The sequence below is a fragment of the Pieris napi genome, chromosome Z (assembly GCF_905475465.1).
Source record: "Pieris napi chromosome Z, ilPieNapi1.2, whole genome shotgun sequence".
NCBI classification, from domain to species: Eukaryota; Metazoa; Arthropoda; class Insecta; order Lepidoptera; family Pieridae; genus Pieris; species Pieris napi.
The window spans coordinates 1,050,782-1,122,870 of NC_062259.1; the positions used below are offsets into that span (position 1 = coordinate 1,050,782).

The 72,089-nt window shown below is 34.2% G+C and overlaps 4 protein-coding genes across 7 annotated transcripts in view; 2 read left to right on the plus strand and 2 right to left on the minus strand.

The window, feature by feature from the left end:
* Positions 1-1,688, minus strand: part of LOC125062667 (adenosylhomocysteinase-like 1) — a 26,259-nt gene extending 24,571 nt beyond the window's left edge. For both annotated transcript variants that reach the window (XM_047668728.1, XM_047668727.1), the window contains exon 1: positions 1,137-1,688. In XM_047668728.1, coding sequence (XP_047524684.1) covers positions 1,137-1,377 — 241 coding nt within the window. In that variant the 5' untranslated portion in view covers positions 1,378-1,688. The remainder of the gene's footprint in view (positions 1-1,136) is intronic.
* A 1,814-nt stretch (positions 1,689-3,502) lies between these two features.
* LOC125062157 lies at positions 3,503-18,999 on the plus strand. Of its 3 annotated transcripts, none has more exons than XM_047667833.1 (8): positions 3,503-3,620; positions 7,130-7,259; positions 9,751-9,875; positions 10,477-10,580; positions 11,214-11,362; positions 11,848-11,922; positions 12,746-12,861; positions 14,595-18,999. In XM_047667833.1, the coding sequence occupies exons 2-8, from the start codon at positions 7,136-7,138 to the stop codon at positions 15,471-15,473; spliced, it is 1,572 nt and encodes a 523-aa protein (XP_047523789.1). In that variant the 5' UTR covers positions 3,503-3,620; positions 7,130-7,135; the 3' UTR covers positions 15,474-18,999. The 3 variants fall into 3 exon arrangements, with proteins under 3 accessions (XP_047523789.1, XP_047523792.1, XP_047523790.1); XM_047667836.1 differs by having other exon boundaries at positions 9,778-9,875; XM_047667834.1 differs by lacking the exon at positions 3,503-3,620 and adding an exon at positions 3,974-4,152.
* Positions 19,000-22,214: 3,215 nt separating this feature from the next.
* LOC125062159 lies at positions 22,215-39,285 on the minus strand. Its single transcript, XM_047667838.1, has 7 exons — positions 39,171-39,285; positions 38,529-38,593; positions 37,018-37,159; positions 36,169-36,262; positions 28,619-28,775; positions 24,501-24,623; positions 22,215-23,582 (listed from the first exon to the last, which is right to left on the minus strand). The coding sequence occupies exons 2-7, from the start codon at positions 38,583-38,585 to the stop codon at positions 23,397-23,399; spliced, it is 759 nt and encodes a 252-aa protein (XP_047523794.1). The 5' UTR covers positions 38,586-38,593; positions 39,171-39,285; the 3' UTR covers positions 22,215-23,396.
* Positions 25,200-27,618, plus strand: LOC125062158 (differentially expressed in FDCP 8 homolog). The gene has a single exon (XM_047667837.1). It carries the CDS (start codon positions 25,375-25,377, stop codon positions 26,686-26,688), a length of 1,314 nt encoding a protein of 437 aa, XP_047523793.1. The 5' UTR covers positions 25,200-25,374; the 3' UTR covers positions 26,689-27,618.
* Positions 39,286-72,089: the final 32,804 nt, after the last annotated feature.

The following is a 72,089-nucleotide window of genomic DNA, read 5'->3' on the forward strand; positions in this document are numbered from 1 at the left end:
TATAATCTCCCAATCTACTTATGCTTTGTTGATTATTCTAAGGCTTTTAACTCTCTGGAACATGAAAAAATATGGCAAGCCTTGCAAAGTCAGGGAATAAACAACAAATATATAAAAATAATCAGGAATATATATAAAAATGGATAAGTTAGGAGGGATTATAGATATTGGACGAGGAGTGAGACAGAGAGACCCTTTGTCACCTAAACTGTTTTCGGCTGTGCTGGAGGAAATATTCAAAAAACTAAGTTGGGATAAATACGGACTAATAATAAACAGCGAAAGATTGAACCACTAAAGATTGCAGACTAACTGATTCTATTTGCCTCAACAAGCGATGAACTGGAGAAGATGGTCACAGACCTTGACATGGAAAGCAGGTTTGTCGGTCTTAGAATGAATACCGAGAAAACCAAAGTAATGACCAATCCCAGAAAGGAAATAATACTGTTAAATAACCTACCTCGGTCAGACAATATCTATGACGGATTCAACAATAAAATAAATCAACACAAGAATAGCAACAGCATGGAAGAGCTTTTGGGCACTTAAAGAAGTCATGAAAAATAAGAAAACGAGCATCGTAATTAAAAAAAAGCTCTTCAATACTGCCTGTACTAACCATATGGATCACAAACTTGGGCACCTACTACAGCACATTATACAAAGCTACAGGTGTGTCAAAGAGCGATGGAACAATGCATGATAGGGAAGAAAAGAAGAGACAAAATAAAGAATACAGTGTTAAGAAAAATAGCTAAGGTAACAGATGTTACAATAACAATAAATAAACTAAAGTGGAAATGGGCGGGGCACATGGCAAGAGGAACAGAAAAGTGGAGCAAAAAGCTATTAAACTGGTGCCCAAGGTACAGCAATTGAAAAAGAGGGAGACAACTCAGAAGGTTGATAGACCACATTAAAGAAACAGCAGGTGGTACAAGGCACAGTGAAAAGAGGAATGGCGGTATTTGGAGGAGGCCTTTGCCCAAAAAAGGGCACACAGATACACTAGAAGAGGATTAAAATGGAAATTTGTTTAAATGTAATTGTCAATGTAAATGTTAATGTAAATGTATCTGAATAAAGGCTATTTTAATTATGAATTAAAGTAATGAAAATAAACTATTACTTACCAGTATAGGAAGTAGAGCTATATGAATCCGCAGAAGAGGCCGAGAGTGATCTGCTTCGATAACGCGCTGCCTTCTTTAAAGCACCTGATTTGACGCGTTGCCCTTCGAATTTTCCAGCATTTCCATCAGTGTTTCCACCTCTTACTTGACCAGGATCTGTTATAGGACTGTCAGTGGGAACGTTCGCGTTCACTACACTTTCCTTTCGTAACATATTTGGTTCACCGTGCCCCTCAGACATTTCTATGGTTTTCGCTTATATACACTTAACACTTTAAAAAATTATATCTGAAGATCAAACCGAAATAGATATAAAACAGAATGTAGTCGTCCATTTGTTATGAAATAAAATATAAATTTAAAAATATCGCACTCGCAGTGATTATTATTTCGTTATGTTAGTGCGTTGGTTCAAACTATTGTTAGATATCAATACTATTATCTATGAAGATTTATACTGATATTAAATAGATGCACGGAAATACTTCTCCTATCTATAAAATTAAAAACATTATTTCTCTGTTCTCATTCCCGAATGTGCAAACCGAAAATATATCCCCCCGCCAGCTCTTTGAAATGTCAAATTCGATTTTTCAAGTGTTGTCCCCGGTATTAAAGTACATCGGTTTACCGGTTATTATAATGACTTTGTTCTCAGATATATATGCTATTTGACTTAAATATGGATGTTATAATGTGCATTGTATGTCTTCGCCTATCTAATAATAATACTCTCCTGGAGTTTCGTCTGTTGGAAACTATTTTTGAAATATATTATGATTATTGTTGTAATTTGACAATGATAATACACACGTAAATAACACGTCTTTTACAACCTCACAAGATACCCTTCACTAAAGTATACGCAATCGTTTTAGAGAGCTCTTGAAATTAACAATATTTAATTTTAAACCCGAAAACTTAACAGAATGGAAAACATAATTTTTTATCGGTTCTGTGGTAACTAATAAATAATCTGAATAGTTTGTATTATTGGCCTAAAGGTACCAGGCCATAAACTCCAAAAAAAAAAAAATCTGAATATTTTAAAAAAAAAAAAGGTGCGTGTACTTATGTACGCGCGTAAGAAGTTATACTTCTTTGGCTTTCTTTTTTTTTTTTAAATAATTAATAATAAATATTTAGCGTTAATAATTTAACAATATTTAATATTTAGTATATTATTCAATTATTAATTAATAATAATTATTATTATTATTTATTATTTTATTATATTATTAATTCAATTTAATAACTAGGTATGTCTCATAACCTTTTAACTACGTAACAAGAGGTCTTTGTGAAAAAGCATTGCTAAATTTCTTTGAAAAAATAATTAAAACTCCTATATTTGTTTAAAAGGTAAATGACAAATGTCATTATAATCATTCAAAATTCTTGGCATACGAACTTCACGCATATTCTATTTCTTTTTACTTGTAGATTGTCTTATTCCTATCTCGCTCGCGCACGCTATAATCACACTCCCAATTTTGTGTCGCAGGTGCGCGCGCATCGTAAAATTTCACTCTCATAAATTTTTCATAACGCGCCTAAAGAAGTATAACTTCAAAAAATGATAAAATAGCCCATTCATGCCTGATCAAAAGCTATCAAAGGCAAATTTTAAACACCCATTCACAATACAACTATAAGGACACTGCACCATTTTGAACCCTTTTTACTGTGATTTATGTTTGTATTCCATAATATACAAACAACAATTCAAAAACTATGAGGTTAACCATGACTTTTTATTAGAGCTGTGTAGAAGTGAGCTTATCGACAACCTAACCTTACTACCTAATAATAACAAAATTTTATTTTTAAATAATAATACTCATATTTGTTAGTTTTAGTAGTACCACTAGATTACTTAGTTTAAGCTAACATTCATGCTTATACCTACACTTTTTTAATCTTCTAAGCGCTGCCGATGAGTTTACACATAGGTATTATGTGTCATGAAGGTATGTGAAGAGATGCATACCGTTACGACATTAAACGTTTAAAAAAGACTGACAGACGTTTTATTTACTTATCAGTCACAACTTTCTTAAGACATATTCATCATTTATGATAACCAACCATCGAAATATAACGACAATACAATTTAATCTAATTAGGTGTAATTTTATTTTTGGCGCTTAAGAGTAATTGAATTATAACAGAATTGACAAAATTACTTTGTTTACTATTTTTTTTTATGAATTATTTTTTTTTTTTAATTTATTTAAAAAAAATACTATTTCATACTATACCGAACTACTAGACGGACTGCAAATCGATACATTGACTTTTCTTTCGTCATCTTCATTTATCATTTCACATCGGTAACAAATTTTTTACCTGTGGTATAAAGTTAGTCTTCCTAATCGGTTTTCATAATTGTACATCTCTATCAAATATGGTAGAGAAATGCTTGTCAACCGCTCACGAAATAACTTATAAATAAAACAAAGTTGTTTTTGTAATCATAAATTGGTAAGTTTTTACTTTATTGAATATAAGTTTAAAAAATTACATAATTCTGAATCTATTTCATGACATATGTTATTTTTAAATTAAAAATAACACGTATCTAACAATCCCCATCTTTCGGCCGGCATTATAAATTTAGATGTCGTAAAATTGCAAAATTATCATATATAAATTATCCGGAATACTTTTAAAACCTTTCAGAGGTTTATTAAGCCCCTGTAAAGTGATCTTCAAAACGGTCCATTGACCTACAATGACGTTTCAGCGTTGTCATTTTCCGTTTGTTGTTCGTATTTGTATAAATATCTACGTGTTTATGCAAGTTATCTAAAAGATATTGCATTGATTTATGTGATAAACAAGTAATATTATTGTTCTTATGGAACTGCGCATTTAGAAAATTGTCTTGAAACAGTATTCGCAATACAGTAAGCTAGTAATACTAATCCTAAAAAGAATTGCTATGACTACACGCATGAACAGCTGAGCAAATTTTGATAGGGGCAGGTTTTTATGTCATAAAACATTAAAAAAGGTAAAATTTACTAATTAACTCAAGTTCTAAGCATAACAGGTTTTATTGAGGATTGAGCTGGTCTCAATGACTCAACGCATATATAATGCATAACAATTTCCTGCTTCTAATACTACTTAGACCACTGAATAATTTATAAATCTAGTGTGACATTCCCTTCAATTGGCAATATTTTTCTTCATCTGTAGTTTTATAAAGTTGTTCTTGTAAAAATCAATATTCTATTGCATGAATTATTAATTTTCTGTGTCTGGTAAGCAGTTGGTCCTGTTCACACTCTTCCTTTACTTTAAAAGAATCGCATTAAATAATGCTTTTCCTTTAGCATAGAGATAGGTTTTGAACATACAATATCTGGGTTGGGCATCTCATGTTTAACCATTAGGCTTTGACCTTATTGTTTAAATGTACCATGCTAATAAATTTAAATTCAAAACATGACAGCAATTATACCTTAAGTGTGAATACAATGTGTAGTTAATAACAAGTGCATACTTTGATTATAAAATTTGGCCATGTATATATTTGGCTCTCGGATAGGCTCCTAATTATTTAGGAAATACATATTTATTTATTGCACCAACAAAGTAGACGCTGATACATATAGGTTATGTGACTCCGGGATAATGTAGAATACTGGTGAATACTGGTGAAAGAATACTTGAAATTGTCATGAATAGTCTTTTTATTTAATAAAACCATACAAAAATACAAATATTGCATTGACTTGACATTCATAAGCATGCCCTAAGACGCATCTAAATTGAATAAACGTATTTTGATTGGTTGATAGTTTTAGTTAAACTATGCCATTGAATTTACCCTACGTCTGTCTTAAAATATTGTCTATATATACTTATGTTAATTAATTGTTTGTTCAGAATTTAGTAGCATATAAAATTTAGATTTTGACTTTGACTACTTATACTTAGTAAGACTATTGTTGTTCAAGCGTTAGATGTAACAATTTTGTTAGTAAACTAATATTTATTAATTAAAATTAATTCTGTCCCGTTTATGTATCTTGTCTGTCTGATCTGTGATGTATTCACCTTTTTGTGGTACTACAGTTACTACTTCAGCAGGCCTACTCAGTAACTCAGCATGTTTCAGAATCAAAACTTAAAACAATGCCCATATCTGTCCATGAGCCAAAAGTTGTCATATAGATGTTGACATATTTTGGCAATAAATCATATCCAGATTATAGTCAAAACTGTATGTCAATAAAAGAAATTGTTTATGTAACCAGTCAAACAATGACAGGACAAAAAGATGAGAAATGGAGTAAGATCACAAGATCTAGATGAAATTGTGATGATGGTGTCCCTTAAATCTTTTTAAACTACCTAGAGTCTAGACCTACTCGAATACAAAATTTTATCTTCCTATGTCCACACCCGTGGCGACAAGCCCGGAAGATTTTGAAAATTGCTGCCTTTAACCCTTTTCGCCATTGAACTAAATAAAATGAAATATTTACATTTTTCAAAAATAATAATAAATACTAAAGTAAGAAAATAGGTATTTATTAATTACGTACATAAAATTACACATTCGCAAGGATATTTTCTTTTAAGGTTCTCTTTTTTACAGTCTGGATATAGATTTCTTGCACACAGCAAAGTAAAAGCGGTTTTTGTTCTTCCTTTGTAATGATTAAACCATGAAAATCTTGCATAAGTTTTACAGCTGTTTTAGCTGTATCATTCACTGCCTTTAAAGAGAGAACCTTTATTTTTGCCTGTAAGGCAACCTCTTCCAACGTAGAAATAGGGTAGAAATACTTCAAGAAGTTTTCATCAGTTTTTAAACGAGAAAATAAATTTCTGTTCTGGACAGTTGTAAAGTAGGCTTAGGATAAGCTCCTTTTTCATGTAATTTTTTATAAATTAATGATTAATAGTTAACTCTAACATAAAACTATGTATTCCCTCTTACCATACAAATAATCAAACATCTTTACAAACTCTCTTTGTAAGTTCTCTACGATACTTCTTTGTTTCTTCATCAAAGAGTGATAAAATAGTAATATCTTCTGACAAGTACCTAAGATATTGACTAAACTTTGTCAGGGCTGCTTTGAACATCTCATTGTTAATAGTTTTATATTCCCTAAGCCTTTTAGCTTTATATTCCTTAGTTTTAGTTTTACTTTCCTTAAGCCTTTTTCCCTAGATTTTGTTCCAAAAGTACACAACCTCCTTTTTTAATCCCTGTATTAGATTCAGTTGTATCACAGCACATTATTTGTACTTGTCTTCGAGGTTCCAGTCATAAAGAACGTTTAGCACAGTTTTTTTAGCTGGTTCTTGACCAGATGAGCTCTCCAGCTTGAGAATTGCCAAAATTTGTTCCTTTTCTCCAAATAACCAAAGGATTGGCTGGCGTTCATTTAGAATTTTTTAAGTCCAGTCCAGGTAATGATTTCCCATCCCAGTGAACGGTCACAGTTTCAGGCAAATTATTCTGAAAATCTGATTTTATAGATAGTTTGCAACTCTCTCCAAACATAGTGAAGATCCAGTTTTTTACACAGGGATAGTTCTGGTAGGGATGCGCTTTCATTAAGCAAATGGTAAGAACTTGACGGTTAGATGGTAGCTTTGCTCCTGTTATTTAATAGATCATGTCAAAAAAAATACTTTATTGCTTCTTTAAGATTGTTAATTCATTATTAAATTAATTAATAATACGTATTATCGGCACGGGTTATCCTTCTCCAAATAAGGTTAAAATTTATTCCCAAGTGCTTTAGGTACAAATGAACAAAACTAAGACCTATACGTTAAAAATATAAACTTTGAAAAATAAGGGACACTGACTGTATAGACCGACATTTTGTTTAGTGGTTTACCTTTACATATAGTATGTTTAATGGAAATATAGTTTTTATGGTCACGTGACCGCTTTACCCATAACCCTTGGTACGAGAGTGAGAATAGTGATTTCAAAGAACTAAATCTAAAATTTTCAGATTAGAATGTCAAGCGGTCGTGGTAGGGGCTACACCGGTAGACATCATTTGAGGGAGACAAAGCCAGGAGAGGACCCAGAAGACATGAATGCTGCTAGGACTCTGGCAGAGTTGACTCCACGATCAACAGGTGTGTATCAGAAATCTACGTATAATCTTATTGCACCTTAATTTTTTTTACCTAAATTTTTAGTAGCTACATACCTAACTAGCATAATATGGAACATTTTGCTATGCTACTCCATAAGGCTTTCCTGGAATGAAAACTGGTTTTTAGGTATTTTCCGTGTTTTTCTATTTTTCTTTCCGTTTAAACCTTCCTCAGAGTTCAAGGTTCATAACAATTACTTGAATTGATCCAACAATTACTCGAGTTGCGCTTAGCGACATATTTTGCAATTCATTTTTATCTAATACTAGGTATAAATACTGAACAAAGAAAAGAAATATTTTTTCTATTGCGAATAATATTTATTACTTTTACAGTGTGTTAGTTGAATATATAAATATTCAACAATTTAAAATACATAAAGCTTATGCGAAGTTCATAAAATAAAGGTGATCACTGATCAGCCTCCAGTGCCTGACACACGCCGTCGACTTTTTGGGTCTAAGACATGTCGGTTTCCTCACGATGTTTTCCTTTACCGTTAAATGGTACTACACAGTTAATGACTACCTAGAAGAAAAAACGCCTTGGCAATAGTTCTAATTATATTGTTATTATTTGTTTTGTTATCTTTGGAGTTAAGAATATGTGTGTAATGATGAATGTGGTAAATCACAGAACAGATTTTTACATTTTTTTACTTAGGTTACGTTAATGACGTTGTGGTTTATGACATTCTCCTTTGAATAATTGTAATGTAGAGGGAGGGTAAAACTTGCTGAGTTTCTTGCCCGTTCTTCTCAGAACAAGGCCTCCTGGTAGTTTTGCGAACGGATGGCGTAGTCTTGCTCTTTCGCGAATTTTGTAAGCGTTTTTGACATTCATAAGCATGCCCTAAGACGTATCTAAACTGAATAAACGTATTTTGATTTGATTGATTCCAAAGAGCTTCCGTCCGACAACCCATCCTCGACGTCCAGATGTAGTCGTGGATAACCAAGTTACGCCAAAACAGCTCGAGCTGTCCATGCCCTTCTGGCAACCCAGCGTCTACGCCGAGGTCCGAGTCTCGCGGGAGACTACACTAGCCAAAACAGTCCGAGCTGTGGCCAAAAGAAGAGGAAAAATCTGCTAGTAGCTCCTGATAGCTTTTTAATTGATTCTAACCCCCCCCCCCCCACGTCATGCTTTAGCTAGATGAATGGTGCATCGTCCTATTATTCCTATTGCTCTTATTGTCCGTAATGTACAAGAAGGAGGATTAAGTGTTTTTTTTGGACTCATCCTCAAAACTAGACGCTGAGAGGCGCTGGACAGAAAACGGTGGAAAGATATTGTCCGCTCCTTCTTCACAACAAGACAAGTAGAAACTGTTCATAAGTTCGTGGTCTTTTCACGACCTCTTTGTGGAGCCAGCTGCTGCTATACCACTTAGGGACCTTTAAGAGTACCATTCCTTCAAAGGTCGGCAACATACCTGTTTGTGGTGTTGAAGATTTCAACCAGTCACAAGTAGAAACTGTTAATAAGTTCGTGGTCTTTTCACGACCTCTTTGTGGAACCAGCTGCTGCTATACCACGTAGGGACCTTCAAGAGTACTATTCCTTCAAAGGTCGGCAATATACCTGTTTTGTTGAAGGTTTCCACCAGTTACAAGTAGAAATTGTTCACGAGGTCGAGGTCTCTTCTCGACCTCTTTGTGGAACCAGCAGCTGCTATACCACGTAAGGACCTCTAAGACTACCATTCCTTCAAAGGTCGGAAATATACCTGTTTTGTTGAAGGTTTCCACCAGTTACAAGTAGAAATTGTTCACGAGGTCGAGGTCTCTTTTCGACCTCTTTGTGGAACCAGCTGCTGCTATACCACGTAGGGACCTCTTAAGAGTACCATTCCTTCAAAGGTCGGCAACATACCTGTTTGTGGTGTTGATGATGTCCAATAATCTAACTCGGATTTATGAACCTTAAGATTTTATTGAGCAGCCTGATCCCTTGACATTGCGTAGACGGTAGAGATGTGGGGTCACTCGGCATATTCTACCGCTATAGGTTAAATACCATTGAGGGTGTTCGGGGAAGTTCTTTGGAATAATACCATCAGTATTACCTCGACGTCCCATCCACAACTAAGCGTTTGTTTAAGGCAGTTTTCACCGCACAGCACCACTATGTGGATCCAGCTGCCCACTGAAGAATTACGGAACCAATACGACTTAGGGTCCTTCAAGAGCGTGCCACTTCTTAAAAAGCCGGCGACGCACTTGCGATCCCTCTGACAGTGTGAGTGTCCATGGGCGGCGGTATTACTTAACATCAGATGAGCCTCTTGCCCGTTTGCCTCCTATTACATAAAAAAAACAATTCTTGAAAAGCCAGCAACGCACTTCTGGCAATGTGTGTCCATGGACATAGCACATTTCATCAGAGCCTTCTGAATGTTTTCCCCTATTCTATAAAAAAGAAAGACATAATCGATTTTTTTAATATTAAATAATACATTGCATTCCAGCTAAAACCACGGTGGCAATGATTTCAGAGGTGAAGCCTGATGATGAAGTGGACACCTCTGGTGACGAAGAGGCCCTACAGGCGATGCTGAAGGTTGATGAACAGTTTGCACCTTTATTAGTACTGGTGAGTGTTTATCAAATAATCTTCCTAAAATACAATGAACAAAGGCTATTACTTGATAAGTTATATGCCCATGTGCATTTATATGCTCAGGAGAGTCTTTTTAGAGTTGTAAACTCTTTGGGGAACAATTGGTTAGAAATTGTTAAGCTTTATCGCGTGACATTTACTGTTTTTAAAAAAAAGTAAATAAGTTATTTGTCGGTTGAATTAAGAGAATTGTCATAGTCCAGACGGCATCCAAAATGAAAGTAAACTCAAACTCAAAATAACTTACATATAATGACGCTTATGAACGTCAACAGAAAAGATGTTAAATTGATTCTAAATTTACATTTACTACCAGTTCGCAATTCAAGGGAAGCAAGTAGAAGTTTCGTAGAAGCAAGAAGAGCTGGCACGAAACTCTTCGCCACTCTTTTTACTCGCTAAGTTTTAGGCCATGGTATCCGCCAACCTTCGCAAGGAGATGGTACTATAACAAGACAGTTGAACTGAGTAAATTGTCGAGGTGACAGTTAAATCGAGTTAATTGTCAAAGTGACAGTTGAATTGAGTAAACTTAACATAGTGACAAATTGACCTACTTTTTTTATTGTTTCAGCTCGAACAATTTACGCCGGGCGAAGACGGTATACAGTTTAACAGGAAGCTGAGACATTTCGAGACGTCGGTCACGGAATTGTGTCCGGACGAGGCGAGGTTACAGTGAGTGTTATTTATTTATTCATTCTTTGTTCACATGAATATTAAAAGTGTTTTAAAACTAGTGTAAGACGTAACATAATTCTCTGCACAACGTACTGTCGGCATATCACATAATGCGATCTCTAGCATCGGACCTCGAAGCAGTTTACGATGTCATGTCAAAAATTATCTATCATGTGTCAAATCTGACGTTTTATTTAGATTAATTGTGAGATTGAGGGAAAGGCGTGAGTTTTCGCTTGTCACTTGAATTTTGACAGGAAGAATACTTTAATTGTTTTAAAGGACTTTTGTAGTAAATCATTAAAAAAACAATAGATTAGTGTTTTGATAACAATTCTGATTATCCGTTGGCCTTTAAAATAAATCAGTGGCGCTACAGTACAACCTCTTTAAGTGTTGGCCTCAGGTTTCTGAATCTGTTTCATGATCATTTTTAAATCTAATAGGCTTCAGGTTTCAGGCACAGAAGTCCGATCACCTACTTGCCGGAGACACGAGACATACGTAAATCTGGCTTGTAAGGTTTTTTAATGCACCGCAAATGAAATTTCAAATTTTTCGGTCTACCCACAATTTGAAAATTTTTACCGTCAGCGTCAGATTCCTTCTAAATTATATAATAAATTCCAGGCAAGCATTCGCGACATTTCGCGCTGCGGCATTACAAAGTTCAGTGACAAGCAGGAAGTTGGCCACTGTGGGGGCTGCCTTCACGAGACAACAAAGGCAGGGGATGCTGAGGGCGTCCTTGCTGAATATTATGCAGGCGACATTCACAAGTAAGTAAAGCAATATGGGTGGTACTATTTGTTTAAAAATGAGGGTAGAATCATATTCATTTTGTAAGGGCTAGTTGATCTAGTTCTTAGGGTAGGAAATTAAACACTCCAATGATGACTTGATTCACTATAATACGTAAATTGTATAACTTCAAACTTGAACAAAGGAATTGCCCATGCGCATGTGTTACAACCACTTTTATAATCTATTCCCTACTCCGACCCGACCATCCCACTTCGGGCAGTTGTTCGAGTCAATTCGTAAACAACCAAACGGGTCAAATGAGTATTGCACATGCGCACTTGTAGCAAGATTCTTCAGAAGAATATGTTTCATAAAAAATGTTTAGAATGAAATGAAATTAAATAAATATTCAAAGCTAACAATTTGCAATGTTATTTGTTTATAAATAATGAGGGTAGATATATTCATTAGCAAATGGGCACAGCAATAAACAGTTTTAAATTTCTAAAACGTTTTTCAGAATTGGAAGTGCTGGAACGCGCAAATCCATTATACTTGATCAACGCTGCGAATCTGATGGGAGATTATTTTGCGGGTAAGTTATTAGTCGGTTAATGGACGATAATTATACGTGATAACGTGTTTTCTACATTGATGAAAAATTGCATAGTTTTATGAATTGAATTACTAGCACTTATTATTATTATTTTGCATTATAAATAAATAATATATTTGATTTCGTAAATTTAAATATTTTGACGTGACAATGTCTAATAAATCGGTGAACGCCGGCTACAAGCACAAAAAAGCATGACTCATTGTCCTGTTACGCTCATTGTCACGTTACGCTTATTGTACGCCTGCGCCGCGCCGCATCTATCTCTGTTCCACACTTGGCCTATGCGTCCGAGGATTCACTCCTTCTTTGTATCCATACAAAATAACAATTTGAATGACTCAAAACTTAAACGATTAAAAAGAGTGGCGGAAAGTTTCTTGCCAGTTCTTCTTGCTTCTACGCCCTTGACTTGCGAATTTGTAGTAAATGTAAATTTACGATTAATTTAACTTGACGATTCAAAAGTGTACTTGGTTACCCACTTGAATAAAGATATTTTGAGTTTGAGTGGTCAATAAAAGCGATTCTATTTTATTCATAAAACTATGCAATCATTTCATAAAAGTATTCAATCATTTCATCAATCTATTGTTATTACGTTGTCACGTTTAACTATCGTTCGTAAACCGAATTACAGACAACCATTTCTGTTTAATAATCAACAAATATCCGAGATTATATCGCTAAAAAACTCTTAAAATGCAAGAATTATCATTATTTTGTATAATACAAGGAAATTAACTTTTCATGTTACGCTCGGGTTTTAAAAAATATAAAATATATTTTTTTTTAATTTCAGAGGCTCGTCTTTGTAATGGGAAGAAAGTCCACATCTTGGCTGGTCCGTTGGTTCAATATATGCGGTCTCTACTCGCGTCAGATGACATAAGGGCACATCGGAGTCTTGCTACACAGGTATGCCCATCATTTCCCACACGACACCGATAATCCGGTCAAATTAGACTAAAAAATAGGGTTAAGGTTACAATAACTCGCACTTGGCTGAATATTGGTAGGATTGCTCAATACACTATTATAAAGGAAATGTGAAAAGTCCTCATCGATCCGGCACGTGCAAAAAAAATTACTCCGGTTCAAAGATCACAAAAATGGGTTTTTCGCGATTTTCAGCAAAATGGTAAGTTTTATCATAAAATTAGTTTTGACAAAAATTGTAGATCAGATAATTATCTATAAAAAATGTCTAAATACTTTTTTTCCTAAGAGCCACCGTTTTTGAGATATCACGATTCAAAAAGTTAAAAGAGTTGTAATCGTCATAATATGTATCAGTACACCACGTATATACATCACTGAAGCCGTAATACAAGCAAAAATATCGTTCTATCGGTCAGTGTGACTTACACATATAAAATATGAAAATTTCGGGTAAAAAAAAACCCAGTCCTTTATTTTCTACGCCAGTGTAACCTTCAGCAACATCGCTCTGGAGTGAAAACACGTGTTTATTGTAACCTATTTTTTCTAACCTATTTCGTGCTTTGGAAAAGACGGGTTGGAAGTTGGTCGACAATTCATTAGAGCCAGTTCAGACTTTACTTCCACCTGCACCAGAAAAACTACTAAACACCATTTTTTGCAACTGTAAAAAGGGATGTAGTGCTAAATGTGGTTGCAAAAAAAGTTGGACTGTTTTGTTCTGTAGCATGTACTAACTGTCAAGGCCGGTCATGCTCCAATGTTGAATTGCCAACAATTGAAGATTCATTTGATGTTGACGAAGAGACATGCGATGTGTCATTATTGGGACAATTTATTAACACCCAGAATAAAGAAGATAAAGAAGAAGAAGGAGAAGGAAGAGAACAAGAACAAGAGAAAGCAGAAGTTAATGATGATTTAGATTCAGACGGATAAATTTTCTTATTTTTTGTAATTTACACCCCTTTCATCATTTTCAACCCTTGTCAATATCTACAGTTATTCAATAGTTTCAAATTAAACAGAATCATAAAATATCAGTGGAATAGGCCTACCGGGGAAACCACATTAAAAAAAAAGCGCTAAGTACACTACCTCAAAGGTGGCGTGGAAACGTGTGCATATTATGACGATTACAACCCTTTCAACTTTTTGAATCGTTATATCTCAAAAACGGTGGCTCTTAGCAAAAAAGTATTTGGACATTTTTTATAGATAGTTATCTGATCTACAATTTTTGTCTAAACTAATTTTATGATAAAACTTACCATTTTGCTGAAAATCGCGAAAAACCCATTTTTGTGATCTTTGACCCGGAGTAAATTTTTTTGCACGTGCCGGATCGATGAGGACTTTTCACATTTCCTTTATAATAGTGTATTGAGCAATCCTACCAATATTCAGCCAAGTGCGAATTACTGTAACCTTGGATGTCTAAATTGACCGGACTACGACCTACCCTTAACGTTTAAAAACACAAAATATCGTTTCTCTCTTAAGCTTAAAAATAGTATGCGACACATTTCTGTTTTTCCATATTGATCAGTTTGCTCATTACTGCTGTATCCTGCTGTTCGCCTACGGATTTCTCTATCATAATGATAAAAAAAATATAAAAGAAAATACCTTTCCCATGAAATACAAAAGGTTTTAATACAAAAATAATCATAAAAGTGTTATCAATTAATTTTGTTTCTCAATTTCAGCTCATGCAGAATGGCCGAGAACTACTCTCAATACTATCCCAAGAGTTAGATGAATTATCAATATCCATACGTCTCAGATTATTGACACCACCACCTATAAGCATCATCTGGCTCCTTCTGTCGTCTGATCTCTGCTTAAACAAATTCCTACCATTACCGAACACATTGCAACAGTTCTATGCTTCTCACTTGGACCTGACAAGTGATGATAACTTCTCCGAGGTGTCATATGGCTCCTGGAAGAAGGAAAATATAAATTTGAGCATCGAAGATGATACTAAACCCAAATTGAGACCGATCTTGGGGGCCGGAGCCGGTCTACTGAGACAGGAGCATACGGATCCTAGCAGCGATGTTGATTGGAAGCCAAGTTTAACTAAGCGATACGATTTGAACTCATGGAGACAGGAGGAAAAGGAGCCAACTTTTAACCCCAATGTGCCACCACCAAACTATCAAGAGTTCCCGGTTTATCCAGAAAACTATTATTTGCAACAAGGAGACGGGACATACATACAAAATATGAGTGTTAATGTGCAAACAGAGAAAGTTAATAATGAAGTGCAGAAGTCCGTTGATAATTATGACCCTAAATTTAATGAAAAACGCTTCGACGAGACCAACTTTAATGATAAGAGACATGACGATATGAGATATGAAGAGACTAACTTTAATGATAAACGCAGTGATGATTCGAAATTTAATGATAAAAGGAGTGACGATAGGAAGTTTGATGAACGGTCCAAGAATGGATCCAGACAAAGATTAAATAGGAGAAATAGTGGTGAGATGGAGAAAAAGAGGCATGTTAGTGATGTGCCGCGGAATCATAAATATTGGGACCATGATGATCGCTGTGATAAAGACTATAACAGTTAGTGAAATAGTGATGTTATGTTTAGTGACGCAAAATTTCAGTGTAATTAGGGATGTTGTGCGCGTGCGGAGCTGGTCCCCTTTGGCCCACGGTGGGGCAGCCCCAGAAGAAAATCTTATGTATGTATTCCATTTATATTAAGTTTCCGGCAAAATGTGTTGCTCAAATATTTTCATATAGACATTTTAATTTTTGGGACGTCCGACATTAATAATTTCAGCTTAGTGAAAATTAATTGTATGATTTCATTGATCTTGGCAATCAAATCATTTATTTCAATTGGGCCTATTTAAAAGTCAAAATTATAAGTTTAAAATGGCTCTAGTTGCCCCTTCCAAAAGGTAATTTCGTGTGGAGAATAATGGGCAAGAATGTGTTGAGTACACTTACTCTTTTAATGTTTGTGTTCCCAAAATGTTCTAAGTACTGGTGCATATAAAATTAAGTGTATCGATGTTTTAATTCACAAAATCTTTTTATTATCACTTAAGTGTTAGGGTTGTGTTGTACTTTATGGCCCGTATTCCAAAGCTAATTTTAGCTTGAGCAATGTCAAATTAATAATAGAAAAAAAATTCGGGAACTCTAATGGTTTAATTTTCAGTGGAATGCGGGCATAAGATCTCAAATCATTTGGTTCATTTCAAGTTTTGCTCATAATTAAATTTATTTCCAATAGTTCAAATTAAATTTAGTGACATAAATTTAGTTGTTTTTAGATATGGGTTTGTGCTAACTCATTCCAACAGTTGAAATTTGGTTTATAAGTGTACAATATTAGCCTTATCTTATATAATAGAAAAATAATATAATTGTTAAGTGACTTGCTATGTGCGCCACTTGGAATTAATTGTCAACTGAGAAGTGGGTTGGCTTTTGCGCTGTCTACCCATATCTTATGGTAGTGGTGCTGATTTTTTTATATGAAATACTCCATTCAGGTAAAATTCACATTTTTGTGTTATTTTCACAAATCTAAAATAGGTTATAAAAAAGCATTATAAAAATATTAATTTTAATCAGACTTTAAAAATTGAGGCATCAAATTGAGTAAGGTAGTCTAATTAAACACCATTCCAAAGATTATAGTCAAATATTATAATTGAATGTTTTATGCTTCCGAGAATTTTTTTGTTAAATTAACCGCTAAATATCGTAAGGTGTAACAAATCAAGTATATTTCAATACATTTTGAGTTTTTCTTAGCAACTGTTGTTACATAAAGATGTATATGAAAATTTGCACCACTGTCGACGTATAGTTTAATTTTAACTTAGTCACAAATATAATAACTTAAACTTTAATACATATTTAACATTTTGTCATTTTAAATTATAAGATTATGAATGGATTTGTAATTAAATTAACTTCACTAAATTTAAGGTTTGCTGACTTTACTTATAATCATTAAATGAAGTCTACATAATGTTATTAATTTGTGCAACAAATTTATTCTAAAGAACAATCTGTTTTGGTTAAAAATTAAAATGTCAAATGCAATTAAAAGGAAGTCTTGATTGATGCATCTGAGCCCCACGCTACTCTGTAAATTCAAATTAGGCTCAAGCAATGCGAAAGCTAAAGCATATCAATTTTTAAAAGGCCGGTAACGCACTTAAAAGCCCTCTGGCACTGTAAGTGTCTATATCAGCAAAAAAGTAAAAATCATTTGGAAAAAATGGCTTTGGCACAAATTAATGATGACTTTTATCAAATTGCAAACTAAAATCAAAACGAACATGCTCGTACCTGTAAAGCACAATTTCACTTTAAATGCTAGATTAGTTAGATTAATCTAAAATGTAGCTTTAACTGAACCAGACGTTTTTGTACCAAGTTCCTCTGAACATCTGCAACCTTTGGCAGCGGCATTTATACTGAATCTTTCGTAAGGCGAAACGAATCGAACATCTCTAAATTTTTTTGGGTTTAAATTCCTCGAAGACAAGATGTTGTCAGTCATTTAATTAGTTGATCTGGGATTACTCTGAATGGTTGACACGATTTTTATATATTAAAGAATTCTGGTAATTAAAGCCCACGATTTATCGGTAAAAACACTTAAAGTTAATGTGGGAGCTGTTTAATCAATGGGCAATGGGCATAGTACATATTTGTAATGTATGAAAAATCTTATATATGTTTCCATAGAAAAACTTCCTTGTGTTATGAAAATTAATGTAAAAGAAATTGCAAACGATGCGTTGAATGACCTTTACAATTCGACAATGACATTTGACATCTGTCAGGTGAAGACTGTCTATTTACCTACCAGCGAATAAAAAATAATAGTTTGCAAATGTTATATGACAGTTGACATCTGAAATTTGAGTTTATATTTAAAAAAATTAAGTTTTGTGCTAAGTGTTCATACAAATCACGGGGGTATGCGTTTCGAACCTTGTCAAACTCACGCTGGTTTAATTAAGCTAATGTTAATTTTATCGGATTAAAACTTATGGATAGGACTTAGGATATAATATATGATTTATTAGTTTAAATTACTGCTGGCTCAGTGGTTAGGATTTTAGGAATAACTGTTGGATTAGGCAGAAGGCCCTACGAGAATGATTTAAAGAAAGTCCTATACCCTGAGTGGGGTATGTTATTAGAAATAATAATATACCCCACAGCTATAATATTATTTTAAAAATGCTGAATTTTTAGTTGTGTATCATCGACATGGATTTCCGTCGACATGACATTTTTGTCGATTGACATGGTTAATATTAATGTATATGTCGATTATTGTGTTTTTTGTCGATGGTGCGTTAGTAGCGATCGACTTTGACACACTTTTAGCATAATTTTCGTTTTGATCCGATAAAATTTGCAGAGTTCCTTTCGTTTCCTCTTAGTATTGTGCCTTGAGGTGTTTTATCTGGTGAATAAACAATCATAAGCGTATAATAATATATTATAAGTTATTTTTAACTAAAATTAATCTGATTGAAGTATGGAGGTGTAGAGTAAAATATATAGTGGGCGCTGCTTCTTCATCTGAGGCAAGTAAAATTATGTTTAATGTTTAGTTGAAACAGCAATTTTTTTCAACATACGGCTTATGACAGTAGAATTTTATTGTAAAATTAAAACTACAACATAATCGTTACCTATAATGATTTTTGTTTCTGGTGGCAATGAGGAATATTTGATAGAGCCTGTTTAGTAATTTTATGTAAAAACAATAATTTATTCACAATAACATAGACAATTTTAAGATACTTTTTTTTACTTAATGGGCAAGGTAAGGTTGGAGTTTTGTCTCCGAATTACATCCTAAATCCTTAATGACGTCATTTCCTGTGAAATCTTTGTACGAACTATGTTTTGCAGCTTTTTTGATAGCTTGAACTATCAAGCTTTGACATACGAATAGTTGACGTGAAGTTGAAGGATGACAGGTGAACCTTGATGTAACTTTGTAATCTAAATGTATCTTTAGGATTTTAGTTGATATGCCGTGGGCGTAATGCCCTGATTTAGTTTAATTTTGGAAATTATGTCAATAAAAGAGTTAATTTCGTATTTCGTTTTATTTTTTGACCCGTAAAATTGCGGTAAGTATATTAAATTGTGAACTCGTGGAGATTTAGTTTAACAAAAATCCTGTATGTAACCTAAACAAATTGAAGCGACACCTACAATCGAAGGCTATAATCACTATGATGACGTCACAGCTTAAAATGCGCTATCGAAGAATAAGACTGGTCGAGGTTCCTTCTTTCTCGTTTTCGTAAAACTAATAATTAATTGTATGTAGGTATTTTTCAATTTCTGTCCATAAAAACCTTCATATTTCAAGGAATAAATAAAATACTCGAATCAGTCAATTAATGTTTTTATGTGACAAGGTTCCATCGCATTATCAATTTGCAATACATACAGGAATTTTGTTTTACATAATAATTAGTTGTATTATCTAAAGCATTTAATTTCTTAACTTATTCAAAAGGCTCAGGCTGGTGAACACAGAGTATAATTTAACCTGATAATAATTAAACGTCCAAGGAGTCGTTCAATTATCCATTCATATTACATAGACACGTGGCGTGTCGTTCCATTTCACGAATAACAATTTAATTAAACGAAGTTAGTTTATTATAACAAATATACATGGTATGCATAACTTATAAATTCCTACAATTAATAACATTTTGAAATTTCTATTGAGAAAATAGAGAAATAATTAATGTATGAAAACTTGTTTTTCTTTTTCTCATGATATTTAAGACGTGATAACAGTAATTTCAATAAATTGTTTATTAAATACATTTACATATATTTCTCGAAAAAACAAAATAGTTTAATATTTTAGCCTGAAGATGAAATACAATAGGATATATAATAAGAAGAGACCTGGAGTATGAAATACAGAAAAAGGCTAGAAATGCATCCTAATAAGCTTGCCACGCAACTAACCATACCGGACCTAATAAATAGGCTTAAAAGGCGACAAATCCTAAGTCTTGATAGACACGGTTGAAAGAGAGGAGCAGTCTCGATGGAGATTTTGTTTTGAACGCCTAATAGCTCTCAACACATCTGCTCATAGTCTAGCTGACTGATTGCAAGATAAAGACTTATATTTAAAAAAACAATTTAAGCGCTTTAATACTGTCAATTGTCAGCCTCGTATCGCCATCAATATAGTAGAACACCTTTTTAGTTTGCCTAGATTTAAAAATACTTATTTAATAATAAATTCATAAAGCACAAGCTGACCATTACTCCAGTCAAATTACGAAATAAATAAACATGAGCGAACACAGTTTGGGGATCTTGAGGATCGATAGGGGGGTGTATTCTGAGCATAAATTCCAATTTGAGGGGTTGTACTGAGGTCAGCTCAAGGTCATTTCGATGGAAACGCGTTTAATTCGATATCTCGAGAATGGTTAGTGTTAGGCGAAAAATTGTAGAAACCTTTTCTTTTCCTAACTAAATTTACTAACTTTTTTATTTGAAACTTTTTTTTATAACATTAATATTTTTCAAGTTATTACTCCCGCAAGGCAGAAATTTTACTTTTTTTTCAAATTTTCGTCGTTTTCTCCCCAACCATTCAATTTTATTAAATTTTACTCATCATCGAAGTGTAGATCTTTTAATTATGAACAATTTTGTTCTTAAACTTTTTTCCGTAATGCCAATACCTTCGGAGTTATAGATTACTTTACCGAGCGAAATCCGCGCCACTGTCGCAATATAAAAAGGTCAATCGATTAAACTATTTAAAAATTAGGTATTTAATTTAGGTAAATATGGGTAAGAAGTAAATTAAAAATTAAAACTGTTTCACACATTTATTGATAGAAAAATAGGTTATAATTTCGGAATACCGGAAGCACCCGAGGTCGATGGAAGTGATTCGTGAATATACGTGGTCCTGACGGTATCGGGGCATACGTCGTCCTAAATTATCCGGAGCTGGTTTCAATGACATCGCTATCGGCTAATAATTACTGATTAATTATCATTATTAATCATATATTATGATTAATAATTTACTGAGATCGATTGCGTGCAAATGCAAAACCAAATGCGGCAAAGCGTGCGGATGCAGAAAGGCCGGCCTCTTTTGCTCAGTGATTTGCACCAATTGCCAAGAGAACTATTGTTCGAATGATGATCTTGACGCAATGGACGAGGACGACGTATGCCCCAATACCGTCAGGACCACGAATATTCACGAATCACTTCCATCGACCTCGGGTGCTTAATATTCCGAATTTTATAACCTATTTTTCTATCAATAAATGTGTGAAACAGATTTAATTTTTAATTTACTTCTTACCCAAATTAACCCATGAATATTAAATACCAATTTTTTAAATAGTTTAATCGATTGACCTTTTTATATTGCGACAGTGGCGCGGATTTCGCTCGGTAAAGTAATCTATAACTCCGAAGGTATTGGCATTACGGAAAAAAGTTTAAGAACAAAATTGTTCATAATTAAAAGATCTACACTTCGATGATCGGTAAAATTTAATAAAATTGAATAGTTGGGGAGAAAACGACGAAAAATTGAAAAAAAAGTAAAATTTCTGCCTTGCGGGAGTAATAACTTGAAAAATATTAATGTTATAAAAAAAGTTTCAAATAAAAAAGTTAGTAAATTTAGTTAAGAAAAGAAAAGGTCTCTACAATTTTTCGCCTAACACTAACCATTCTCGAGATATCGAATTAAACGCGTTTCCATCGAAATGACCTTGAGCTGACCTCAGTACAACCCCTCAAATTGGAATTTATGCTCAGAATACACCCCCCTATCGATCCTCAAAATCCCCAAACTGTGTTCGCTCATGTTTATTTAACCCGTTTTTAGCCATAATTTGACTGGACTACATGACCCGTTTCGCCATTGAGTTTTTTTTAATATTTCATAGTTTAGTGTATGTATGCTTATTGTTAAAGAATTGGAGGTCGTATCTCCCAGGGAAAACCCCAACCGGGAGTCAATTCCACAGATCGCTGACAAAAGAAAGAGTCTTGTGACGCAGACCGTGGAAAACTTCCAGCCATGGTGATGCTGATCAAATTTTGAAATACGGCTCGTACGGTGTTGTTTTGGGACCCTCTTTCTTTTACTACATCGGCCCTTGTAAGCGTCGAATATTAAAAAAAATTCTGTGTACTTATGTACACGCGTTAGAAGTTATACTTCTTTGGCGTAACAGGATAAAAATCTTTTTTTTTTTTTTTTTTTCGCCTTATTCTACGTTTGTAGACAAAACGACGCTAACAATAGAAAAAAGGTATTTAATACATTGAAAGTTTTATTATAACGCATTATCTAGTTAAATAAAGTTTATTTTAAATATCACAAAATAAAATGATGACTAAGTACAGGGTTTCTGTGTCGGGTTTTTGTGTCTGTTGACATTCATAAGCATGCTCTAAGAAGCATCTAAATTGAATAAACGTATTTTGATTTTGATTTTGTGACTAATTTTTGCCTAACGCGCCAAAAGAAGTATAACTTCAATATCTTTAAAGCTATAGCTTATAAATATCGAAATTTTCTTATTATAACATAATTTACACGATCCTTTGATTTAAACTCTAGTATAAGAACATTTTGAAGTCATCACGACCGATCCAAGGGCGTCATTCAGACTAGTTCCTACAACATACCATCGAAAACTCTATAATTTTATTATTTCACTATTAGCAACTCTATAATAATACTTATTTTGTAGCAAAAATTTTTCACAGTGCTTCACAGGCGCAATTGAGTGCGTCACAATCCGCAATTTTGTCTGCCATCTGAACTTGAAATACGCTCTAGTTGTCAGACATTATTGTATACTTAATATCGGATAATTATATAATAATAATACTTAAGTCTTTTCTCGTATGTCAAAAATATTGATTATGACATTATCATATTTTGACATACGAGTCACTATAATAATACAATTTATATCTTCCCAAGTTTACAGAATATCCTTACATGTCCTGTAAGGTCACCTTCCATCACAAGTAGAAAATATTCAGCATTACAGAGAATAGCTTTACTAAGAGGCGTAGCGTGGAGGCGGCTAAATTTCTCAATAATAAAAATGTTAGTACAGTGTCAAATTCGTGACGATTTGTGAATCCCTTCTTTATATATTTTGTAGAGACTGATGGCAACGCTCTGACTTGCGGGATTCTCCATATTATTTTATAAGCAGCTAGAACGATTAACAATTCAAGGTTTTTATTTTATTTTAAAACCTCACATGTATAATGCAAAATGATGACTGTTCTTGCTGAAAAGTTCTCTAGAATCTATGTAATGTATAATATACATTGAAATATATGAGGCAACATTTTCTATCGGCCGAAACCCGCGCTATGGCCTATGCCGCCGCATAACACTTGCCCCTAAGGCCTAAGTCCCAATACCCGATAAATAAAGAAACACAAAATCAAATTTACTGCACAATACAAGCAGGATGAAATAATAAAACATTTAGAACGGCGGAAGTGCTTGCAGCCACTTCCAGTTCAGTTCGCTTCTCCTCGGGCTCTTCACTCGAACTTGACACCGTCGTCATTGTCTCTGGATCGTCTATGAGTAAATCTGTGGACGTGTTATCCTCGTTGTATGATAAAAAAAGCTGAAAAAAAAACTCGAATTTATTCGTAAATAATAATTATAAGATATTCTTTTGGGCAATACTCTTCCGAGGTACGTAGGTAGGTAGGATAAAATTTTAAAAATAAATAATATTAATTAATTATCTGTTGTATGTAAGATTGAGAATTTGTTAGTTTGAGAAATTAGGCGCGAGTTTTGACTTATAACTTGATTTTGACAAGAAGCTGTAGTTAGAATATTTTCAGATTTTAATTGGGAATTTGTTATAGTAATTGTTTTCAAATAAACTCTGAATGTTCTATAGTTATTTCAGGTAATTTATTAATTATTAGTTTCAAGAACTTATTGAAACTAAGTTTACAATAATCCAACTTCAGCAATAGTTTTTAATTCATCATTAAATATTTGCAATTCGAATAATAATAATAATTTATTATTAAAAACAATTATTACACTGTCTTATAGAAGCTGGCCACATAAGGATCTTCCTATCTCGTGGGCGAATAGACTTTACCGAGGTATAAGAAAAAAGAACAAAAATTAAGTACCTACTACCTACTTTAAAATCTCAATTCTGATAGAATATTTGCGAATCTAGTTGAATATTTGTGGGTCGGATTGAATATTTGCGAATCAAAGTGATGATTTGAGAATCAAAATGATGATTTGCGAATCTTGTTGAATCTATGCAAATCGGATTGAAAATATTCCAATCCGATAGAACGTTTCCCATTCCCATACCAAATTCCCAATCTGATTCGAGAAGTGTTTAAATGTAACATTTTTTTTTCTCCAGCTGGTTCGAAGGAATATAATAAAACAACAATCTGAGGCCAGTAATGTAATCAAAGGTTTGTTCTTTATACGCAGAGGGATTCACTTTGATAGAGACTCAGGATGTGACATCATCGTACAGATGTTATCTTGTAAAACTCACCTCTTCATTGGAGTCATCATCAGCCATGACCTCAGATTGATCTTGAACTGAGTATGAATACGCATACATCTCGTCGTCTTCGGATACATCTTCGGGTTCGCTGTCATATTCGAAGTAGCGACTCTAAAAAAAACAACTTTTAGTCCGACTTCAAAAGAAAGTTCTTCCAAACAGGATCGTATCGTAACCCAATTTTTATTTAAACAAAAAATTCAAAAAATATCACGAAAAAGATACAGAAATCCAAGGCCTACAAAGATTCGGTAGTTTGAAATGGGAACATTATTTTTGATCAGTTGTCGGTTCCAATATAGCAAAATGTATTTTATTAAAATTGTATCCCTGGAAAACGAACTTGAGACCACTGTATTGTCCTATTGCCAAGTTGCTATTGAGCTGATCAGTATGTACAAGGAACTATTATAAAAAAATCAAAATATTATCCATAGAAAAGTTTACGCCTCATAGGCGGTAGCCGCTATTATGGTATTTTAAAGAACCCGGACTTCAGTGCGAAGGATAATTGACAAGTTTCTTGTTTTCATCACCATCACGAAACAATCACTTTATTCACGAAAAATGTTTCAATTATAAATTTATTTCTATTAGTTTTATCAAATCAGGCTTGCGAGTAACGAAACGCCTGTGACATTGACAAATGGCCTTGACGGATTTAACATTTCTTGCTGTCAACATTATTTCGATTCGACAAAAAAAAAATACCATGTAATTAATGATACATTGAATTAGTCAGTCATCCCGTATTTGTTGCAAACAAAGAAATATGTTACGACGCAGTTGTTTACCTAATGTCCGTTATGTAAATTGACGCATTACATTAAGTGTTTAGTGTTTTATTATAATACCATCAATCATGACAGCAGCCTTGGCTAACGATTCGCCAAAATATCGGAACAGTCTGATATGCTGCAGCCCTCGGAGTGTGGAGGAATCAATATCATCATCTTCCACGTCCGGTTGTGTATCGGCAGACGAGAGCATCGACTCCAATTACATTCCAAAATCAATTGCAAACAAAAAACTTAAAATCCACAGTACAGCGACGCGCGAAGAGATCGAAAAGGCGATAATCCAATGCAAAGAGCTTGTTTTAAGCAGCCCCCAGTGCTCCGATGAACGTAAATGGTTAGTCCGATATTTAGTTGAACTAAGATTACGACTTGAGGACTTAAAAGACTCAGATGGACAAATAAGAAGCAAAGTAACAATTAAAGGACACCATTTTGAGCAACAAACGAATATAAGCAATAGAAAACAGTACTGTGATCATTGTAGTGGTGTTATTTGGAGTATTGTTCAAAGCTCTTACATATGCACTGACTGTGGATATGTGTGCCATTATAAATGTGTTGATGATGTATGTAGAGTGTGTGCCCATGTTGTTATGACAGAAAAAGGGCAGTTTGAAATGCATATTTGCCCGGAAAAGGGACTCGCCGCCCAAGATTATAAGTGTGCTGAGTGCCAAACAACACTTACATTTAAAGACTCGTGGAATGAGCCTAGATTGTGTGACTACACAGGCATGTATTTCTGTACTACATGTCATTGGAATGATCTATTGGCTATACCTGCAAGAGTTATACATAATTGGGATTGGGACAAGCGAAGTGTATCTCGGATTGCTTATCAAATGCTGTCTATATCTTGGACGCGGCCATATGTAGATGTTGAGAATGTTAATTGCAAATTGTTTAGCTTCATAGCTGAACTGGAATGGGTGCACAAAATGCGCAAAGACCTTGAATGGATGAAGAGATATTTATGTGCTTGTCCTGAAGGTACAAGTCTCCTGTCACCACTATTTGTACAACTTGGAGATGTGAATAAGAAGTACAGTATGTCCCACTTACAAGCGATCAATGATGGAAGTTTAGAAACACAGCTGACTGAGTTGACAGAGATTTGTAGAGCTCATATAACAAAGTGTCCATTATGTTCCGGTAAAGGTTATTTATGTGAAGTGTGCAGCAATAATGAGGTTATATATCCCTTTGATAGTGGGGCAATAATGTGTGATAGATGCAACTCGATGTACCATCAGGTTTGTTGGCTTCGTAAAGCTCAGAAATGCTTGAAATGCGTACGTATTGATGAAAGGAAGAAACTTGTAGAAGACGATGTTGATGCAAATTTGGAGTATGATATTGATAAGTTTGTTCAGTAGTTATGGCTATCAATTATGACTAATAAATTAACAATTCAGTTTTGATTCATAAATATTGATTATTTTGGATTCGGCTACCTCATTTGTTAAATTTATTGTTATAAATGTAGAAATTATTAATAGTTTATCAGTCATCACCAATAACCTCATTTTAGTTTACATATCTTATATTTCAAAATAGTTTGTCTAGTTCAAGGACTTGTTTTTGTAACGTTGGGACACAAAAATTAACAATTACACTTTATAAACATTTTAAGAGACAACGAAATTGTATTTTTAATTAGAATTTGAATAATAATACTTCAATTCAATTCATCTGGCTAACAGCGATTTTATCTTCTCACTGTTTAATAAAAATTTCTAGAATGTTGTATAAGATGTTAAGGATTTACAATGCAATATAAAGAATGCAACGTGATCGAATGTTTCTCATATGATATATTTCTGCATACTTTTGTCTTTTGAATTCAAAAATGCTTAAGCAATTGGTGCTGTTAGCATAAGCTGTGTTTGTTTTTAAGCCTAATGCATTCACGCACTTTGATAAAACTATTGTAACATATTAGATTTATTCGTGGGGTAATAGTGTTGAAATGCCTTCATTTTGGCAGCCCCTCGCTGACTAAGGTGATAAGCACTTGAGATGTAAGCAATTGATGCAAAGTGCCACATTAAATTTAGTGTAATGAACGCTTTAATAAATGTAACATTATTTGACTAACATACATTTTAATTTAAACGTTTGAAAGGGACTTTGTTTAGGTAAGAATTTTATCTTGATTTTGGTGATACATTATGTACTATCATAATCGTGTCTTAAATAACAATATACTAACACATTAAAAGCAAAAAACTTAATGGCTTTTCTTTGTATGTATACAATTTGACAATAAGTTATTGCTATTTGACAAATATTAAACATGAAGAATATTATGTGTTTTATTTATTAATTAAAACAAACTAGTGGTGCTACCTTTTTAGGTCTCAGATTTCTGTATCTGTTTCATGATCATTTGTCAATCTAATAGGCAAGTAGGTGATCGGCCTTCTGTGACTGACACACGCCATCGACGTTTTGGGTCTAAGGCAAGCCGGTTTCCTCACAATGTTTCACCTTCAGTCTTCCTTCACCGTTCGAGCGAATATTAAATGTTCGATACGACCTCGGTGTTGAAACACTCGCTCGCTTTATTTATTAACACTTCGTTGTATATGAGATGATTCAAATAATTATGCATTTCTAACATTTAAAACCAAACGGGCGTTCCAACTCTTGTTTCTGCCCTTAGATTTCTGTATCTTAATCTTTCTAAAAGGCAAGTAGGTGATCAGCCTTTAGTCCCTGGCACTCGGTTCTGTGGCCGGTTTCCTTACCATGTTTTTCACGGGTTCACAGGCACGTTATTGAGAGGGCGAGAAATAAATTAAAAAAACCTTAATCTGGGCCAATATTTTAAAATAGGTACAATAAAATATAACTTCGTAATCAAAATAAAGTATTTTTTAATAAAATAGATTTTTAATTCTAAATTATTTTGAACAACCTTCAAAAAATTTATGAGTTTGAGCTTGAAATAAAATATTTGGAGTACGATTTATTTTTGCTTGTGTGTGTGTCCACAAAGTTCTCGATCACAACGTCAGATCGAGATATTACGTATTATTCCTACTCGTATATTTATGTACAGTCAAAATCTGTTATAACGACAACGAAGGGACTGCTCATATTTGGTCGTAAAAACCAATAGACCGAACAGCCGATGACGTTGTTATAAAGTACCAAATACAATAGAATTCAGCCGGGACCTTTGATTTTGGTCAATGTATATAACCGGTATGTTGTTTTAAACTACGTCGTGTTTATGCATACCACGATTTTGATAAAAAATTCAGTAAAAAAAATTACGTAGTACCTATATTTTCAACTTACCTGACAATCCAGGCACCTGCAACTCTCCCTATAGGTGCAGGTGGTCAGAACGTTCTCCAGGTGCTGCAGGTACTGCACGTTACTCTGTCTCTTACGCCGTGTAAGAGATGAGAGAAAAGAGAGGAACTTGCGACGTGGTTTGTCTTTCTCAAGATCACTGGAATTAAAAAACAATTAAATTCGTACTGAATTTTTCCGAACCAATTCGACTTACAGTACAAATTCTTAAAAGGCCGACAACGCAATTCAACGCATTCCATGGGCGGTGTCACTTAACTGGTCAGCCTTTTGAACCCCAGTGATGCCAACTTCTAAAAAATATTCCTAGGACCAACAAAAGTTGGACACTCGGTTTGAGACGTAATATTAAATATGCATCTCTAAACGAAATTAATTTCATATTTGATATTTCATATAGTTTCACATAGTTTATATTGGTCTTGTTTGTTGGTTGGGTGATATATAAATAGAATCGTGCGTTTTCGTAGGGAAAAAATCTCGTATATAATACGCCCTAAATAAATTTTGTAAAAGACAAGACATCTTAATAATAATAATCAGTGGCGCTATAACCTTTTAGGTCTAGGTCTCAGATTTCTGAATCTGTTTCATGATCATTTTGCAATCCAATAGACTAGTAGGTGATCAGCCTCCTGTGCCTGACACACGCCGTCGACTTTTTGGGTGAAAGACATGTCGGTTTCCTCACGATGTTTTCCTTCACCGTTCGAGCAAATTTTAAATGCGCACATAGAAAGAAAGTCCATTGGTGCACGGGGATCGACCCTACGATCTCAGGGGTGGTGACGCTGAAGCCACTAGGCCAACAATGCTCATCCCAAGACATCTTAATTCTGTGATGTGATTCCTTGGCTCCATAAAGTCAAAATAACTTTATTCGTATAGGTAACCGTACACTTATTAACTCCAACAGAAAATATGTTAAATTGATTCTAAATTAACATTTACTACCAGTTCGCAAGTCAAGTGCGTAGAAGCAAGAAAAACTGGCAAGAAACTCTCCGCCACTCTTTTTAATCGCTATGTTTTGAGTTTATTAACCAGATAGTGTCATAATATTGTTTTTTTTTTTTAAAGACAATTCACACCAATTGACCTAGTCCCATGCTAAGCTGGTGAAGCTTGTGTTATGGGTACTAGGCAACGGATATACACACATATTATAGATAGATAGACATATAAATACATATTTAAACACCCAAGACCTAAGCACAACACCAAATGCTCATCACATCGATGTTTGTCTCAGCCGGGGATCGAACCCGGGACCCATGGATTCGCAGTCAGGGGTACTAACCACTAGGCCAATGAGTCGTCCTTCTCCGAATTTCTTAAACTTAAGATGTAATGTTATTTATAAGGTCTAATAAGTTTTTCTCTCTGTTGTTATATTTTCGTATCGTTTTTGTATAAATTGTATTTTTTTCGTGTTTTCTGTACTTTTAGTTTATTTATTTATTAGTCCTAAAACAACATATATGTATAAAACAGAAGAAAAATCGCACACTTGGAGGCAAAGTAAACATATTACGACTACACTTATATTCTATCCTTTTCTATTATTAACACTTAACAGTTACTTACATTTAAGAACCCTTAAATAAGTCAAGTTAGTTATCACTACATAGTATAAAACAAAGTCGCATTTCTCTGTCCCTATTTCCCTTTGAATGCTTAAATCTTTGAAACTACACAACGGATTTTGATGCGGTTTTTAATAGATAGAGTGATTCAAGAGGAAGGTTTATATGTATAATAACATCCATTAAATAGTGGAGAAGTACTGTTATTTTTGAGGTTTCTAATGTGATGTCGTAAATAATTACATTTTTTCCGCTTACATTGCAAACGCAGGCTGAACCCTACGAGTTTTATCAAAATAATGTACTAAGTATTGTACACATTGAAAAGGTCTACAGAAAAGTCCGTGATGGTATATGTCTATCTCTTATGGATAACCCACAATAACTTTTTTTTGTCATTTACTTTTTACGACAAATAATGGCTAATTTTCGAAGCGATTTTAACCAATACAGCATTAATCCTTAACCAATTAAATACCTTGAATACATTGTTCATTTAATATAGATCTATATGGCCCTTTACACCGTATGATTTAAGTGAATTTTTTCGAAGATATTACAGATTTAAAAGTTGCGGGACGTAGCGTTTGCGGCGGTACCGGCCGGCCGCACAGTTTTTCTGTAGTGTATTTAGTATCAGCATTGCACCCGTGCGAAGCCGGGGCGGGTCGCTAGTTAGTTATAAGCCCATGTTTTAAACTATTAAAGTTGACACCCAAACAAAGAGTTTCATTTATTTGAACTTTACTCCAACAACCGCCACCGAACTTATCAAGGAAACAATTATACACAAGCAAACAGCAAAAAAACAAAAACTAAGTAGAAACTTAAACCTCAAAAAGACACTCTTACACACAAAATAGGAAGATTGTTGTAAAATATATTAATATTAGTATTTAATCCGCCCAAAAAAAACAATTATTCTTATTTTTAACATTTAATTTAATCTTAATATATATAAATCACGTGTCACGTTGTTTGTCCGCTATGGACTCCTAAACTACTTAACCGATTTCAATCAAATTTGCACACCGTGAGCAGTTTGATCTAACTTAAAAGATAGGATAGCTTACATCTTTCGATACCTCCCACGTAAGTTGTTGTATCTCCAAAACTGCAATTTTACAGTAGAGCGTTTCAAAGATTCAAATTAACCCAAAATCTGCATTTATTGTTGCATCTTTTTAAAATTTCGTATTTAATGTGATATAATTAGTCTTCTTAACTACGTTAAAAGAAATTTTAAGTAATATGTCTATTTGCGGAGATATTGTTCATACAACATTTTACTCCGGAGTAGAAGCTATGCCAGATGTTGCATCTGATACTAACAACATTATACCGCGGCGCCCAGATAGCATCACTTGTGGTATATGATAGTTACAACTGTATACTTTGAAAAACATAAGTCTTACTCTGTTGTATGTGGTAATTATATTTATATTAGGTACAGAATTCAAATGTACAATTTGAAGGTGATTAATTTTTTAGGTTAATAAATAAAAAAGAAATGTTATTAAGGTTAATTTTTTTTATTAGAAACAACATCAGTGTTAAAAAGCTAATCAGAAAATCTTTGAAAATAAAATAGTGAGCTTTTAAAACTTAATTCAATTACTTCTTCTTTTGCTGAATAATCAAAAACGTTTTAACACATAACAATCATACAAAAGACTTTTTAATACAAAGTTTTAGAATAGGTAACGTTACAAACTCTTCTTAAGAACTAATCAAATAGAATTACAAAAATCAACATCACTATAAAAAATAAAAATATGAACTAAATTAATCATTTATATGAGATCAGCTTAAAATCAAAGTAGTAATTTGGAAACTATTTATAATTTTTGGCATGTACCTACTTATTGGTTTATAATAATGATAAAGAAATTTTAAAATAAAAACAATTGTGTTAATTGTCAACCTAACAAACCTAAAATTAGCTTTTATGGGAGCCTTAAAACAATGTAAAACAAATAAATATTATTTTTATGAGATCAATATTAAAACCTGAGATGCTTAATCAAAGGCAATATAGAAAAAAGAAAAGTAAACGGAATATTTGGAAAAGACTAATGTCTATTCTGAATCAGAAAATTCAGCGTCATTATTAACGCCAACAACGAAAGATAAATGCCTGAAAAAGTCGTGATACGTAGCTGGAATAATTTCAGTATGACACAGGTTCATTAAGTCATCATATTTTGCCTTAGTTATGGGAAGACGGTTGGAATACAAGGGGCATAGCTCAGCCATACTATTCCTTTGGCGTCTACGGGTATTGGTATTAAGAGCAATTGTCATAGCATTACTGTCTGCCAAATCGTATCGATACATAATTTTAAAAGGATCTTCTGCACATACACTTACTTCTTTTATTTTATTCCATCTAACTACGTTCCCATTTACATTTTTAGACCAATTACGTCCAATCAAAAGTGTTTTATAGTTTAAAAAATCTGTATGCTTCATTTCTATGACGTTATATGGTTTGCCCTCCTGTTTCGCCCATCGAACCAAGCTAAACCATTCAAAGGGTGTATAAATAAGTTTATTTTTGGACGAACGTTCTATTAGAGCATGTACGCTATCACCTTCTGCCTGGGTGTGACCTTTTTCAAGAAATGTATGTTTGATAGTAATATTAAGCTTATGAGCAATATAAACATAAAACGCAAACACAATACGATTGCGATTCTGACCGGCACAATTGTCAGACCAGAATCTAAATTCTTTTGCACCTTGTTCATGCATTTTATGTATAAAATGAGAAAGACAGCCTGATACCTCATTAGAACCACGTTTGGCTTCTCCCTCGTGCCACATATAACAATGACCCTCTTTATTTGCTAAATCAAACAAAGTAAAATTAAAGACGGACAGCTTCCGTTTGTAATATAAAATACTCAATTGGCCATGGGGTGCATTGAGAATCTTTTGAAAATCAAAAGTACCAGCAATTATTTTACCTTCAGAAGATTTGCTTTCTTCTTTGTCAGACTTCATAAGCTGACGGGATAACTTCTTGTTAGTGACGTGAATTTCATGATCGATGACTTGCAGTTCTGTTGGACCGTTAATATTTCTGAAGATGTGACACTGATCGCACTGATCTTTCTTAGGAATATGAAAACTGAGCTTAAAGTTTTCATTTACAATGTCTCGATATAGACGTTCGGATTTAGCTTTCTCTTCATATATATTAGATTGAAGCCACTCATTATACATTTCAAATAATTTATGAAAATTTAAATCTCCATCCAAATATAACTTATTTGACCTTTGCCTAGTAAAATGTGACTCAACTGGCTGCAAACTCTTGATATGGTCACACACACTGGTTATAACAGACTCTGTCTTTTTTACAGGGTGGTTTGAGTGTTTTCCTCTTTGATCTGGAATTAATACTCCAGTAGTCGTAGCCATCTTTTCTAGGGCCTTATTAATAACCTGATCACTGACGGAAATAGTGCTTAAGAAATGTTTTTTGCATACATCCACATAATTATCTTCACCATGATCTACTGGCAATGAGTACTTTAACGTGTACTTTCGTCTTGAAGTGGTATCTGTGTAGACCCTGCGTTTATTTTGCTTTTTTACTAAGCTGGCTATAAACATCCATTGTTTTTCTCGATTGCCCAAATTCCAAAAACTCTTAAATATCTTTTGTCTTTTTCCTTCACTTAATTTATCAAAACACTTCTTGCGGCATTGACATGGCGGCCCCATCTTTCTCTTTGCTTGAATTTTACCATTTCTTGACATGTACTCTTTTCCCATATTACGTAAATTCTTTCTCTTAGTGTCTATCCATTCATTAAAATGTCTTTTTCTTATATTACCTTTATCTTTCCTTAGTTGACGACGGCGATCGCTTGTGCTAGGACTATTATTCGAAATAACTGACAGCGGACTATAATTGTTAATTGTTGTATACGTTGAGCAGCTAGACAGATAACCTGGTGATGGTACGGGCAAAATATCAAAAGTTGATAAGTTTTCCTTTTGTATATAATAAGGGCAGAAATCATTATCACAGTCGTAGTCCAAGTGGTTGGTACCACAAGAAGGTGAAGGGTGCGATGTTTCGAGATTTGCAGTATCAGAATCGGAAGCAACTTCTAGGTTATTATCAAATATATCTGCATCAATTATGTTTGCTAGCTCATTAATATCCGACTCATTAAAGCTTATTGGTAATGGAGACTGAAAGCATAATAATGTTTTGTATAATTAATGATCAGCAGATTTAGGCAATCGAACCTGAGACCTCGGCGTGCTAATACAATGCACTAGGTATGCATCTGGCTATTGAGACAGTCCCTACTAACCATTTAAAGATCGACTTTTGAACTGATGACTTGACTTACAACGTAAATTTTAAGTAAAAAAAAAGTAAATCCAACGTAAAATATAGCATTTCACTATACAACTACATTTTGATGAACGATTTCCGAAGTAAAACGATGTATTTATTAGATACAACAAAATGTTTAACTTCAACGAAGACGTAAAACATTGTATGTATTACATACAACATTTTCGATGAACGCTCACCGGCGTATATTGTTGTAAGTAATCTATACAATAGTTTAGGTTGGGGCCACCATGAAAAGTGTTAGTAATCTAATTCATGCGACTAAAATAATACAAAAAGAAACTTACCATTCTTATTTTGTAGGTTTGAATCAGAGTAACTGTTTAATTCTATTTCATTTAATGAAATATTGTCCTTTTCAATGGGTGTATCGGAGTTGTTATTTTGTATATTCGAATTATTGAGCAAATCACATATTCGACGCCCTCTTGATAATATAATACTTGCACGTTTCATTATAACAAATAACAAGTAAACTAATTACGTCAATGAATCATCAAATAATATATGCGATGGCAACGGGCATGCGGCTGGTTGAAAGTCCGGCGTGGTCTGTTGTATGTAACCGATACGAGGCGCGAGCGCGTGATTCTACCCACCGCGCGCCCCGCGTACACAAATGCATAGGCATATACATTGGTCTACTCCGTTCGCGTTTGAAAATTACAACATTATGCGTCTGACAAATCCTTTAAAAATAGTGTTTTTGTTGTTTTTTTACTTTGAATGGATATAATGATCCATATTAGGATGTTTTTCAGCAAAAAAGCAAAATAGCATTTTTGTGGCATACAACAACTTACGTGGGAGGTATCGCTTTGTTTATACCCGCAATATTATTTTATTGCAAATTATTTGTTTATTATTTGATAGTCACAATTCTAACAGATGGCGCTGTGTTGAAAGTACCAACGTTTCACTTAAGCTACAATTTAATGGCATAGCAACCAAAAAGCATGGTGGTCCCCATGACTGGTGTTGTCCTACCGTTTCGTTGGAAGAGTTTACCACTATGTACAATAGAACCTTATAAAATCTTAGTCACAGCAACGCTTGGCCGAGTCTGCTAGTTTACTATAAATCTTTACACAAGACTTCATTATTTACACTTCTAACTTTTACTAATATTATTATTTGTTTTTCTACTAAGTATTATTACATTCCCTTTCTTTCTTTTTTTGTGACGTTCTCTCAATTTCGTGTGAGGCACAAACTAACTGTTGTGGTCTCTGGCAGAATGACCAGCACTGTAGAACAGTCTGCTCCTCAGCATAATGCTGAGCCAGGGCCAATTACAATAACAGCACACACGCATTACACACTTGAAACGAACCGAATGGGAAATGGGAATTTTTATTACATTTTTCATTATATTTTTTTCTTTGATTATTGTTATTTTGTGTGTTTATGTGTGTGTGTTTTTGTAAGGAATAAATGTTATGTCTATGTCTAATTTTTGTTTCGGCAAGGCCCTGAACAATTAAAAGTAGCAGATAAACGCCGTATAGAAGACTCTTAGTTCTAGTAACTCTAGGATACTAATAAAAGAAAAATTATAACCTTACCTCTCTTGTGACATATTCAAAAGAGCAGGATCAATGTCAGAAGTCGCTTCATCATGTCTGTTCAATCTTTTCTTCACGCCTGTGTCGAAGTTCACTGTAAAATAGCGGCCTATAGGTTTCTACTTCACATTCATTACGAAGGAGGGGTTGAGAGTAGTTTTTGAAGTTATTCTTTTGGCGCGTTAGGGAAAAATGAGAGTAAATTTTTACGAGGCGCGCACAAAAAACCGACAGCCTGAAGTTAGCTATAGTCAACAATTTAGTTTTTCGAAGTTCCTTATCGCGCGTTGTGAAAGGGGGCTAGACGGAAAAAATTCTTAAGAAAAGTTGTCACGACACTTTTTTGCTATTTGCTATTGTAATACACCGGTTCTCGTACGATCACCGAAGTTAAGCAACGTCGGGCGAGGTCAGTACTTGGATGGGTGACCGCCTGGGAACACCTCGTGATGTTGGCTTTTTTTTTTCGTCGTAAGATTGGTGTCGAGAAAATCTATCATACTGTTATGATACCAATTAACATATAAATTAATCGAAAGGAATTTCGTTCCATCCGGGTGTCCCTTGACACCTCTAAAGTATTTTTTCTATTGTAAGTATCGTGTTTTCTACAAACATAGAATAACATTTTTATGTTACGCCAAAGAATTATAACTTCTAACGCATGTACATAAGCATACACGTTTGTTTATTTAAAAATGAATCTCAATTTTGGGAGTTGGCGGGACTTTTGGAGTGAGGAAGATGTAGTGTTCTTCTATTTAACCCAACCTTAACCCTAACCAAGAAAGTGTATTTTTGTAAATTTATTTATTCACATAAAAACATCGAACAAAAATATTGACTTACCATTTATATCAGACCCGTAGCACCAGCCGGATTGATTACAATTGGGGCTCTCGTTACCCTGGTCCTTCCACAGCTGTTCATCATTTTGACACAACGTCTCTGTGGAAGTGTTTCCACTGTCGTAGGTCTCTGGGTCTAAGACCTGGAAATATTCATTCATATACAAAAGCAGTATTAGTAACTTGAGCTCACTCTCATCCTGGAGGGAGAAGCACGTGCACGTGTTGTTCGCTCTGAAGTCTGAACCGAAGTTCCGAACCGAACAGTCCGAAATATCCTTCAGTTCGTTTGAAATTGAATCAGTCGTTCGATTGAACGGGAACGATCCCTAATCGCTGGTTATCCTTAAAGGACAACCGAAACGCGATATCCAACTATCATACACATACTATAGTTTCCGCAGTAATATCCTTAAAAGGAATTTTTTCCGGCCAGTGTGTGCGTCTGTCTATCATAGTCAGGCAATACCTGAATCCTTCTGACGTCATTGGAAGAGGTCCAACGAGATCTGTGTGCACGTGTTCAAATCTACCACAAGATGGAAAAGCTTGCACGGCTGAATTAGTGTGTCTAACTACTTTAGTGCGTCAACATGCTAAACAGTTCTTAGACCCAATGTCACGATTCATACATGGCCAAAAAAGCATTTTTCTAGATGAGCTGGTATGTCTGAATGTCCTGTATATTGTGTCAAAAGCTAATCTTCGAAAATGCTTAGGTAAGTACGGCCTAATGTTCGTCGATATTTCGCAGAAAATAGGTTTGCTACACATGGGCATAACTATTTTCTTGAATTGAGTTCGCCCTATTAACGTCATTGATGATGTGTGAGAGCTCCTCATCCGCACCTTGAGCGTCTGAAAACTCCCCATAATTAATAGAGGTAAGACAGTGTATCGACTCTATCCGTGATAAGGAATCTGCTACCACGTTTTCGGAACCTGTAATATGTCTAATGTCGGTAGTATAGGTCGGTTATCGCTGGCGCGTTCATAGTACTCACACTAATGCAATTTCACTATACAGTATGTTTAAAAATATGACTTTTTTGCCAAGCTATATTTAGTCTACTCTGGATTTAAGGTTGGGTGGGTTGTCAATAAATAAAAATGTTTCAAATATATATAAATATTATGTGCATACGAGGGTGGATCCAAAAGTTCTAAGCACGACCAAGAACGTAAAAGAGTAGTTTGTATTTTTCGACATAAGCTCCTACACAACTAGCTCAAAACACTTCACTTTTACTTCACTAACAATTCATTCAATACTAACTAATAATAACTGCTCGAGCAGTCCGTGTATTGCGAATATGAATGTAGTATGGAAACTGCAGATCGCCGTGCGACGACCGCATATTGCAGTCGGTCTTGACTCTTGACTGCAACATGCGGTCCGTCTATGGCCCGCTTAACACGTACCTATTTAAATCATATTACAATACATAATAATAATTAAATACAGATAAATAGAACACACACAATAATGCTATGAATAATTAAATTACCCACCTGATAGTGAGCCCTGGTACCCAAGAAGAATACCGCGCTAGAGTTGGTATTCGCCATGTTTAATTCTAAAAAATATACAGCGATTTTGAAATAACTTAGAGGCAGGCATGATCTTTTTAAAGTGCAATTAAATATATTTTGATATTTTTATTAATGTTCGCGTATTATTTTTTCTATAAAAAACTGTAGATATCTGTAAAAAATCGTAGCACAGAAACATAATATCATATCAAATAATCTTCCCGCGAAAACTAGTCAGAGAAACGTCAAGTGTCACTGCTTTTTTGCATATGTCATAATGAAAAACTTAAAAAAAATATTATTTGAAAAAAACATTAATAGGAAATTTTATAGTATTATTTAAATTAACAGAGAACTGATATTACTTAAAATAAAAATTATATAACGTTTATAAGTCAGCCTTGTTCTGCAATAAGATTTATAGTACCTATAATTAAAATATTTTTTTTATCCAAAGATGGTTTACTATTGACATTCGTTTGTTTACTATTTGTTAACTAACAATATGTTTTAACAATCGTTAATTTGTTCAAATTAAAAATTATCGATTTAATACACGTTTTTATACGTAATCAAACAAACGTAATATATTCGGAAAAAACGCGGGAAGATTTTACTTACATAATTTCATAGACAAAGACACTTTGAAAATTCGTATTTCCTTATTAGTTTAATATTAATTTATCTGTTTGCAAATTTCACTATCACCTGTTTTGATCGTATTTTAACAGACTATGAGTATATTATTTTGACAATGTTGACGCATGCGCCATTCATAGTTGCCGTTCTATAATATATAGTAAAGCAAGTATTTACAATATAAAAAGCAGTATATATTTTAAATTTATGTAATTATAAATATGTAGTAATAGTAACAATAATTTGTAATGTATCAATTTCAATCAAAACATTTGAAGTTTTAGTAGTTTCTACACATCCTACTAGATGGCGTTACAATAAAATTGAAATAGTTTACATAATATTTTTAATTGTTATTAACTGCCAGAATTTAGACTAATGTTTTTTAATGTTAATTGTCATTGAGTCAATTATTCATTTGTTTCTATTTCCTATACTAATACTATAATAATTTTATGTAGATTTTGAATATAGGAATAGTTGTATATAAGCATTAGAGGAATATTAAATTTGTTATAAGCAAAGTATAATTCTGAAGTTTTAAGCGTTCTTATATATATCGACGTAGGAAAGCATATTTGCTGTAAGTAGACAAAATACCTAAAGTGACTTTTTACTGCCATTAGAATCAGAAAAAAAACCGCATCGAATGTCCCGGGTCCTGTGTTTCTACGATGAAAAAAAAATCACATACGCCGTTGAAAACGCTCGTACTTATATTTTTTTTAGCAAGATTAAATGCTGTATGTAGACCAAAATCCAGTAATTTTAGACAATTTGTACTTACAGCAAAAGAAAAACTGCATTTTTTTCTTTACAAATACTTACTTCTTTTGGTCGCCTATCTCCATTTCGATTTCAATCAGTCTTTATATCTGGCATTTCTCCGATTCATAAATAGTCAGCAACCTACTCTTAAAAGCTTTCTAACTGTCAGGGGGCTTGATCAGTAAATCAGTTACCTGCTGAATAGCCTCTTTACCCAGTTTTGACACAACAATCTGGAACTGAGCTTCATCAGCAATCTTTTGAGGACCTAGTACCGCTTCCGCTCTGATGAACCATACTCTTAGCTGGTAAGTCCAAAACTCGGGGCTAGTGACAGTATATATTTTAAATTTATGTAATTATAAATATGTAGTAATAGTAACAATAATTTGTAATGTATCAATTTCAATCAAAACATTTGAAGTTTTAGTAGTTTCTACACATCCTACTAGATGGCGTTACAATAAAATTGAAATAGTTTACATAATATTTTTAATTGTTATTAACTGCCAGAATTTAGACTAATGTTTTTTAATGTTAATTGTTATTGTGTCAATTATTCATTTTTTTATATTTCCTATACTAATACTATAATAATTTTATGTAGATTTTGAATATAGGAATAGTTGTATATAAGCATTAGAGGAATATTAAATTTGTTATAAGCAAGCATAATTCTATAACTTTAAGCGTTCCTATATATATATAATATATATAGCCGTTGGTATACTTATTTAAAATAAATAGATTAAATTATCATTATGATGAAATAATTTCCATTTTTTTATAGTTGTCATGATAATTTGTATTTCTGGCTCTGTTACATTGTAATTTAATATATACGTAGTGTCTCTTTATTCAAGCGCAATACTAAAAACACGCAATACGACAACCACGTGAGCAAGCTTGCGTGACTAACAAGTATACAGTAGCCATGCTAAGTTGGCCTTTTGGATTTAGGCCTCAAAAATATTTTTATCGAAAATTGAGTTTGTTTCGTGACCCAAATAGACATATAAATTCATAAATTTACTTGTTTTCAAGAGTTTTGGATCCTTTCGTTTTTTCAATAGTAATTGATTTAATATATACATAATATAATATAATAATTTTTCTAAAAAGGTAACCAAATATACACAGATTTTAGTACTTTTTAAATTCTGTTAAACACTCAAAAAACAATTATCTATTGTCATTGGTTACGTACTTTTAAATCTTGCTTATTTTTTTATATAACAGTGGTGAAACGATCAGGAGGCTCACCGGATCTAAAGTGATAGCCCGAGGACATTCTCAATGCCAGAGGTTTCGCGAGTGCAGGTATGTTGTATGTAGTTGCTAACATAAACTACATATAACATACAGATACTCCTGGCAATAGACCGCGCGGAAGGTCACCTACGCGTTGGACTGACCAAATTAAGTCGGCCGTAGGAGACTCTGTCAATCGATGCAGTAGGATGACTACTAATAGGCGACGATGGCAAAATGTCGTGAAACGCATCACATCTGCCCCTACTACTACAACTACTTCCTAGCGATCACGACCGCTCTGTCAAGAGTGCACCGAATAGGAAGAACTCCTGGCATTTATAACATACAGTTCATGTGGAACATAGTGTAATTATTGCAGTTCCTTACAAACATTGAGTAAAAAAAATCTTGGTGATTAAAAAGAGTGGCGGAGAGTGTATTGTCAGTTCGTATCGTCCGTTCTACGTCCTTGATTTGAGAACTGGCAGTAAATGTAAAATTAGAAGAATTTAGCATTTAATATGTATTTATTTATTGACGTTCATAAGTGTACATTGTGTTACCTAAATGTATAAATGATTTTGACTTGGACTATAAATTTAAACACAAATTTAATAGTCCACTGAGCACTGGCTGGCAAGTTGTAGTGTTTTCTCTTATATAATAAGAGTTTCTTTAATAAGGTTTGCCTTAGTAGCAATTCATAGCAAAGTTCGTCGTACGTTTCTTAAGTTTATTTTTAATATTGAATTCAGTGCAAAGAGTGTGGATTGGATACGAAAATATAAAAAACGTCTGAATGTGCGTCTTTTACGGTAACACCGTGTAAATAAAATAAATTGTTTACGTATTTATTTTTAGAATTAAGGTCCATTTAAGTAAAACATGTCATACTTCCCAGCTATCTTCAGAACACTTTCCATAGTAGACATTGTAGACTACGCATGGAGACGCAATGTGTCTGCATAGAGAGAGAGAGAGAATCAAAGCGATTAGTAAAACGTTGGAGGACACCGGTGTCCTCCAACGTTTTACCCAGAGATGTGAGCAGTATTCATAGGAGGTAACTTGAGACTTGTATACTATTAAAACAAATGTACGCACCATAGAACAAACTGATTAACACAAAATAACGAAACGTACCAGTCCATAGGTACTTTAGTTTTTTCAAATCGTCCTATTTAAAGTGTTCGTGTTGTTACATATTCCGCGTCATCCGCTCAGCCAATCACAGCGCGCCGTCTGAAACGCGCTAACAGAGTTTTTCGACGAAGTAAGATATATACGGATATTACTGCTATATGAAAGGGGAGTCCGTGTTACTCGGGAAACCGGTGTGGTGTGTGGCCGTAAAGCAGCACCATCTGGATGTGTCGAATAAATTCGTCATGTATGGGTATTATTATAAAAAAAACCAATTCTTTAAACGCATATTGAGATTTCTTCTCACAGACCGAAGTAGCTAATTTGACTCTCTCTTTTTTCGCATTGCGAAACCCAAAAAGGGCATTCGTGGGTATAATATTTTAATGAGACTATTGATGGACTTCAAAATTGAATTAATTAATCCAATTCGTATATTTATTTTAATTTATAAACGAGTGTGTCCTCTCTGTGTCCCTGCACGGATCTTCGCTAAGACATTTCGGTTTCCTCACGTCGTTTTCCTTAACAGTACGAGTTACATATTTACTTAAATAGAAGCTCAGTTCTTATGTATATTAAATGAATAACAAATTATATCTATAACACATCATTGGGGTACTTATTTGTATGGAGTTCACACCATACTCCTTTTAGTGAAAGCAAATTTATCGTGTTTATTTAAACTATATACTTAATCTATGTTTACGTGTTTAAAAAAAATTACAAAAATTCCAAAACAAAATGTTCATGGGTGGATCTGTCGAACATTGAATGTTCATCACGTCGATACGGTAAACTCTCAAAGAACGGAAAATATATCCGTCGCAGCCAATTAGCTTAATTAGCCGTTCAATCAACAGCCTAGCCTCTTTACTAAACAGCGCGGTTCAACTAGCGGCCTGATAGATGTTCATCCATTTGATCAAACAGCTAGGTTTTGGTCTCCTCCAACAGGTTACCATTTCTTTCGAAATCTGAATAACTATAAGGTAAAAAATTCAACTCTGATGGGGCAGTCGAAACCGTCTGGAAAGATGTTATTGAGTCTCGTCCGAATGACTTTTGGTAAAGGCATCAATCAACTACCCATAAGATGGCAAAGTGCGTAGGTAGCAATTGTTCATTCTTCAATCGTAAAATGCACTTGGTGGTCTGTAAACACTTAAAATAATGCAATTCTCAATCTCTATACAGGCCACTTCCAAAAAGTGTTCCACAGACAGACACACGATGCCATTGCCATTGCATGGACAGTGCCTCTCCGAATAAAATACTCTGCGACTATAGCATAGGATCGAAAGTTATTAGGCGCGTAGACAGAGTCCGCGACTTGGGTGTCCTTTTCGTGCCCGATCTTTCATTTGCGGAGCATATTCGGACGATTACGGATGCTGCTTTTAGGAGATTAGGGTTTGTCCTGCGAAATTCGGTTGGTCTGACGGACACTGCCACTAGGGTGCTATATTCATCATTAGTAAGGCCAATTCTCGAAACCAGCTGCGTCATATGGTCCCCTTATGAAAGGTATTATGGGGATATGATTGAACGAGTTCAAAAGAAGTTCCTGAGAAATCTGTATAAAAGAAGATACAATTTCTTTCCTTACCTCTACCCTACAAAGTTCTTGATGGGGGTGTTAGGGTATAATTCATTAGAGCTTCGTAGGGATTTCTCGGTGGTCAGGTTTGGTTTGAGTGTAATTAAGAATGAAACGGAAAGCGCATACTTGCTGGAAGAGATCATGAGGCTATACGTCCCGGACAAATATTACCGCTGCCGGAAACATAACCTTTTCGCTGTGCGTTCGGCTCGCACTGTCCAGCGACAACAAGCGCCCATTCCCCGGCTACTCTCACTGCTTAATGGGTTTCTCGACTCTTCACCGGAGAGCGACCTGTTTGGGAAGCTTATGGGGGTGGTATACTGTGCTTTCAGAGTGTACCTGGAGGGGATAAGGGGGTAATGCGTTGTAAATCTTAATTGTATTTTATTGTATTGTTTATTGTGTTTTTAGTCTAAGTTTGGCCATTGTGCTGTTATTAAATAAATAAATAAATAAATAAATAAATAAATTACTCTCTTTCTACTTTAAATTTTTATTAACAATAATCAAAGAACCCCCATGAATCGCCGACAATCTGCAAAACGAACTTGCAACTTGGTGCTGATCAAAGTTAAAGATGATTTGGCATTCTCTAAGCCAATGTTCGGTAATGCATCAACATCAATTTTACTTGATTTTAAAAATAACTCCAATTCTAATTCTTTGCCCAACATTTGCATGTTTTGATGCATCAAGTTTAAACAGTTGTTAGTAATATTACATGTTTGTGTTGAGCTGAGTTGTACTACATTATTGCTAGAGTTCGCCTCTGTTGTCACAGTATCTAATTTAAATTATTAATACTTAATGAAGTGTTACTGCAAGTATCACTACATTATTTTAAGCTAAGCTGCTCAATAGAAGCAGTTGTCTGAAAAGCTAAATGTTTAGCTTTAGTTGTAAATAAAAAGTAAGATAGCATAGTAGCTTTCTGTTGTAAATAATAATTAGGTAGGCGGAACCTATCCTTTGTCAATACATACTTATTTTTAAATATACAATTTATGTCAATTAAATTAGGTAGTGTACCTAAGTCACAATGTAATTGTATATTGTTAGTTGTTAAAGTATTGTGCAACAGCATGTTCAACTTATATCTAATTTTATTTTCCCTTGGTGCACCTTTGATGTAAGAAAATGTAGACAAGATATTCTTTAAATCAAGTTATTTTAATTTATCAATAAATGACAACAATTCATTTTGTCAAATCAGCCCAAAACTTGAAGATAGCTGAAACAATTCGGTGGCACTACAACATTTTCTCAGATTTCTGTATCTGTTTCATGATCATTTGTCAATCTAATAGGCAAGTAGGTGATCAGCCACCTGTGACTGACACAATCCGTCGACTTTTTGGATCTAGTTATCCGTTAGTCTAGTAGATCCATTCGAGCGAATAGTGTACGGAGATCGACCCCACGACCTTAGTGATGATAGTCGCACGCTAAAGCTACTAGGCCAACACTGCTCTCGGACTGCGGAACAATCCGATTTTTTTCTTAAATATGTATTCTTTGAACTCTGAAGAATGTTTTTATAGAGAGAAAAATTGGAAAACCTAAATTAGTATGTAGCTACGAAAGGTAAGCTTAGTAAAGATAATTATATTTCTAAACGCAGTTCGCGGGGACAGAAACTAATTTATGTTTTCTTCAAGATTTTTGTCCAAAAGAAGGTCAAATGAGCTACCACCGTGATGTTGAGACCGAAGTCTCGCTTAATCTTTTTCTTGTATTTAAGTCTATATTATATGGGTTGCTTAGTCGCGACAAACAAACATATTGGTGGCGAGTACTTAGAGCGGCTATCACACCAACACCGCTTACGGCTGTAACCACGGACCCTCCAATAGACCTTTCTAAAAACTTGAACATATCCCTCAAAAAAACATGCATTCAAATCACGTTTTTGTAAACTATAATATGGCCGATTGGGAACGATTTTTATATTTTTTATCTAAAAATTGATTTGGTTTATATTGGATATTATAGAAAATATAAGGATTTAATTATGAAGTAAAGAGGAAAATGTGGAAAACGCTATCTAGACATGTGAAATCTAGACTACAACTTTTCATTTGGAATAGCGCCACCTGTGTGAACAAAAATATATGAACGACAAACCACAGACCACCTTAACCTAACTATGAACAGTAGAAATTATATTTAAATATTTTACTTACTTTTAAATGTCTCACTATAATAACTATTTGGTATTATTATAATATAGAAAATATTCAATATTAGTATTTGGTTATTACGTTTTTTTTTAATAATTTCCATAAACTGCGCATTATTTGGTGTCTGTTATAGGAATGCAATTGCATATATTTCGTTTTCAATTCATCTGATAAACTGACAGATCAAAATGGCGCCAAATCTGAATAATACTTATTCATGAGTGTTTGAAGCTGTCTTGTTTGCAATGAATATTGTGTATTATAGCGACTGTATTGTCATAGTTGTTCTTTTCTATTCGTTTTAAACAATCAAGATGGCTTATAGATTAAATACATTTTTTTTATTACTGAATTAAAATCATTGTGATTGGTTTAGGGGCAATTACATGTGTACAAAGGAAGGTGGTTCTATAATATTACATTAATGTAATGTCTCCAATGTTATTGGAGAACACCTTCACTCCGTCGGAGGTCGAATGTAAAACATAATGACATCGACTTGTATGTATGTAGTACTCAAATAAAGACAATGTTTTAATATTTATTAATAATAATAACCCGTTTAATATCCATACTGTTATATAAGTTTTTCTTGTTATCATAATATCCCAGCTTCCTTCAGTACCGTTGATCGTTACCACTTCTCGTGTTCAGCTTATTACAAATATCTCTGTACATTTCTTTCTTTCTCCACTCGCTTTCTGCTACCGCTTCTATTTCTTCTATCCACCTTTTTTTTGGGTGCCTTTCCACTTATAATATAGAGGAGCACAAATAAAAATAAATTAAGTTTTTAAAGCTAGGTTAAAAAGGAAACTTAATTAGTCACAAAACAGCACACTAAAGCAAATTTTAAAGTAGATTAATTGTGACGTAGAACTAAGAAAAGAATATGGGAGGAAAATTGTAGCACTAGGTCTGTGTATGGTAAACACTTCTTATTGTAGAGATGATCAGTTAACATTGTTTTTATTCAGTTTATCGAATATTTTTATAAATTGAAAAAGTCAGGACCATCGTCTTATTGTATTTGTCTCATCTCATGTGACAAGTTGAAAATGGTACAAAATAGAGATACTGCTACTTAAAATTATGTGTGATAGCTCATTGCATCCGGAATGACGTCTAGAAAAATGTGCCAAAAGCGTGTAAGGACATAAAAAATTGCAAAAGTTATAAACAATTAAAGATGAAAAAAATGGCATTTCGTTTTTTGCCAATATTTAACAAACTATTAATATTTAAGAAATTTTAGAAAAAGATTCTGAAAGAAGAGGAAATTTCCAATAAAAAACTCTTAGCTCTTGGAACTCTATCTCCATTATTTATAATTTTAATTTAACGCTGAAAATTGGTCTGCGCGTGACATTTTTAGGATTCGCGCGTGGCGTCAAAAGCGACTACGGCACATTAATTAATTTATTTAAGGTATTGCATATTTTTTTTTAAATTTGAAAAAAATATGGTGTGTTCTGAACACTATAATTAATTTATTCGCGTTGGAAATTTTACTTAAAGTTAATTTTTCAACAAGTTAAACAATTGTTAACTAACGAAATTTTCTCGAACTACCGTCTTAATTGTAAGTGAAAAGAAATGTTTAAATAATGGTCGTAAAAAAATTTCGCTTCGTAGAGCCTTTTTTACATACATATTTAACAAGATCGTGCCATAAAAGTTAATAAAATATTAATACTTTGTTTATAACAATTTTTTTACTTAAACAAAAACTAAAAAATCCAAGTAATGTTGTTTAAGTAAAAAAGTTGTTAAATAATGGTCGTAAAAAAATTTCGCTTCGTAGAGCCTTTTTTACATTCATACTTAACAAGATCGTGCCATAAAAGTTAATAAAATATTAATACTTTGTTTATAACAATTTTTTTACTTAAACAAAAACTAAAAAATCCAAGTAATGTTGTTAAAGTAAAAAAGTTGTTAAATAATGGTTGTAAAAAAATTTCGCTTCGTAGAGCCTTTCTTACATTCATATTTAACAAGATCGTGCTGTAAAAGTTAATAAAATATTAATACTTTGTTTATAACAATTTTTTTACTTAAGCAAAAACTATAAAATCCAAGTAATGATGTTTAAGTAAAAAATTTTTTAAATAATGGTCGTAAAAAAATTTCGCTTCGTAGAGCCTTTCTTACATTCATATTTAACAAGATCGTGCCAAAAAGTTGATAGAATATTTATACTTCGTTTATAAATTTTTAACTTACAATAAGGACGGTAGTTCGAGAAAATTTCGTTAGTTAACAATTGTTTAACTTGTTGAAAAATTAACTTTAAGTAAAATTTCCAACGGGAATAAATTAATTATAGTGTTCAAAACACACCATATTTTTTTTAAATTTAAAAAAATATATTCAATACCTTAAATAAATTAATTAATGTGCCGTAGTCGCTTTTGACGCCACGCGCGAATCCTAAAAATGTCACGCGCAGACCTATTTTCAGCGTTAAATTAAAATTATAAATAATGGAGATAGAGTTCCGGGAGCTAAGAGGTTTTTATTGGAAATTTCCTCTTCTTTAAGAATCTTTTTTTGAAATTTCTTAAATATTAATAGTTTGTTAAATATTGGCAAAAAATGAAATGCCATTTTTTTTTCATCTTTAATTGTTCATAACTTTTGCAATTTTTTATGTGCTAATACACGCTTTTGGCACATTTTTCTAGACGTCATTCCGGATCCAATGAGCTATCGCACATAATTTTAAGAGCAGTATCTCTATTTTGTACCATTTTCAACTTGTCGACTAGACTAATAGATCAAACAGCTAGACAAATGACTTGGATCAATGACGTTTCATCACTTGCCTGGCCTTCCTTGATGTAGGTATATACAAAAAAAGTATAAACGATAATGAAACTGACGGTGACTTTCACAAGTAATATTCGAAACAAAACTAATCTAAGTGTAAGACCCACCACGCTCCAGAAGATAAACCACTCCATACATGGAAATTGTATTCGTTTTTACAACAAACTCCCAAGCGAAATTAGAGAATTATCGCTGAATAAATTCAAAACTCTCGTTAAACGTACAATAATCAACAAAGCTTATTTATAAATTTGACAATTATTTAAATGAACATAATGGAATTTGCTCCAGTTCAAACAATATGTGTAATTGTATAACTCAAATCTTGGCGATTAAAAAGAATGGCAGAGGGTTTCTTGCCAGTTCTTCTTGCCCACTCTACGCTCTTGACTTGCGAACTGATAGTAAATGTAAATTTAGAATCAATTTAACATAATTTCTGTTGACGTTCATAAGTGTACTTGGTTACCTCTATGAATAAAGTTATTTAGTGCTCGTTCAGACATTGCGGGAACCTGCGCGATTGTCAGATCGTGCGGTTTGAACCGCAAAAATGTCGACTGTTCAAACATTGGCGGTTAGTTAGCGATCAGTTTTAAGATGGAAGTCGAAGAGGAACTAGCGTGTCTGTGGTTGATACATAAAATAAAGAAAAGGCAGATTCAGAGAGAATAGACTGACACATGTCAATAAAACCTTTTGATGAACGCATTGAACTAATCAGGGAAGATATTTCAAGCTCTGAAACACATATGAGGCAAGTGTTTCACCAGAAGAAATACTCTCCACTTCATCAATAAATAACTCAGTGTCGAAGGGATAGCAAGCTCACGCGTGCTCTTGTTATGACGTGTTAATCGCGCGGTGCCCGCAACACTAATGAACGCTGAGTAAGATCTTCATAGTAATAGGACCGCGCGGGTGCCGCACGATTCTATAACCGCGCGATTATGTGTGGACGATTATATAAACACCTTTGTAAATAAGATCCGCGCGGTTCCCGTGTGATTTCCAAACCGCGTGGTTCCCGCCGTGTCTGAACGAGCACTTAGAATTTGATTACCGTTTTGCCAATTAAGTATATTTATTTATTATTGTATGTATATTTTTTTGTGAGTGTTTCTGCGTATTGTGAACGGTTAGTTAGTAAGGCAAAGTGTTAGTAGTATACTATCAGTCAAGCCTCTCTTATTGTTTTCAAACTCTTCTCCTTACGACTGACAATTGTGTGCCTTTCATGTTTTGAATATATGACAACGAGGTATATACTCAGGGCTTATGATCTTCTAATATATAAAATTCTCGTGTCGTAAAAAGTTCGTTGCCATTCTCCTCCGAAACGGCTCGACCGATCCTTATGAATTTTTTATGAATATTCAGTCTAAGTCTAAGTCTGAGAATCGGCTACTATCTATCTTTCAAACCCCTAAGTGATAAGGGGTGGTCCACCCCTAAATATTTTTTATTATTATTATGTGGCATTAAAAAATTCATACAACGCTTAATTTTCACCCCTCTACGATCAACCCCTATTTTTTGTTTGTTAATTAAAATCTTATCACTTGAACTCTGAGGTTTATATAGAGAAAAAAAAAGATGTGGTGTCGTGGGACACCAGGTAGGAACGAAGTTCTTTGGGCTTATGTAGAATCGACCCAATTTGCAAAAAAAATCGTGCTCAATTTTATGTAGGTTTTCTTGATTTCTCTCTCTTTTGTTCTCCTCCAGATTACCAATTTTTTCGACATTTGGATATCTACAAGGTAAAATATTCAACTCTGATGGGGCAGCCGAATCCGCTTTCAAAGATTTTATTAATTCCCGTCCGAATGGCTTTTGGTTAAGGAATCAATCAACTACCCCTAAGATGGCAAAAGTGCGTAAATAGCAATGGTATATAATTAATATTTATACATGTATATAAATTGTATTTCGTAAAATCATAAATTAATTGTAACTATATATCAGCGCAAAACTTAAAGATGGCTGGAACAATTCGATAAAAAATAAATCAGTGGCACTACAACCTTTTTTAGGTCTCAGATTTTTGAATTTGTTTCATGATCATTTGTCAATCTAATAGGCAAGTAGGTGATCATGAGATCTTTTTGAACCTAAGGCTAGCCGGTTTCCTCACGATGTTTTCCTTCACCGTTCGAGCGAATCGTGCACGGAGATCGACCCATCACCCAACGTCCTCAGGGATGAATAAAGACAGTTGACACGTTGGCCTAGCGAGTAGGGACTAGCTTCAAATAAATTGTTTCATTTAGACATTTATTTGAACATCCCTTCAACAATCGCCACCAAACTTCACTCGGAATTATAAAGTGATAATAATCATTATAACTGTCTAAATCGCATAGCGAATAGATCAGTCCAAAAATTACTATATCTGCTTATGTCAGCTCATGCTGCGTACCAGATAATAATTTTGTTATATATCTTTTAGCGACGTTACTCTGTAAGCGCGTGTCATATAACATGTGGCGACATCTCTGGTTAGAGGAACTGTTATGAACAGCGATGCCTCGATTATTATTATTATTATAGCCTCTTTATTTCCATAGTGAATAATTTATGAAAGAAGTATATCATATTATAATTAATGATTACATACATGTATTTATAATCCTTAAATTTAAATTGAATTCAAGTTGACTCGAAATTCATTAAAATGTATGTTTGTGTTAATTTTATTCAAGTGACAAGAAATATTGTTCACTCAAACTGAGGACAAACTGGAGGCTCAGTTAAGTGAAACCGCCCATGGACACTCTTAATGCCAATGCTCTATTCTTGGACCCTAAGTCGAATGTGAATGTGAACTCTGGAATTCAGGTACTTCTCATTCGAATTCTTCACAAAAGAATAAACACTAATCCAGAGCTGGATATATTATTCGGTACTGAGCTGATAATTTTTAAAAAAGCATTGTTAAATTCCTACGTGATGCCTAATCCGCTGTAAAATCTAAAATTGGAAGTGTAATATTTATACTTTTCTAACAATTTCGTTTAATGTATTAACATATACCTCAGATATAGCATTATATGTGGTAAACTTTAATAAATCAACCAATAAATAAACATAGCTTAGGGATATTCATACACAAAGTAGTCATTTATAGCTCTCTAAGTAGCATAATTATTTTCTATTATTGAATTTTTGTTTTGTTTCGTTGTGGCTAAATTCTAAGTTACAATTCTTCGCTAAGGAAGTGAGAGTTATTTAACCACATAAAGAGAGAATTGTCAATCCCAAATACAATACTATTTATTTCAGCGTCACCTATTAGATTTGTATTACACCATGGTAAGACCTGGAATTTTATTACGTACAACTTTTCGTGGTACAGTATTGCAATTTCTTTTTATTACATCTTTTGGTTGTAAGTTCTGATTCATGATAAATCACCCGAAAGTTAGGAGAATTTATAAAAGCGCTATCTGCTAGATTTTTTACACTACTTCAAGAGCTTGGATTACATGGTAAGTTATTAAGTAGGTATTTGGTTTCAATCCCGATTTTGAGAGACGACGTATTTAGACTGAGTACTTAGGAAATTAGTAGAAAAAATATTCTATCGTGGTCAGTGGATACCTAGTTATTAAAAATTATAAACGTTGTGTTTACTTAATTTTATTTTTCTGTGCTAATGCCAACATTGACAACCCTACCAAAATAGGTAAAAATTTGTCGAACCAAAAACAAAAGTAAAGGTATAATCTCCGAAAAAGAGGAGTGATATTCTTGTTTAGGTTGGAAATAGAAGAAAGGCTTAATAATAGGCAAATGAACAGTCCTTTGTACCTGACTGCTTACTTATTCTCCGGAGAGTCACGTGACACGTGATATCAGATTCACAACGTGATTTTAAAAAACTTAAGTAAAAAAAACTGCGTAACTAGACACCCACCAATAAAACCTGGACCGCCTGTTCGCTCCACTCTCTACGCCCACCCGACAAAGCCCGTAGCAGGCGTAGGCCCGTAGATCGCGTCAGCCCTTAGCATCTTAGGCGTGTAGGAGACGTAGGCTCGTAGCAATCGTACTCTCGTAGCAGGCGTAGGCCTGTAGCAGGCGCCGACACATTTTAAACTGATTAATAGCCGCCCGAGCAGCAAAGCAAAATTAAAACCAGACTAGGGAAAAAACCGTCCATACCGGGGAAAGCGTGGTCCTTCACGTCCGGCGATTGACCACCGCACGACGGCCCAAGCTTCGTCTCTGAAGGGCTTGTGGCCCTGGCTGTGTGCAATGTGTCTGCATAGAGAGAGAGAATCAAAGCGATCAGTAAAACGTTGGAGGACACCAGCCCAGAGATGTGAGCAGTATTCATAGGAGGTAACTTGAGCCTTGTATACTATTAAAACAAATTTACGCACCATAGAACAAACTGATTAACACAAAATAACGAAACGTACCAGTCCATAGATACTTTAGTTTTTTCAAATCGTCCTATTTAAAGTGTTCGTGTTGTATATTCCGCGTCAGCCAATCACAGCGCGCCGTCTGAAACGCGCTAACAGAGTTTTTCGACGAAGTAAGATATATACGGATATTACTTCTATATGAAAGGGGAGTCCGTGTTACTCGGGAAACCGGTGTGGTGTGTGGCCGTTAAGCAGCACCATCTGGATGTGTCGAATAAATTCGTCATATATGGGTATTATTATAAAAAAAAACAATTCTTTAAACGCATATTGAGATTTCTTCTCACAGACCGAAGTAGCTAATTTGACTCTCTCTTTTTTCGCATTGCGAAACCCAAAAAGGGCATTCGTGGGTATAATATTTTAATGAGACTATTGATGGACTTCAAAATTGAATGAATTAATCCAATTCGTATATTTATTTTAATTTCACGTCGTTTTCCTTAACCGTACGAGTTACATAAGTACATAAATACAAGCTCAGTTCTTATGTATATTAAATGAATAACAAATTATATCTCTAACACATCTTTGGGGTACGTATTTGTATGGAGGTCACACCATACTCCTTTTAGTGAAAGCAAATTTATCGTGTTTATTTTAACTATATAATCTATGTTTACGTGTTTAAAAAAATTACAAAAATTCCAATACAAAATGTTCGTGGGTGGAACTGTCAAACATTGAATGTTCATCCCGTCGATACGGTAAACTCTCAAAGAACGGAAAATATATCCGTCGCAGTCAATTAGATTAATTAGCCGTTCAATCAACAGCCTAGCCTCTTTACTAAACAGCCCCGTTCAACGGCCTGATAGATGTTCATCCATTTGGTCAAACAGCTAGGTTTTGGTCTCCTCCAACAGGTTACCATTTTTTTCGAAATCTGGATAACTATAAGGTAAAAAATTCAACTCTGATGGGGCAGTCGAAACCGCCTTCAAGGATTTTATTGATTACTAACAACTGTTTAAACTTGATGCATCAAAACATGCAAATGTTGGGCAAAGAATTAGAATTGGAGTTATTTTTAAAATCAAGTAAAATTGATGTTGATGCATTACCGAACATTGGCTTAGAGAATGCCAAATCATCTTTAACTTTGATCAGCACCAAGTTGCAAGTTCGTTTTGCAGATTGTCGGCGATTCATGGGGGTTCTTTGATTATTGTTAATAAAAATTAAAAGTAGAAAGAGAGTAATGGCATCGTGTGTCTGTCTGTGGAACACTTTTTGGAAGTGGCCTGTATAGAGATTGAGAATTGCATCTAATTGCATCATTGCCCGCCCGAATGGCATTTGGTAAAGGCATCAATCAACTACCCATAAGATGGCAAAGTGCGTAGGTAGCAATTGTTCATTCTTCAATCGTAAAATGCACTTGGTGGTCTGTAAACACTTAAAATAATGCAATTCTCAATCTCTATACAGGCCACTTCCAAAAAGTGTTCCACAGACAGACACACGATGCCATTACTCTCTTTCTACTTTTAATTTTTATTAACAATAATCAAAGAGCCCCCATGAATCGCCGACAATCTGCAAAACGAACTTGCAACTTGGTGCTGATCAAAGTTATAGATGATTTGGCATTCTCTAAGCCAATGTTCGGTAATGCATCAACATCAATTTTACTTGATTTTAAAAATAACTCCAATTCTAATTCTTTGCCCAACATTTGCATGTTTTGATGCATCAAGTTTAAACAGTTGTTAGTAATATTACATGTTTGTGTTGAGCTGAGTTGTACTACATTATTGCTAGAGTTCGCCTCTGTTGTCACACTATCTAATTTAAATTATCAATACTTAATGAAGTGTTACTGCAAGTATCACTACATTATTTTAAGCTAAGCTGCTCAATAGAAGCAGTTGTCTGAAAAGCTAAATGTTTAGCTTTAGTTGTAAATAAAAAGTAAGATAGCATAATAGCTATCTGTTGTAAATAATAATTAGGTAGGCGGAACCTATCCTTTGTCAATACATACTTATTTTTAAATATACAATTTATGTCAATTAAATTCGATATTTTAATTTATTAATAAACGATAACAATTCATTTTGTCAAATCAGCGCAAAACTTAAAGATGGCTGGAACAATTCGATAAAAAATAAATCAGTGGCACTACAACCTTTTTTAGGTCTCAGATTTCTGTATCTGTTTCATGATCATTTGTCAATCTAATAGGCAATTAGGTGATCAGCCACCTGTGACTGACACAAGCCGTCGACTTTTTGGATCTAGTTATCCGTTAGTCTAGTAGATCCGTTCGAGCGAATAGTGTACGGAGATCGACCCCACGACCTCAGTGATGATAGTCGCACGCTAAAGCTACTAGGCCAACACTGCTCTCGGACTGCGGAACAATCCGATTTTTTTCTTAAATATGTATTCTTTGAACTCTGAAGAATGTTTTTATAGAGAGAAAAATTGGAAAACCTTAATTAGTATGTAGCTACGAAAGGTAAGCTTAGTAAAGATAATTATATTTCGAAACGCAGTTCGCGGGGACTTAAACTAATTTATGTTTTCTTCAAGATTTTTGTCCAAAAGAAGGTCAAATGAGCTACCACCGTGATGTTGAGACCGAAGTCTCGCTTAATCTTTTTCTTGTATTTAAGTCTATATTATATGAGTTGCTTAGTCGCGACAAACAAACATATTGGTGGCGAGTACTTAGAGCGGCTATCACACCAACACCGCTTACGGCTGTAACCACGGACCCTCCAATAGACCTTTCTAAAAACTTGAACATATCCCTCAAAAAAACATGCATTCAAATCACGTTTTTGTAAACTATAATATGGCCGATTGGGAACGATTTTTATATTTTTTATCTAAAAATTGATTTGGTATATATCGAATATTATAGAAAATATAAGGATTTAATTATAAAGTAAAGAGGAAAATGTGGAAAACGCTATCTAGACATGTGAATCTAGACTACAACTTTTCATTTGGAATAGCGCCACCTGTGTGAACAAAAATATATGAACGACAAACCACAGACCACCTTAACCTAACTATGAACAGTAGAAATTATATTTTAAATATTTTACTTACTTTTAAATGTCTCACTATAATAACTATTTGGTATTATTATAATGTAGACAATATTCAATATTAGTATTTGGTTATTACGTATTATTTTTTTTCAAATTCAAATTTCCATAAACTGCGCATTATTTGGTGTCTGTTATAGGAATGCATATATTTCGTTTACAATTCATCTGATAAACTGACAGATCAAAATGGCGCCAAATCTGAATTATACTTATTCATGAGTGTTTGAAGCTGTCTTGTTTGCAATGAATATTGTGTATTATAGCGACTGTATTGTTATAGTTGTTCTTTTCTATTCGTTTTAAAAAATCAAGATGGCTTATAAATTAAATACAATTTTTTATTACTGAATTAAAAAGAATCAAAATTATTGGAGAACACCTTCACTCCATCGGAGGTCGAATGTAAAACATAATGACATCGACTTGTATGTATGTAGAACTCAAATAAAGACAATTTTTTAATATTTTTAATAATAAGAACCCGTTTAATATCCATACTGTTATATAATTTTTTTCTTGTTATCATAATATCCCAGCTTCCTTCAGTAGCGTTGATCGTTACCACTTCTCGGGTTCAGCTTATTACAAATATCTCTGTACATATCTTTCTTTCTCCACTCGCTTTCTGCTACCGCTTCTATTTCTTCTATCCACCTTTTTTTGGGGCGCCTTTTTCTCCTTTCCACTTATAATATAGGGGAGCACAAATAAAAATAAATTAAGTTTTTAAAGCTAGGTTAAAAGGGAAACTTAATTAGTCACAAAACAGCACACTAAAGCAAATTTTAAAGTAGATTAATTGTGACGTAGAACTAAGAAAAGAATATGGGAGGAAAATTATAGCACTAGGTCTGTGTATGGTAAACACTTCTAATTGTAGAGATGATCAGTTAACATTGTTTTTATTCAGTTTATCGAATATTTTTATAAATTGAAAAAGTCAGGACCATCGTCTTATTGTATTTGTCTCATCTCATGTGACAAGTTGAAAATGGTACAAAATAGAGATACTGCTACTTAAAATTATGTGTGATAGCTCATTGCATCCGGAATGACGTCTAGAAAAATGTGCCAAAAGCGTGTATTAGGACATAAAAAATTGCAAAAGTTATAAACAATTAAAGATGAAAAAAATGGCATTTCGTATTTAACAAATGCCAATATTTAACAAACTATTAATATTTAAGAAATTTTAGAAAAAGATTCTGAAAGAAGAGGAAATTTCCAATAAAAAACTCTTAGCTCTTGGAACTCTATCTCCATTATTTATAATTTTAATTTAACGCTGAAAATTGGTCTGCGCGTGACATTTTTAGGATTCGCGCGTGGCGTCAAAAGCGACTACGGCACATTAATTAATTTATTTAAGGTATTGCAACAAGTTAAACAATTGTTAACTAACGAAATTTTCTCGAACTACCGTCTTAATTGTAAGTGAAAAGAAATGTTTAAATAATGGTCGTAAAAAAATTTCGCTTCGTAGAGCCTTTTTTACATACATATTTAACAAGATCGTGCCATAAAAGTTAATAAAATATTAATACTTTGTTTATAACAATTTTTTTACTTAAACAAAAACTAAAAAATCCAAGTAATGTTGTTTAAGTAAAAAAGTTGTTAAATAATGGTCGTAAAAAATTTTCGCTTCGTAGAGCCTTTTTTACATTCATACTTAACAAGATCGTGCCATAAAAGTTAATAAAATATTAATACTTTGTTTATAACAATTTTTTTACTTAAACAAAAACTAAAAAATCCAAGTAATGTTGTTAAAGTAAAAAAGTTGTTAAATAATGGTTGTAAAAAAATTTCGCTTCGTAGAGCCTTTCTTACATTCATATTTAACAAGATCGTGCTATAAAAGTTAATAAAATATTAATACTTTGTTTATAACAATTTTTTTACTTAAGCAAAAACTAAAAAATCCAAGTAATGTTGTTTAAGTAAAAATTTTTTTAAATAATGGTCGTAAAAAAATTTCGCTTCGTAGAGCCTTTCTTACATTCATATTTAACAAGATCGTGCCAAAAAGTTGATAGAATATTTATACTTCGTTTATAAATTTTTAACTTACAATTAAGACGGTAGTTCGAGAAAATTTCGTTAGTTAACAATTGTTTAACTTGTTGAAAAATTAACTTTAAGTAAAATTTCCAACGGGAATAAATTAATTATAGTGTTCAGAACACACCATATTTTTTTTAAATTTAAAAAAATATATTCAATACCTTAAATAAATTAATTAATGTGCCGTAGTCGCTTTTGACGCCACGCGCGAATCCTAAAAATGTCACGCGCAGACCTATTTTCAGCGTTAAATTAAAATTATAAATAATGGAGATAGAGTTCCGGGAGCTAAGAGGTTTTTATTGGAAATTTCCTCTTCTTTCAGATTCTTTTTTTGAAATTTCTTAAATATTAATAGTTTGTTAAATATTGGCAAAAAATGAAATGCCATTTTTTTTTCATCTTTAATTGTTCATAACTTTTGCAATTTTTTATGTGCTAATACATGCTTTTGGCACATTTTTCTAGACGTCATTCCGGATCCAATGAGCTATCGCACATAATTTTAAGAGCAGTATCTCTATTTTGTACCATTTTCAACTTGTCGACTAGACTAATAGATCAAACAGCTAGACAAATGACTTGGATCAATGACGTTTCATTACTTGCCTGGCCTTCCTTGATGTAGGTATATACAAAAAAAGTATAAACGATAATGAAACTGACGGTGACTTTCACAAGTAATATTCGAAACAAAACTAATCTAAGTGTAAGACCCACCACGCTCCAGAAGATAAACCACTCCATACATGGAAATTGTATTCGTTTTTACAACAAACTCCCAAGCGAAATCAGAGAATTATCGCTGAATAAATTCAAAACTCTCGTTAAACGTACAATAATCAACAAAGCTTATTTATAAATTTGACAATTATTTAAATGAACATAATGGAATTTGCTCCAGTTCAAACAATATGTGTAATTGTATAACTCAAATCTTGGCGATTAAAAAGAATGGCAGAGGGTTTCTTGCCAGTTCTTCTTGCCCACTCTACGCTCTCGACTTGCGAACTGATAGTAAATGTAAATTTAGAATCAATTTAACATAATTTCTGTTGACGTTCATAAGTGTACTTGGTTACCTATATGAATAAAGTTATTTAGTGCTCGTTCAGACATTGCGGGAACCGCGCGATTGTCAGATCCTGCGGTTTGAACCGCAAAAATGTCGACTGTTCAAACATTGGCCGTTAGTTAGCGATCAGTTTTAAGATGGAAGTCGAAGAGGAACTAGCGTGTCTGTGGTTGATACATAAAATAAAGAAAAGGCAGATTCAGAGAGAATCGACTGACACATGTCAATAAAACCTTTTGATGAACTCATCAACTAATCAGGGAAGATATTTCAAGCTCTGAAACACATATGAGGCAAGCGTGTCACCAGAAGAAAAACTCTCCACTTCATCAATATAACTCAGTGTCGAAGGGATAGCAAGCTCACGCGTGCTCTTGTTATGACGTGTTAATCGCGCGGTGCCCGCAACACTAATGAACGCTGAGTAAGATCTTCATAGTAATAGGACCGCGCGGGTGCCGCACGATTCTATAACCGCGCGATTATGTGTGGACGATTATATAAACACCTTTGTAAATAAGATCCGCGCGGTTCCCGTGTGATTTCCAAACCGCGTGGTTCCCGCCGTGTCTGAACGAGCACTTAGAATTTGATTACCGTTTTGCCAATTAAGTATATTTATTTATTATTGTATGTATATTTTTTTGTGAGTGTTTCTGCGTATTGTGAACGGTTAGTTAGTAAGGCAAAGTGTTAGTAGTATACTATCAGTCAAGCCTCTCTTATTGTTTTCAAACTCTTCTCCTTACGACTGACAATTGTGTGCCTTTCATGTTTTGAATATATGACAACGAGGTATATACTCAGGGCTTATGATCTTCTAATATATAAAATTCTCGTGTCGTAAAAAGTTCGTTGCCATTCTCCTCCGAAACGGCTCGACCGATCCTTATGAATTTTTTATGAATATTCAGTCTAAGTCTAAGTCTGAGAATCGGCTACTATCTATCTTTCAAACCCCTAAGTGATAAGGGGTGGTGCACCCCTAAATATTTTTTATTATTATTATGTGGCATTAAAAAATTCATACAACGCTTAATTTTCACCCCTCTACGATCAACCCCTATTTTTTGTTTGTTAATTAAAATCTTATCACTTGAACTCTGAGGTTTATATAGAGAAAAAAAAAGATGTGGTGTCGTGGGACACCAGGTAGGAACGAAGTTCTTTGGGCTTATGTAGAATCGACCCAATTTGCAAAAAAAATCGTGCTCAATTTTATGTAGGTTTTCTTGATTTCTCTCTCTTTTGTTCTCCTCCAGATTACCAATTTTTTCGACATTTGGATATCTACAAGGTAAAATATTCAACTCTGATGGGGCAGCCGAATCCGCTTTCAAAGATTTTATTAATTCCCGTCCGAATGGCTTTTGGTTAAGGAATCAATCAACTACCCCTAAGATGGCAAAAGTGCGTAAATAGCAATGGTATATAATTAATATTTATACATGTATATAAATTGTATTTCGTAAAATCATAAATTAATTGTAACTATATATCAGCGCAAAACTTAAAGATGGCTGGAACAATTCGATAAAAAATAAATCAGTGGCACTACAACCTTTTTTAGGTCTCAGATTTTTGAATTTGTTTCATGATCATTTGTCAATCTAATAGGCAAGTAGGTGATCATGAGATCTTTTTGAACCTAAGGCTAGCCGGTTTCCTCACGATGTTTTCCTTCACCGTTCGAGCGAATCGTGCACGGAGATCGACCCATCACCCAACGTCCTCAGGGATGAATAAAGACAGTTGACACGTTGGCCTAGCGAGTAGGGACTAGCTTCAAATAAATTGTTTCATTTAGACATTTATTTGAACATCCCTTCAACAATCGCCACCAAACTTCACTCGGAATTATAAAGTGATAATAATCATTATAACTGTCTAAATCGCATAGCGAATAGATCAGTCCAAAAATTACTATATCTGCTTATGTCAGCTCATGCTGCGTACCAGATAATAATTTTGTTATATATCTTTTAGCGACGTTACTCTGTAAGCGCGTGTCATATAACATGTGGCGACATCTCTGGTTAGAGGAACTGTTATGAACAGCGATGCCTCGATTATTATTATTATTATAGCCTCTTTATTTCCATAGTGAATAATTTATGAAAGAAGTATATCATATTATAATTAATGATTACATACATGTATTTATAATCCTTAAATTTAAATTGAATTCAAGTTGACTCGAAATTCATTAAAATGTATGTTTGTGTTAATTTTATTCAAGTGACAAGAAATATTGTTCACTCAAACTGAGGACAAACTGGAGGCTCAGTTAAGTGAAACCGCCCATGGACACTCTTAATGCCAATGCTCTATTCTTGGACCCTAAGTCGAATGTGAATGTGAACTCTGGAATTCAGGTACTTCTCATTCGAATTCTTCACAAAAGAATAAACACTAATCCAGAGCTGGATATATTATTCGGTACTGAGCTGATAATTTTTAAAAAAGCATTGTTAAATTCCTACGTGATGCCTAATCCGCTGTAAAATCTAAAATTGGAAGTGTAATATTTATACTTTTCTAACAATTTCGTTTAATGTATTAACATATACCTCAGATATAGCATTATATGTGGTAAACTTTAATAAATCAACCAATAAATAAACATAGCTTAGGGATATTCATACACAAAGTAGTCATTTATAGCTCTCTAAGTAGCATAATTATTTTCTATTATTGAATTTTTGTTTTGTTTCGTTGTGGCTAAATTCTAAGTTACAATTCTTCGCTAAGGAAGTGAGAGTTATTTAACCACATAAAGAGAGAATTGTCAATCCCAAATACAATACTATTTATTTCAGCGTCACCTATTAGATTTGTATTACACCATGGTAAGACCTGGAATTTTATTACGTACAACTTTTCGTGGTACAGTATTGCAATTTCTTTTTATTACATCTTTTGGTTGTAAGTTCTGATTCATGATAAATCACCCGAAAGTTAGGAGAATTTATAAAAGCGCTATCTGCTAGATTTTTTACACTACTTCAAGAGCTTGGATTACATGGTAAGTTATTAAGTAGGTATTTGGTTTCAATCCCGATTTTGAGAGACGACGTATTTAGACTGAGTACTTAGGAAATTAGTAGAAAAAATATTCTATCGTGGTCAGTGGATACCTAGTTATTAAAAATTATAAACGTTGTGTTTACTTAATTTTATTTTTCTGTGCTAATGCCAACATTGACAACCCTACCAAAATAGGTAAAAATTTGTCGAACCAAAAACAAAAGTAAAGGTATAATCTCCGAAAAAGAGGAGTGATATTCTTGTTTAGGTTGGAAATAGAAGAAAGGCTTAATAATAGGCAAATGAACAGTCCTTTGTACCTGACTGCTTACTTATTCTCCGGAGAGTCACGTGACACGTGATATCAGATTCACAACGTGATTTTAAAAAACTTAAGTAAAAAAAACTGCGTAACTAGACACCCACCAATAAAACCTGGACCGCCTGTTCGCTCCACTCTCTACGCCCACCCGACAAAGCCCGTAGCAGGCGTAGGCCCGTAGATCGCGTCAGCCCTTAGCATCTTAGGCGTGTAGGAGACGTAGGCTCGTAGCAATCGTACTCTCGTAGCAGGCGTAGGCCTGTAGCAGGCGCCGACACATTTTAAACTGATTAATAGCCGCCCGAGCAGCAAAGCAAAATTAAAACCAGACTAGGGAAAAAACCGTCCATACCGGGGAAAGCGTGGTCCTTCACGTCCGGCGATTGACCACCGCACGACGGCCCAAGCTTCGTCTCTGAAGGGCTTGTGGCCCTGGCTGTGTGCAATGTGTCTGCATAGAGAGAGAGAATCAAAGCGATCAGTAAAACGTTGGAGGACACCAGCCCAGAGATGTGAGCAGTATTCATAGGAGGTAACTTGAGCCTTGTATACTATTAAAACAAATTTACGCACCATAGAACAAACTGATTAACACAAAATAACGAAACGTACCAGTCCATAGATACTTTAGTTTTTTCAAATCGTCCTATTTAAAGTGTTCGTGTTGTATATTCCGCGTCAGCCAATCACAGCGCGCCGTCTGAAACGCGCTAACAGAGTTTTTCGACGAAGTAAGATATATACGGATATTACTTCTATATGAAAGGGGAGTCCGTGTTACTCGGGAAACCGGTGTGGTGTGTGGCCGTTAAGCAGCACCATCTGGATGTGTCGAATAAATTCGTCATATATGGGTATTATTATAAAAAAAAACAATTCTTTAAACGCATATTGAGATTTCTTCTCACAGACCGAAGTAGCTAATTTGACTCTCTCTTTTTTCGCATTGCGAAACCCAAAAAGGGCATTCGTGGGTATAATATTTTAATGAGACTATTGATGGACTTCAAAATTGAATGAATTAATCCAATTCGTATATTTATTTTAATTTCACGTCGTTTTCCTTAACCGTACGAGTTACATAAGTACATAAATACAAGCTCAGTTCTTATGTATATTAAATGAATAACAAATTATATCTCTAACACATCTTTGGGGTACGTATTTGTATGGAGGTCACACCATACTCCTTTTAGTGAAAGCAAATTTATCGTGTTTATTTTAACTATATAATCTATGTTTACGTGTTTAAAAAAATTACAAAAATTCCAATACAAAATGTTCGTGGGTGGAACTGTCAAACATTGAATGTTCATCCCGTCGATACGGTAAACTCTCAAAGAACGGAAAATATATCCGTCGCAGTCAATTAGATTAATTAGCCGTTCAATCAACAGCCTAGCCTCTTTACTAAACAGCCCCGTTCAACGGCCTGATAGATGTTCATCCATTTGGTCAAACAGCTAGGTTTTGGTCTCCTCCAACAGGTTACCATTTTTTTCGAAATCTGGATAACTATAAGGTAAAAAATTCAACTCTGATGGGGCAGTCGAAACCGCCTTCAAGGATTTTATTGATTACTAACAACTGTTTAAACTTGATGCATCAAAACATGCAAATGTTGGGCAAAGAATTAGAATTGGAGTTATTTTTAAAATCAAGTAAAATTGATGTTGATGCATTACCGAACATTGGCTTAGAGAATGCCAAATCATCTTTAACTTTGATCAGCACCAAGTTGCAAGTTCGTTTTGCAGATTGTCGGCGATTCATGGGGGTTCTTTGATTATTGTTAATAAAAATTAAAAGTAGAAAGAGAGTAATGGCATCGTGTGTCTGTCTGTGGAACACTTTTTGGAAGTGGCCTGTATAGAGATTGAGAATTGCATCTAATTGCATCATTGCCCGCCCGAATGGCATTTGGTAAAGGCATCAATCAACTACCCATAAGATGGCAAAGTGCGTAGGTAGCAATTGTTCATTCTTCAATCGTAAAATGCACTTGGTGGTCTGTAAACACTTAAAATAATGCAATTCTCAATCTCTATACAGGCCACTTCCAAAAAGTGTTCCACAGACAGACACACGATGCCATTACTCTCTTTCTACTTTTAATTTTTATTAACAATAATCAAAGAGCCCCCATGAATCGCCGACAATCTGCAAAACGAACTTGCAACTTGGTGCTGATCAAAGTTATAGATGATTTGGCATTCTCTAAGCCAATGTTCGGTAATGCATCAACATCAATTTTACTTGATTTTAAAAATAACTCCAATTCTAATTCTTTGCCCAACATTTGCATGTTTTGATGCATCAAGTTTAAACAGTTGTTAGTAATATTACATGTTTGTGTTGAGCTGAGTTGTACTACATTATTGCTAGAGTTCGCCTCTGTTGTCACACTATCTAATTTAAATTATCAATACTTAATGAAGTGTTACTGCAAGTATCACTACATTATTTTAAGCTAAGCTGCTCAATAGAAGCAGTTGTCTGAAAAGCTAAATGTTTAGCTTTAGTTGTAAATAAAAAGTAAGATAGCATAATAGCTATCTGTTGTAAATAATAATTAGGTAGGCGGAACCTATCCTTTGTCAATACATACTTATTTTTAAATATACAATTTATGTCAATTAAATTCGATATTTTAATTTATTAATAAACGATAACAATTCATTTTGTCAAATCAGCGCAAAACTTAAAGATGGCTGGAACAATTCGATAAAAAATAAATCAGTGGCACTACAACCTTTTTTAGGTCTCAGATTTCTGTATCTGTTTCATGATCATTTGTCAATCTAATAGGCAATTAGGTGATCAGCCACCTGTGACTGACACAAGCCGTCGACTTTTTGTATCTAGTTATCCGTTAGTCTAGTAGATCCGTTCGAGCGAATAGTGTACGGAGATCGACCCCACGACCTCAGTGATGATAGTCGCACGCTAAAGCTACTAGGCCAACACTGCTCTCGGACTGCGGAACAATCCGATTTTTTTCTTAAATATGTATTCTTTGAACTCTGAAGAATGTTTTTATAGAGAGAAAAATTGGAAAACCTTAATTAGTATGTAGCTACGAAAGGTAAGCTTAGTAAAGATAATTATATTTCGAAACGCAGTTCGCGGGGACTTAAACTAATTTATGTTTTCTTCAAGATTTTTGTCCAAAAGAAGGTCAAATGAGCTACCACCGTGATGTTGAGACCGAAGTCTCGCTTAATCTTTTTCTTGTATTTAAGTCTATATTATATGAGTTGCTTAGTCGCGACAAACAAACATATTGGTGGCGAGTACTTAGAGCGGCTATCACACCAACACCGCTTACGGCTGTAACCACGGACCCTCCAATAGACCTTTCTAAAAACTTGAACATATCCCTCAAAAAAACATGCATTCAAATCACGTTTTTGTAAACTATAATATGGCCGATTGGGAACGATTTTTATATTTTTTATCTAAAAATTGATTTGGTATATATCGAATATTATAGAAAATATAAGGATTTAATTATAAAGTAAAGAGGAAAATGTGGAAAACGCTATCTAGACATGTGAATCTAGACTACAACTTTTCATTTGGAATAGCGCCACCTGTGTGAACAAAAATATATGAACGACAAACCACAGACCACCTTAACCTAACTATGAACAGTAGAAATTATATTTTAAATATTTTACTTACTTTTAAATGTCTCACTATAATAACTATTTGGTATTATTATAATGTAGACAATATTCAATATTAGTATTTGGTTATTACGTATTATTTTTTTTCAAATTCAAATTTCCATAAACTGCGCATTATTTGGTGTCTGTTATAGGAATGCATATATTTCGTTTACAATTCATCTGATAAACTGACAGATCAAAATGGCGCCAAATCTGAATTATACTTATTCATGAGTGTTTGAAGCTGTCTTGTTTGCAATGAATATTGTGTATTATAGCGACTGTATTGTTATAGTTGTTCTTTTCTATTCGTTTTAAAAAATCAAGATGGCTTATAAATTAAATACAATTTTTTATTACTGAATTAAAAAGAATCAAAATTATTGGAGAACACCTTCACTCCATCGGAGGTCGAATGTAAAACATAATGACATCGACTTGTATGTATGTAGAACTCAAATAAAGACAATTTTTTAATATTTTTAATAATAAGAACCCGTTTAATATCCATACTGTTATATAATTTTTTTCTTGTTATCATAATATCCCAGCTTCCTTCAGTAGCGTTGATCGTTACCACTTCTCGGGTTCAGCTTATTACAAATATCTCTGTACATATCTTTCTTTCTCCACTCGCTTTCTGCTACCGCTTCTATTTCTTCTATCCACCTTTTTTTGGGGCGCCTTTTTCTCCTTTCCACTTATAATATAGGGGAGCACAAATAAAAATAAATTAAGTTTTTAAAGCTAGGTTAAAAGGGAAACTTAATTAGTCACAAAACAGCACACTAAAGCAAATTTTAAAGTAGATTAATTGTGACGTAGAACTAAGAAAAGAATATGGGAGGAAAATTATAGCACTAGGTCTGTGTATGGTAAACACTTCTAATTGTAGAGATGATCAGTTAACATTGTTTTTATTCAGTTTATCGAATATTTTTATAAATTGAAAAAGTCAGGACCATCGTCTTATTGTACAGTAGAACCTCGTTAAGTCGAACCTCGATAAGTCAAAAACCTCCAAATCTCGAAAAAATGTTTTGTTCCCTTCCCTTAAAACACCAAAACCTCCATTACTTGAAATCTTGACCCTCTGTTAATCGAAATAATCACCGAGTCCCTCCAAGCCATTTTGGTACATATTTTCACTCTATAACTCGAAAAATTAAATTTGACCTCTGTATCTCGAAAATAGGAACGTTTTATTTTACAACCTTTACAACTTGATCATTTGGAATGTATTATCTCTATTGTTCGAACAAAAATAAGTTACCGACTTTAAGAACTTGCCGACAATGTGAGTACACTATTGTTTCTTAGAAAACATTATAGGAGTATACAATAATAAATTTATGACTCATGGAAACACGTGTTTGCTTGCTTTGTATCAGGTGTTCAATTTTGATTCCCTTTGAAATTTGATGATTTTTGTTAATGCCATATTTTTTATTTTAAAATGATTTGAAATAATGTTGATTTATAATAAATAAAAATATGTTTGTCACCTCTGCAAGTTGAATTTTTATTTATTTTACCTCTCTAACTCAAAATGTATAAGAATAAACCTCAAACTCTTTATGTCGAATCAAAATCCGCCTAAGTCGAAATCCTCCATAAGTTGAAAACTCTATAACTCGAATTTTTTGGCGTCTCCCTTGATGTTCGACTTATAGAGGTTCTACTGTATTTTATTATTTATTTGTCTCATCTCTGTCAGAATAAATATTAAAAACATTGGAAAATTTACAAAAAATAGAATACCAAATTAAATCTTTAAAAAAAATTAATCTTATCTAAAATATAAGATTTATATGTCGCAGCCAACTGGCTTAATAAGAAGTTCAATTAACAGCCTAGCCATTTAATTTAAAACAGCGCCGTTTAGCTACCGGCCTGAAAGATATTCAGCCAATAGTAGTCTAGTATAAATTATTTAAACATTTCTTTTCACTTACAATTAAGACGGTAGTTCGAGAAAATTTCGTTAGTTAACAATTGTTTAACTTGTTGAAAAGTTAACTTTAAGTAAAATTTCCAACGAGAATAAATTAATTATAGTGTTCAGAACACACCATATTTTTTTTAAATTTAAAAAAATATATTCAATACCTTAAATAAATTAATTAATGTGCCGTAGTCGCTTTTGACGCCACGCGCGAATCCTAAAAATGTCACGCGCAGACCTATTTTCAGCGTTAAATTAAAATTATAAATAATAGAGATAGAGTTCCGGGAGCTAAAAGTTTTTATTGGAAATTTCCTCTTCTTTTTTTGAAATTTCTTAAATATTAATAGTTTGTTAAATATTGGCAAAAAATGGAATGCCATTTTTTTTTCATCTTTTATTGTTCATAACTTTTGCAATTTTTTATGTGCTAATACACGCTTTTGGCACATTTTTCTAGACGTCATTCCGGATCCAATGAGCTATCGCACATAATTTTAAGAGCAGTATCTCTATTTTGTACCATTTTCAACTTGTCGACTAGACTAATAGATCAAACAGCTAGACAAATGACTTGGATCAATGACGTTTCATTACTTGCCTGGCCTTCCTTGATGTAGGTATATACAAAAAAAGTATAAACGATAATGAAACTGACGGTAACTTTCACAAGTAATATTCGAAACAAAACTAATCTAAGTGTAAGACCCACCACGCTCCAGAAGATAAACCACTCCATACATGGAAATTGTATTCGTTTTTACAACAAACTCCCAAGCGAAATCAGAGAATTATCGCTGAATAAATTCAAAACTCTCGTTAAACGTACAATAATCAACAAAGCTTATTTATAAATTTGACAATTATTTAAATGAACATAATGGAATTTGCTCCAGTTCAAACAATATGTGTAATTGTATAACTCAAATCTTGGCGATTAAAAAGAATGGCAGAGGGTTTCTTGCCAGTTCTTCTTGCCCACTCTACGCTCTCGACTTGCGAACTGATAGTAAATGTAAATTTAGAATCAATTTAACATAATTTCTGTTGACGTTCATAAGTGTACTTGGTTACCTATATGAATAAAGTTATTTAGTGCTCGTTCAGACATTGCGGGAACCGCGCGATTGTCAGATCCTGCGGTTTGAACCGCAAAAATGTCGACTGTTCAAACATTGGCCGTTAGTTAGCGATCAGTTTTAAGATGGAAGTCGAAGAGGAACTAGCGTGTCTGTGGTTGATACATAAAATAAAGAAAAGGCAGATTCAGAGAGAATCGACTGACACATGTCAATAAAACCTTTTGATGAACTCATCAACTAATCAGGGAAGATATTTCAAGCTCTGAAACACATATGAGGCAAGCGTGTCACCAGAAGAAAAACTCTCCACTTCATCAATATAACTCAGTGTCGAAGGGATAGCAAGCTCACGCGTGCTCTTGTTATGACGTGTTAATCGCGCGGTGCCCGCAACACTAATGAACGCTGAGTAAGATCTTCATAGTAATAGGACCGCGCGGGTGCCGCACGATTCTATAACCGCGCGATTATGTGTGGACGATTATATAAACACCTTTGTAAATAAGATCCGCGCGGTTCCCGTGTGATTTCCAAACCGCGTGGTTCCCGCCGTGTCTGAACGAGCACTTAGAATTTGATTACCGTTTTGCCAATTAAGTATATTTATTTATTATTGTATGTATATTTTTTTGTGAGTGTTTCTGCGTATTGTGAACGGTTAGTTAGTAAGGCAAAGTGTTAGTAGTATACTATCAGTCAAGCCTCTCTTATTGTTTTCAAACTCTTCTCCTTACGACTGACAAGTGATAAGGGGTGGTCCACCCCTAAATATGTTTTATTATTATTATGTGGCATTTAAAAATTCATACAACGCTTAATTTTTACCCCTCTACGATCAACCCCTATTTTTTGTTTGTTAATTAAAATCTTATCACTTGACCTCTGAGGTTTATATGGAGAAAAAAAAGATGTGGTGTCGTGGGACACCAGGTAGGAACGAAGTTCTTTCGGCTAATGTTGAATCGACACAATTTGCAAATAAAATCGTGCTCAATTTTATGTAGGTTTTCTTGATTTCTCTCTCTTTTGTTCTCCTCCAGATTACCAATTTTTTCGACATTTGGATATCTACAAGGTAAAATATTCAACTCTGATGGGGCAGCCGAATCCGCTTTCAAAGATTTTATTAATTCCCGTCCGAATGGCTTTTGGTTAAGGAATCAATCAACTACCCATAAGATGGCAAAAGTGCGTAAATAGCAATGGTATATAATTAATATTTATACATGTATATAAATTGTATTTCGTAAAATCATAAATTAATTGTAACTATATATCAGTGCAAAACTTAAAGATGGCTGGAACAATTCGATAAAAAATAAATCAGTGGCACTACAACCTTTTTTAGGTCTCAGATTTTTGAATTTGTTTCATGATTATTTTTCAATCTAATAGGCAAGTAGGTGATCATGAGATCTTTTTGAACCTAAGGCAAGCCGGTTTCCTCACGATGTTTTCCTTCACCGTTCGAGCGAATAGTGCACGGAGATCGACCCATCACCCAACGTCCTCAGGGATGAATAAAGACAGTTGACACGTTGGCCTAGCGAGTAGCGACTAGCTTTAAATAAATTGTTTCATTTAGACATTTATTTGAACATCCCTTCAACAATCGCCACCAAACTTCACTCGGATTTATAAAGTGATAATAATCATTATAACTGTCTAAATCGCATAGCGAATAGATCAGTCCAAAAATTACTAAGACTGCTTATGTCAGCTTACGATGCATACTACTCCATTGCTTTTGTTACACACTCCCTCTAGAGGGGTGTGTTTAAGCCCGTTCGGGGCTATGCCCCCTTCGGGTGGAGTGACTTCTCGCGCCTTGCTAATACAGGGCGGTACGGGGTCGAGGTTTCTCCTCTTGATGGGGGCTGCAGCGCGCAAGGAGGCGTTGGCCTCAACTCGCTGCGCGCAGCCGATGGGGTCTATTCCGGGGTGTCAAGTCCGGTGGTTTGGGGCCAAGGAGTATTCTCGACTTGGCCCTGGTGTCTCAATGGTTGGTATCGGGCAGCTACGCGGCTCGCGGTCAAGCTCCGCCGGGTGAGACCCCCGGTGGCCCCGGGGGAGGCCCAGCGAGGCGACCAGCGGTCGTAGCCGCGGTTGCTGCCCTGGTGTCACGTCCGGTGGTTGGGGTATCCGCGGAGAATAGCTCACGCGGATACCTGTATTTGTCTGGTGGCCTGGAGTGCCACGGCGCGATGTCCTTGAGGTGGGGATGTTGAGAGGCGTCCGCTCGATCAAACATCCCCTTGGCGAGCCGTGCGACGAACTCGTCGATTGACTCCATCCTCAAGTCCCGCGCTATGGTGGTGTTCCTAACGTAGCGGGGGGCCCCCACTGCGCGTCGTAGGTTGATGTTTTGTACGGCGCGCAGTCTCTGGCGGTGGGTCTCCTTTGTGTAGGAGTACCACGCCGGTGCCGC

What these genes read in the sequence shown, in the direction of transcription:
- LOC125062158 (XM_047667837.1), top strand. Translation starts at nt 25,375, where the DNA reads ATGACAGCAGCCTTGGCTAACGATTCGCCAAAATATCGGAACAGTCTG.
- LOC125062157 (XM_047667833.1), top strand. Translation starts at nt 7,136, where the DNA reads ATGTCAAGCGGTCGTGGTAGGGGCTACACCGGTAGACATCATTTGAGG. An exon ending in GTTGACTCCACGATCAACAG is followed by an intron (nt 7,260 to 9,750) that starts GTGTGTATCAGA and finishes ATTGCATTCCAG; the next exon opens with CTAAAACCACGGTGGCAATG. An exon ending in TATGCAGGCGACATTCACAA is followed by an intron (nt 11,363 to 11,847) that starts GTAAGTAAAGCA and finishes AACGTTTTTCAG; the next exon opens with AATTGGAAGTGCTGGAACGC.
- LOC125062159 (XM_047667838.1), bottom strand. Translation starts at nt 38,585, where the DNA reads ATGGCGAATACCAACTCTAGCGCGGTATTCTTCTTGGGTACCAGGGCT. An exon ending in TTGAATATGTCACAAGAGAG is followed by an intron (nt 28,776 to 36,168) that starts GTAAGGTTATAA and finishes TTTTAATTCCAG; the next exon opens with TGATCTTGAGAAAGACAAAC. An exon ending in ATGATGACTCCAATGAAGAG is followed by an intron (nt 23,583 to 24,500) that starts GTGAGTTTTACA and finishes TTTTTTTTTCAG; the next exon opens with CTTTTTTTATCATACAACGA.